The sequence below is a fragment of the Pan troglodytes genome, chromosome 15 (assembly GCF_028858775.2).
Source record: "Pan troglodytes isolate AG18354 chromosome 15, NHGRI_mPanTro3-v2.0_pri, whole genome shotgun sequence".
In the NCBI taxonomy this organism is placed as follows: Eukaryota; Metazoa; Chordata; class Mammalia; order Primates; family Hominidae; genus Pan; species Pan troglodytes.
The window spans coordinates 5,576,157-5,648,245 of NC_072413.2; positions in this window are offsets into that span (position 1 = coordinate 5,576,157).

Sequence of the window (72,089 nt, forward strand, 5' to 3'; positions counted from 1 at the left end):
TTGGTGTACTTTTAGTTAATATTATATGTACAATATATGAAATATATTTACTGTACTTTTTGATATTTTATGTACAGTATATACGAAATATTTGGTGTCCTTTTGATATTTTATGTAAATTGTATAATATATATTTGGTGTAGTTTTTGATATTTTACATGGGGTGTGTCATGTATTTTTACCGTCATTTTTGATATTGTATTTACAGTATATAATATACATTTGGTGTAATTTTTGATATTCTGTTTACAGTATGTTAAATATAATTACTGCAGTTTTTGATAGTTTATTTACAGTATATATAACACATATTTGGTGTACTTTTGATATTTTATGTACAGTATGTAATATATATTTACTGTATTTTTGATATTTAATTTACAGAAGATAAAATGTATTTGGTGTACTTTTAGTTAATATTATATGTACAATATATGAAATATATTTACTGTACTTTTTGATATTTTATGTACAGTATATAAGATATATTTGGTGTCGTTTTGATATTTTATGTAAATTATATAATATATATTTGGTGTAGTTTTTGATATTTTACATGGGGTGTGTCATATACTTTTACCGTCCTTTTTGATATTGTATTTACAGTATATAATATACATTTGGTGTAATTTTTGATATTCTGTTTACAGTATGTTAAATATAATTACTGTAGTTTTTGATAGTTTATTTACAGTATATATAACACATATTTGGTGTACTTTTGATATTTTATGTACAGTATGTAATATATATTTACTCTATTTTTGATATTTAATTTACAGAAGATAAAATGTATTTGGTGTACTTTTAGTTAATATTATATGTACAATATATGAAATATATTTACTGTACTTTTTGATATTTTATGTACAGTATATAAGATATATTTGGTGTCCTTTTGATATTTTATGTAAATTATATAATATATAATTGGTGTAGTTTTTGATATTTTACATGGGGTGTGTCATATATATTTACTGTCCTTTTTGATATTTTATTTACAGTATATAATATACATTTGGTGTAATTTTTGATATTCTATTTACAGTATATTAAATATAATTACTGTAGTTTTTGATAGTTTATTTAGAGTATATATAACACATATTTGGTGTACTTTTGATATTTTATGTACAGTATGTAATATATATTTACTGTATTTTTGATATTTAATTTACAGTAGATAAAATGTATTTGGTGTACTTTTAGTTAATATTATATGTACAATATATGAAATACATTTACTGTACTTTTTGATATTTTATGTACGGTATATAAGATATATTTGGTGTCCTTTTGATATTTTATGTAAATTATATAATATATATTTGGTGTAGTTTTGATATTTTACATGGGGTGTGTCATATATATTTACTGTCGTTTTTGATGTTTTATTTACAGTATATAATATACATGTGGAGTAATTATTGATATTTTATGTACAGTATATTAAATATAATTACTGTAGTTTTTGATAGTTTATTTACAGTATATATAACACATATTTGGTGTACTTTTTGATATTTTATGTACAGTATGTAATATATATTTACTGTATTTTTGATATTTTATTTACAGTATATAAAATGTATTTGGTGTACTTTTAGTTAATATTATATGTACAATATATGAAATATATTTACTGTACTTTTTGATATTTTATGTACAGTATATAAGATATATTTGGTGCCCTTTTGATATTTTATGTAAATTATATAATATATATTTGGTGTAGTTTTTGATATTTTACATGGATTGTGTCATATATATTTACTGTCCTTTTTGATATTTTATTTACAGTACATAATATAAATTTGGTGTAATTTTTGATATTTTATGTACTGTGTATTAAATATAATTACTGTAGTTTTGATAGTTTACAGTATATATAACACATATTTGGTGTACTTTTTGATATTTTATGTACAGTATGTAATATATATTTACTGTACTTTTTAATATTTTATTTACTGTATATAAAATGTATTTGGTGTATTTTAGTTAATATTATTTGTACAACATATGAAATATATTTACTGAACTTTTTAATATTTTATGTACAGTATATAATATATATTTGGTGTCCTTTTGATATTTTATGTAAATTATATAATATATATTTGGTGTAGTTTTTGATATTTTACATGGGGTGTGTCATATATTTTTACCGTCCTTTTTGATATTATATTTACAGTATATAATATATATTGGGTGTAATTTTTGATATTCTATTTACAGTATATTAAATATAATTACTGTAGTTTTTGATAGTTTATTTACAGTATATATAACACATATTTGGTGTACTTTTGATATTTTATGTACAGTATGGAATATATATTTACTGTATTTTTGATATTTTATTTACAGTATATAAAATGTATTTGGTGTACTTTTAGTTAATATTATATGTACAATATATGAAATATATTTACTGTACTTTTTGATATTTTATGTACAGTATATAAGATATATTTGGTGCCCTTTTGATATTTTATGTAAATTATATAATATATATTTGGTGTAGTTTTTGATATTTTACATGGATTGTGTCATATATATTTAATATCCTTTTTGATATTTTATTTACAGTACATAATATAAATTTGGTGTAATTTTTGATATTTTATGTACTGTGTATTAAATATAATTACTGTAGTTTTGAGAGTTTACAGTATATATAACACATATTTGGTGTACTTTTTGATATTTTATGTACAGTATGTAATATATATTTACTGTACTTTTTGATATTTTATTTACTGTATATAAAATGTATTTGGTGTACTTTAGTTAATATTATTTGTACAACATATGAAATATATTTACTGAACTTTTTGATATATTATGTACAGTATATAAGATATATTTGGTGTCCTTTTGATATTTTATGTAAATTATATAATATATATTTGGTGTAGTTTTTGATATTTTACATGGGGTGTGTCATATATATTTACCGTCCTTTTTGATATTATATTTATAGTATATAATGTATATTGGGTGTAATTTTTGATATTCTATTTACAGTATATTAAATATCATTACTGTTGTTTTTGATAGTTTATTTACAGTATATATAACACATATTTGGTGTACTTTGATATTTTATGTACAGTATGTAATATATATTTACTGTATTTTTGATATTTTATTTACAGTATATAAAATGTATTTGGTGTACTTTTAGTTAATATTATATGTACAATATATGAAATATATTTACTGTACTTTTTGATATTTTATGTTCAGTATATAAGATATATTTTGTGTCCTTTTGATATTTTATGTAAATTATATAATATACATTTGGTGTAGTTTTTGATATTTTACATGGGGTGTGTCATATATATTTACCGTCATTTTTGATATTATATTTACAGTATATAATATACATTGGGTGTAATTTTTGATATTCTATTTACAGTATATTAAATATAATTACTGTTGTTTTTGATAGTTTATTTACAGTATATATAACACATATTTGGTGTACTTTTTGATATTTTATGTACAGTATGTAATATATATTTACTGTGTTTTTGATATTTTATTTACAGTAGATAAAATGTATTTGGTGTACTTTTAGTTAATATTATATGTACAATATATGAAATATATTTACTGTACTTTTTGATATTTTATGTACAGTATATAAGATATATTTGGTGTCCTTTTGATATTTTATGTAAATTATATAATATATATTTGGTGTAGTTTTTGATATTTTACATGGGGTGTGTCATATATATTTACTGTCGTTTTTGATGTTTTATTTACAGTATATAATATACATGTGGTGTAATTTTTGATATTTTATGTACAGTATGTTAAATATAATTACTGTAGTTTTTGATAGTTTATTTACAGTATATATAACACATATTTGGTGTACTTTTTGATATTTTACGTACAGTATGTAATACATATTTACTGTATTTTTGATATTTTATTTACAGTATATAAAATGTATTTGGTGTACTTTTAGTTAATATTATATGTACAATATATGAAATATATTTACTGTACTTTTTGATATTTTATGTACAGTATATAAGATATATTTGGTGTCCTTTTGATATTTTATGTAAATGATATAATATATATTTGGTGTAGTTTTTGATATTTTACATGGGGTGTGTCATATATATTTACTGTCCTTTTTGATATTTTATTTACAGTATATAATATACATTTGGTGTAATTTTTGATATTCTATTTACAGTATATTAAATATAATTACTGTAGTTTTTGATAGTTTATTTACAGTATATATAACACACATTGGGTGTACTTTTGATATTTTATGTACAGTATGTAATATATATTTACTGTATTTTTGATATTTAATTTACAGTAGATAAAATGTATTTGGTGTACTTTTAGTTAATATTATATGTACAATATATGAAATACATTTACTGTACTTTTTGATATTTTATGTACGGTATATAAGATATATTTGGTGTCCTTTTGATATTTTATGTAAATTATATAATATATATTTGGTGTAGTTTTGATATTTTACATGGGGTGTGTCATATATATTTACTGTCGTTTTTGATGTTTTATTTACAGTATATAATATACATGTGGAGTAATTATTGATATTTTATGTACAGTATATTAAATATAATTACTGTAGTTTTTGATAGTTTATTTAGAGTATATATAACACATATTTGGTGTACTTTTTGATATTTTATGTACAGTATGTAATATATATTTACTGTATTTTTGATATTTTATTTACAGTATATAAAATGTATTTGGTGTACTTTTAGTTAATATTATATGTACAATATATGAAATATATTTACTGTACTTTTTGATATTTTATGTACAGTATATAAGATATATTTGGTGCCCTTTTGATATTTTATGTAAATTATATAATATATATTTGGTGTAGTTTTTGATATTTTACATGGATTGTGTCATATATATTTACTGTCCTTTTTGATATTTTATTTACAGTACATAATATAAATTTGGTGTAATTTTTGATATTTTATGTACTGTGTATTAAATATAATTACTGTAGTTTTGATAGTTTACAGTATATATAACACATATTTGGTGTACTTTTTGATATTTTATGTACAGTATGTAATATATATTTACTGTACTTTTTAATATTTTATTTACTGTATATAAAATGTATTTGGTGTATTTTAGTTAATATTATTTGTACAACATATGAAATATATTTACTGAACTTTTTAATATTTTATGTACAGTATATAATATATATTTGGTGTCCTTTTGATATTTTATGTAAATTATATAATATATATTTGGTGTAGTTTTTGATATTTTACATGGGGTGTGTCATATATTTTTACCGTCCTTTTTGATATTATATTTACAGTATATAATATATATTGGGTGTAATTTTTGATATTCTATTTACAGTATATTAAATATAATTACTGTAGTTTTTGATAGTTTATTTACAGTATATATAACACATATTTGGTGTACTTTTGATATTTTATGTACAGTATGGAATATATATTTACTGTATTTTTGATATTTTATTTACAGTATATAAAATGTATTTGGTGTACTTTTAGTTAATATTATATGTACAATATATGAAATATATTTACTGTACTTTTTGATATTTTATGTACAGTATATAAGATATATTTGGTGCCCTTTTGATATTTTATGTAAATTATATAATATATATTTGGTGTAGTTTTTGATATTTTACATGGATTGTGTCATATATATTTAATATCCTTTTTGATATTTTATTTACAGTACATAATATAAATTTGGTGTAATTTTTGATATTTTATGTACAGTGTATTAAATATAATTACTGTAGTTTTGAGAGTTTACAGTATATATAACACATATTTGGTGTACTTTTTGATATTTTATGTACAGTATGTAATATATATTTACTGTACTTTTTGATATTTTATTTACTGTATATAAAATGTATTTGGTGTACTTTAGTTAATATTATTTGTACAACATATGAAATATATTTACTGAACTTTTTGATATATTATGTACAGTATATAAGATATATTTGGTGTCCTTTTGATATTTTATGTAAATTATATAATATATATTTGGTGTAGTTTTTGATATTTTACATGGGGTGTGTCATATATATTTACCGTCCTTTTTGATATTATATTTATAGTATATAATATATATTGGGTGTAATTTTTGATATTCTATTTACAGTATATTAAATATCATTACTGTTGTTTTTGATAGTTTATTTACAGTATATATAACACATATTTGGTGTACTTTGATATTTTATGTACAGTATGTAATATATATTTACTGTATTTTTGATATTTTATTTACAGTATATAAAATATATTTGGTGTACTTTTAGTTAATATTATATGTACAATATATGAAATATATTTACTGTACTTTTTGATATTTTATGTTCAGTATATAAGATATATTTAGTGTCCTTTTGATATTTTATGTAAATTATATAATATATATTTGGTGTAGTTTTTGATATTTTACATGGGGTGTGTCATATATATTTACTGTCCTTTTTGATATTTAATTTACAGTATATAATATACATTTGGTGTAATTTTTGATATTCTGTTTACAGTATGTTAAATATAATTACTGTAGTTTTTGATAGTTTATTTACAGTATATATAACACATATTTGGTGTACTTTTGATATTTTATGTACAGTATGTAATATATATTTACTGTATTTTTGATATTTTAGTTACAGTATATAAAATGTATTTGGTGTACTTTTAGTTAATATTATATGTACAATATATGAAATATATTTACTGTACTTTTTGATATTTTATGTACAGTATATAAGATATATTTGGTGCCCTTTTGATATTTTATGTAAATTATATAATATATATTTGGTGTAGTTTTGGATATTTTACATGGATTGTGTCATATATATTTACTGTCCTTTTTGATATTTTATTTACAGTACATAATATAAATTTGGTGTAATTTTTGATATTTTATGTACTGTGTATTAAATATAATTACTGTAGTTTTGAGAGTTTACAGTATATATAACACATATTTGGTGTACTTTTTGATATTTTATGTACAGTATGTAATATATATTTACTGTACTTTTTGATATTTTATTTACTGTATATAAAATGTATTTGGTGTACTTTAGTTAATATTATTTGTACAACATATGAAATATATTTACTGAACTTTTTGATATATTATGTACAGTATATAAGATATATTTTGTGTCCTTTTGATATTTTATGTAAATTATATAATATATATTTGGTGTAGTTTTTGATATTTTACATGGGGTGTGTCATATATATTTACCGTCCTTTTTGATATTATATTTATAGTATATAATATATATTGGGTGTAATTTTTGATATTCTATTTACAGTATATTAAATATAATTACTGTTGTTTTTGATAGTTTATTTACAGTATATATAACACATATTTGGTGTACTTTGATATTTTATGTACAGTATGTAATATATATTTACTGTATTTTTGATATTTTATTTACAGTATATAAAATGTATTTGGTGTACTTTTAGTTAATATTATATGTACAATATATGAAATATATTTACTGTACTTTTTGATATTTTATGTTCAGTATATAAGATATATTTGGTGTCCTTTTGATATTTTATGTAAATTATATAATATATATTTTGTGTAGTTTTTGATATTTTACATGGGGTGTGTCATATATATTTACTGTCCTTTTTGATATTTTATTTACAGTATATAATATACATTTGGTGTAATTTTTGATATTCTGTTTACAGTATGTTAAATATAATTACTGTAGATTTGATAGTTTACATTATATATAACACATATTTGGTGTACTTTTGATATTTATGTACAGTATGTAATATATATTTACTGTATTTTTGATATTTAATTTACAGTAGATAAAATGTATTTGGTGTACTTTTAGTTAATATTATATGTACAATACATGAAATATATTTACTGTACTTTTTGATATTTTATGTACAGTATATAAGATATATTTTTTGTCCTTTTGATATTTTATGTAAATTATATAATATATATTTGGTGTAGTTTTTGATATTTTACATGGTGTGTGTCATATATATTTACTGTCCTTTTTGATATTTCATTTACAGTAAATAATATACATTTGGAGTAATTTTTGATATTTTATGTACAGTGTATTAAATACAATTACTGTAATTTTCATAGTTTACAGTATATATAACACATATTTGGTGTACTTTTTGATATTTTATGTACAGTATGTAATATATATTTACTGTATTTTTGATATTTTATTTACAGTATATAAAATGTATTTGCTGTACTTTTAGTTAATATTATATGTACAATATATGAAATATATTTACTGTACTTTTTGATATTTTATGTTCAGTATATAAGATATATTTGGTGTCCTTTTGATATTTTATGTAAATTATGTAATATATATTTTGTGTAGTTTTTGATATTTTACATGGGGTGTGTCATATATATTGACTGTCCTTTTTGATATTTTATTTACAGTATATAATATACATTTGGTGTAATTTTTGATATTCTATTTACAGTATATTAAATATAATTACTGTAGTTTTTGATAGTTTATTTACAGTATATATAACACATATTTGGTGTACTTTTGATATTTTATGTACAGTATGTAATATATATTTACTGTATTTTTGATATTTAATTTACAATAGATAAAATGTATTTGGTGTACTTTTAGTTAATATTATATGTACAATATATGAAATACATTTACTGTACTTTTTGATATTTTATGTACAGTATATAAGATATATTTGGTGTCCTTTTGATATTTTATGTAAATTATATAATATATATTTGGTGTAGTTTTTGATATTTTACATGGGTTGTGTCATATATATTTACTGTCCTTTTTGATATTTCATTTACAGTATATAATATACATTTGGTGTCATTTTTGATATTTTATGTGCAGTGTATTAAATACAATTACTGTAATTTTGATAGTTTACAGTATATATAACACATATTTGGTGTACTTTTTGATATTTTATGTACAGTATGTAATATATATTTAGTATACTTTTCGATATTTTATTTACTGTATATAAAATGTATTTGGTGTACTTTAGTTAATATTATTTGTACAATATATGAAATATATTTACTGTACTTTTTGATATTTTATGTACAGTATATAAGATATATTTGGTGTCCTTTTGATATTTTATGTAAATTATATAATATATATTTGGTGTAGTTTTTGATATTTTACATGGGGTGTGTCATATATATTTACCGTCCTTTTTGATATTATATTTACAGTATATAATATACATTGGGTGTAATTTTTGATATTCTATTTACAGTATATTAAATATAATTACTGTTGTTTTTGATAGTTTATTTACAGTATATATAACACATATTTGGTGTACTTTTGATATTTTATGTACAGTATGTAATATATATTTACTGTATTTTTGATATTTAATTTACAGTAGATAAAATATATTTGTTGTAATTTTAGTTAATATTATATGTACAATATATGAAATATATTTAATGTACTTTTTGATATTTTATGTTCAGTATATAAGATATATTTGGTGTCCTTTTGATATTTTATGTAAATTATATAATATATATTTGGTGTAGTTTTTGATATTTTACATGGGGTGTGTCATATATATTTACCGTCCTTTTTGATGTTTTATTTACAGTATATAATATACATTTGGTGTAATTTTTTATATTCTGTTTACAGTATGTTAAATATAATTACTGTAGTTTTTGATAGTTTATTTACAGTATATATAACACATATTTGGTGTACTTTTGATATTTTATGTACAGTATGTAATATATATTTACTGTATTTTTGATATTTTATTTACAGTATATAAAATGTATTTGGTCTACTTTTAGTTAATATTATATGTACAATATATGAAATATATTTACTGTACTTTTTGATATTTTATGTACAGTATATAAGATATATTTGGTGTCCTTTTGATAGTTTATGTAAATTATATAATATATATTTGGTGTAGTTTTTGATATTTTACATGGGGTGTGTCATATATATTTACTGTCCTTTTTGATATTTCATTTACAGTATATAATATACATTTGGTGTCATTTTTGATATTTTATGTACAGTGTATTAAATACAATTACTGTAATTTTGATAGTTTACAGTATATATAACACATATTTGGTGTACTTTTTGATATTTTATGTACAGTATGTAATATATATTTACTATACTTTTCGATATTTTATTTACTGTATATAAAATGTATTTGGTGTACTTTAGTTAATATTATTTGTACAATATATGAAATATATTTACTGTACTTTTTGATATTTTATGCACAGTATATAACATATATTTGGTGTCCTTTTGATATTTTATGTAAATTATATAATATATATTTGGTGTAGTTTTTGATATTTTACATGGGGTGTGTCATATGTATTTACCGTCCTTTTTGATATTATATTTACAGTATATAATATACATTGGGTGTAATTTTTGATATTCTATTTACAGTATATTAAATATAATTACTGTTGTTTTTGATAGTTTATTTACAGTATATATAACACATATTTGGTGTACTTTTGATATTTTATGTACAGTATGTTATATATATTTACTGTATTTTTGATATTTAATTTACAGTAGATAAAATGTATTTGGTGTAATTTTAGTTAATATTATATGTACAATATATGAAATATATTTACTGTACTTTTTGATATTTTATGTACAGTATATAAGATATATTTGGTGTCCTTTTGATATTTTATGTAAATTATATAATATATATTTGGTGTAGTTTTTGATATTTTACATGGGGTGTGTCATATATTTTTACCGTCCTTTTTGATATTTTATATACAGTATATAATATACATTTGGTGTAATTTTTGATATTCTGTTTACAGTATGTTAAATATAATTACTGTAGTTTTTGATAGTTTATTTACAGTATATATACCACATATTTGGTGTACTTTTGATATTTTATGTACAGTATGTAATATATATTTACTGTATTTTTGATATTTAATTTACTGTAGATAAAATGTATTTGGTGTACATTTAGTTAATATTATATGTACAATATATGAAATATATTTACTGTACTTTTTGATATTTTATGTACAGTATATAACATATATTTGGTGTCCTTTTGATATTTTATGTAAATTATATAATATATATTTGGTGTAGTTTTTGATATTTTACATGGGGTGTGTCATATATATTTACCGTCCTTTTTGATGTTTTATTTACAGTATATAATATACATGTGTTGTAATTTTTGATATTTTATGTACAGTGTATTAAATATAATTACTGTAGCTTTGATAGTTTACATTATATATAACACATATTTGGTGTACTTTTGATATTTATGTACAGTATGTAATATATATTTACTGTATTTTTGATATTTAATTTACAGTAGATAAAATGTATTTGGTGTACTTTTAGTTTATATATGTACAATATATGAAATATATTTACTGTACTTTTTGATATTTTATGTACAGTATATAAGATATATTTGGTGTCCTTTTGATATTTTATGTAAATTATATAATATATATTTGGTGTAGTTTTTGATATTTTACATGGGGTGTGTCATATATATTTACTGTCTTTTTTGATGTTTTATTTACAGTATATAATATACATGTGGTGTAATTTTTGATATTTTATATACAGTATATTAAATATAATTACTGTAGTTTTTGATAGTTTATTTACAGTATATATAACACATATTTGGTGTACTTTTTGATATTTTACGTACAGTATGTAATATATATTTACTGTATTTTTGATATTTTATTTACAGTAGATAAAATGTATTTGGTGTACTTTTAGTTAATATTATATGTACAATATATGAAATATATTTACTGTACTTTTTGATATTTTATGTACAGTATATAAGATATATTTGGTGTCCTTTTGATATTTTATGTAAATTATATAATATATATTTGGTGTAGTTTTTGATATTTTACATGGGGTGTGTCATATATATTTACTGTACTTTTTGATATTTTATTTACAGTATATAATATACATTTGGTGTAATTTTTCATATTCTATTTACAGTATATTAAATGTAATTACCGTAGTTTTTGATAGTTTATTTACAGTATATATAACACATATTGGGTGTACTTTTGATATTTTATGTACAGTATGTAATATATATTTACTGTATTTTTGATATTTTATTTACAGTATATAAAATGTATTTGGTGTACTTTTAGTTAATATTATATGTACAATATATGAAATATATTTACTGTACTTTTTGATATTTTATGTACACTATATAAGATATATTTGGTGTCCTTTTGATATTTTATGTAAATTATATAATATATATTTTGTGTAGTTTTTGATATTTTACATGGGGTGTGTCATATATATTTACTGTCCTTTTTGATATTTTATTTACAGTATATAATATACATTTGGTGTAATTTTTGATATTCTATTTACAGTATATTAAATATAATTACTGTAGTTTTTGATAGTTTATTTACAGTATATATAACACATATTGGGTGTACTTTTGATATTTTATGTACAGTATGTAATATATATTTACTGTATTTTTGATATTTAATTTACAGTAGATAAAATGTATTTGGTGTACTTTTAGTTAATATTATATGTACAATATATGAAATACATTTACTGTACTTTTTGATATTTTATGTACAGTATATAAGATATATTTGGTGTCCTTTTGATATTTTATGTAAATTATATAATATATATTTGGTGTAGTTTTTGATATTTTACATGGGGTGTGTCATATATATTTACTGTCGTTTTTGATGTTGTATTTACAGTATATAATATACATGTGGAGTAATTTTTGATATTTTATGTACAGTATATTAAATATAATTAGTGTAGTTTTTGATAGTTTATTTACAGTATATATAACACATATTTGGTGTACTTTTTGATATTTTATGTACAGTATGTAATATATATTTACTTTGTTTTTGATATTTTATTTACAGTATATAAAATGTATTTGGTGTACTTTAAGTTAATATTATATGTACAATATATGAAATATATTTACTGTACATTTTGATATTTTATGTACAGTAAATAAGATATATTTTGTGTCCTTTTGATATTTTATGTAAATTATATAATATATATTTTGTGTAGTTTTTGATATTTTACATGGGGTGTGTCATATATTTTTACCGTCCTTTTTGATATTTTATTTACAGTATATAATATACATTTGGTGTAATTTTTGATATTCTGCTTACAGTATGTTAAATATAATTACTGTAGTTTTTGATAGTTTATTTACAGTATATATAACACATATTTGGTGTACTTTTGATATTTTATGTACAGTATGTAATATATATTTACTGTATTTTTGATATTTTATTTACAGTATATAAAATGTATTTGGTGTACTTTAATTAATATTATATGTACAATATATGAAATATATTTACTGTACTTTTTGATATTTTATGTACAGTATATAAGATATATTTGGTGTCCTTTTGATATTTTCTGTAAATTATATAATATATATTTGGTGTAGTTTTTGATATTTTACATGGGGTGTGTCATATATATTTACTGTCCTTTTTGATATTTTATTTACAGTATATAATATACATTTGGTGTAATTTTTGATATTTTATGTACAGTGTATTAAATATAATTACTGTAGTTTTGAGAGTTTACAGTATATATAACACATATTTGGTGTACTTTTTGATATTTTATGTACAGTATGTAATATATATTTACTGTACTTTTTGATATTTTATTTACTGTATATAAAATGTATTTGGTGTTCTTTAGTTAATATTATTTGTACAATATATGAAATATATTGACTGTACTTTTTGATATTTTATGTAGAGTATATAAGATATATTTGGTGTCCTTTTGATATTTTATGTAAATTATATAATATATATTTGGTGTAGTTTTTGATATTTTACATGGGGTGTGTCATATATATTTACCGTTCTTTTTGATATTATATTTACAGTATACAATATACATTGGGTGTAATTTTTGATATTCTATTTACAGTATATTAAATATAATGACTGTTGTTTTTGATAGTTTATTTACAGTATATATAACACATATTTGGTGTACTTTTGATATTTTATGTGCAGTATGTAATATATATTTACTGTATTTTTGATATTTTATTTACAGTATATAAAATGTATTTGGTCTACTTTTAGTTAATATTATATGTACAATATAGGAAATATATTTACTGTACTTTTTGATATTTTATGTACAGTATATAAGATATATTTGTTGCCCTTTTGATATTTTATGTAAATTATATAATATATATTTGGTGTAGTTTTTGATATTTTACATGGATTGTGTCATATATATTTACTGTCCTTTTTGATATTTTATTTACAGTAGATAATATACATTTGGTGTAATTTTTGATATTTTATGTACTGTCTATTAAATATAATTTCTGTAGTTTTGATAGTTTACAGTATATATAACACATATTTGGTGTACTTTTTGATATTTTATGTACAGTATGTAATATATATTTACTGTACTTTTTGATATTTTATTTACTGTATATAAAATGTATTTGGTGTACTTTAGTTAATATTATTTGTACAACATATGAAATATATTTACTGAACTTTTTGATATTTTATGTACAGTATATAAGATATATTTGGTGCCCTTTTGATATTTTATGTAAATTATATAATATATATTTGGTGTAGTTTTTGATATTTTACATGGGGTGTGTCGTATATATTTACCGTCCTTTTTGATATTATATTTACAGTATATAATATACATGTGGTGTAATTTTTGATATTTTATGTACAGTATATTAAATATAATTACTGTAGTTTTTGATAGTTTATTTACAGTATATATAACACATATTTGGTGTACTTTTTGATATTTTATGTACAGTATGTAATATATATTTACTTTGTTTTTGATAATTTATTTACAGTATATAAAATGTATTTGGTGTACTTTTAGTTAATATTATATGTACAATATATGAAATATATTTACTGTACTTTTGAATATTTTATGTACAGTATATAAGATATATTTTGTGTCCTTTTGATATTTTATGTAAATTATATAATATATATTTTGTGTAGTTTTTGATATTTTACATGGGGTGTGTCATATATTTTTACCGTCCTTTTTGATATTTTTTTTACAGTATATAATATACATTTGGTGTAATTTTTGATATTCTGTTTACAGTATGTTAAATATAATTACTGTAGTTTTTGATAGTTTATTTACAGTATATATAACACATATTTGGTGTACTTTTGATATTTTATGTACAGTATGTAATATATATTTACTGTATTTTTGATATTTTATTTACAGTATATAAAATGTATTTGGTGTACTTTTAGTTAATATTATATGTACAATATATGAAATATATTTACTGTACTTTTTGATATTTTATGTACAGTATATAAGATATATTTGGTGTCCTTTTGATATTTTCTGTAAATTATATAATATATATTTGGTGTAGTTTTTGATATTTTACATGGGGTGTGTCATATATATTTACTGTCCTTTTTGATATTTTATTTACAGTATATAATATACATTTGGTGTAATTTTTGATATTTGATATTTTATGTACAGTGTATTAAATATAATTACTGTAGTTTTGAGAGTTTACAGTATATATAACACATATTTGGTGTACTTTTTGATATTTTATGTACAGTATGTAATATATATTTACTGTACTTTTTGATATTTTATTTACTGTATATAAAATGTATTTGGTGTATTTTAGTTAATATTATTTGTACAATATATGAAATATATTTACTGTACTTTTTGATATTTTATGTACAGTATATAAGATATATTTGGTGTCCTTTTGATATTTTATGTAAATTATATAATATATATTTGGTGTAGATTCTGATATTTTACATGGGGTGTGTCATATATATTTACCGTCCTTTTTGATATTTTATTTACTGTATATAATATACATTTGGTGTAATTTTTGATATTCTATTTACAGTATATTAAATATAATTACTGTAGTTTTTGATAGTTTATTTACAGTATATATAACACATATTTGGTGTACTTTTGATATTTTATGTACAGTATGTAATATATATTTACTGTATTTTTGATATTTAATTTACAGTAGATAAAATGTATTTGGTGTACTTTTAGTTAATATTATATGTACAATATATGAAATACATTTACTGTACTTTTTGATATTTTATGTACAGTATATAAGATATATTTGGTGTCCTTTTGATATTTTATGTAAATTATATAATATATATTTGGTGTAGTTTTTGATATTTTACATGGGGTGTGTCATATATATTTACCGTCCTTTTTGATGTTTTCTTTACAGTATATAATATATATGTGGTGTAATTTTTGACATTTTATGTACAGTATATTAAATGTAATTACTGTAGTTTTGATAGTTTACAGTATATATAACACATATTTGGTGTACTTTTGATATTTTATGTACAGTATGTAATATATATTTTCTGTATTTTTGATATTTAATTTACAGTAGATAAAATGTATTTGGTGTACTTTTAGTTAATATTATATGTACAATATATGAAATATATTTACTGTACTTTTTGATATTTTATGTACAGTATATAAGATATATTTGGTGTCCTTTTGATATTTTATGTAAATTATATAATATATATTTGGTGTAGTTTTTGATATTTTACATGGGGTGTGTCATATATATTTACTGTCGTTTTTGATGTTTTATTTACAGTATATAATATACATGTGGTGTAATTTTTGATACTTTATGTACAGTATGTTAAATATAATTACTGTAGTTTTTGATAGTTTATTTACAGTATATATAACACATATTTGGTGTACTTTTGATATTTTATGTACAGTATGTAATATATATTTACTGTATTTTTGATATTTTATTTACAGTATATAAAATGTATTTGGTGTACTTTTAGTTAATATTATATGTACAATATATGAAATATATTTACTGTACTTTTTGATATTTTATGTACAGTATATAAGATATATTTGGTGTCCTTTTGATATTTTATGTAAATTATATAATATATATTTGCTGTAGTTTTTGATATTTTACATGGGGTGTGTCATATATATTTACTGTCCTTTTTGATATTTTATTTACAGTACATAATATACATTTGGTGTAATTTTTGATATTTTATGTACAGTGTATTAAATATAATTACTGTAGTTTTGAGAGTTTACAGTATATATAACACATATTTGGTGTACTTTTTGATATTTTATTTACAGTATGTAATATATATTTACTGTACTTTTTGATATTTTATTTACTGTATATAAAATGTATTTGGTGTACTTTAGTTAATATTATTTGTACAATATATGAAATATATTTGCTGTACTTTTTGATATTTTATGTAGAGTATATAAGATATATTTGGTGTCCTTTTGATATTTTATGTAATTTATATAATATATATTTGGTGTAGTTTTTGATATTTTACATGGCGTGTGTCATATATATTTACCGTTCTTTTTGATATTATATTTACAGTATATAATATCCATTGGGTGTAATTTTTGATATTCTATTTACAGTATATTAAATATAATTACTGTTGTTTTTGATAGTTTATTTACAGTATATATAACACATATTTGGTTTACTTTTGATATTTTATGTGCAGTATGTAATATATATTTACTGTATTTTTGATATTTTATTTACAGTATATAAAATGTATTTGGTCTACTTTTAGTTAATATTATATGTACAATATAGGAAATATATTTACTGTACTTTTTGATATTTTATGTACAGTATATAAGATATATTTGTTGCCCTTTTGATATTTTATGTAAATTATATAATATATATTTGGTGTAGTTTTTGATATTTTACATGGATTGTGTCATATATATTTACTGTCCTTTTTGATATTTTATTTACAGTATATAATATACATTTGGTGTAATTTTTGATATTTTCTGTACAGTATATTAAATATAATTACTGTAGTTTTGATATTTTACAGTATATATAACACATATTTGGTGTACTTTTGATATTTTATGTACAGTATGTAATATATATTTACTGTATTTTTGATATTTAATTTACAGTAGATAAAATGTATTTGGTGTACTTTTAGTTAATATTATATGTACAATATATGAAATATATTTACTGTACTTTTTGATATTTTATGTACAGTATATACGAAATATTTGGTGTCCTTTTGATATTTTATGTAAATTGTATAATATATATTTGGTGTAGTTTTTGATATTTTACATGGGGTGTGTCATGTATTTTTACCGTCATTTTTGATATTGTATTTACAGTATATAATATACATTTGGTGTAATTTTTGATATTCTGTTTACAGTATGTTAAATATAATTACTGTAGTTTTTGATAGTTTATTTACAGTATATATAACACATATTTGGTGTACTTTTGATATTTTATGTACAGTATGTAATATATATTTACTGTATTTTTGATATTTAATTTACAGAAGATAAAATGTATTTGGTGTACTTTTAGTTAATATTATATGTACAATATATGAAATATATTTACTGTACTTTTTGATATTTTATGTACAGTATATAAGATATATTTGGTGTCGTTTTGATATTTTATGTAAATTATATAATATATATTTGGTGTAGTTTTTGATATTTTACATGGGGTGTGTCATATACTTTTACCGTCCTTTTTGATATTGTATTTACAGTATATAATATACATTTGGTGTAATTTTTGATATTCTGTTTACAGTATGTTAAATATAATTACTGTAGTTTTTGATAGTTTATTTACAGTATATATAACACATATTTGGTGTACTTTTGATATTTTATGTACAGTATGTAATATATATTTACTCTATTTTTGATATTTAATTTACAGAAGATAAAATGTATTTGGTGTACTTTTAGTTAATATTATATGTACAATATATGAAATATATTTACTGTACTTTTTGATATTTTATGTACAGTATATAAGATATATTTGGTGTCCTTTTGATATTTTATGTAAATTATATAATATATAATTGGTGTAGTTTTTGATATTTTACATGGGGTGTGTCATATATATTTACTGTCCTTTTTGATATTTTATTTACAGTATATAATATACATTTGGTGTAATTTTTGATATTCTGTTTACAGTATATTAAATATAATTACTGTAGTTTTTGATAGTTTATTTAGAGTATATATAACACATATTTGGTGTACTTTTGATATTTTATGTACAGTATGTAATATATATTTACTGTATTTTTGATATTTAATTTACAGTAGATAAAATGTATTTCGTGTACTTTTAGTTAATATTATATGTACAATATATGAAATACATTTACTGTACTTTTTGATATTTTATGTACGGTATATAAGATATATTTGGTGTCCTTTTGATATTTTATGTAAATTATATAATATATATTTGGTGTAGTTTTGATATTTTACATGGGGTGTGTCATATATATTTACTGTCGTTTTTGATGTTTTATTTACAGTATATAATATACATGTGGAGTAATTATTGATATTTTATGTACAGTATATTAAATATAATTACTGTAGTTTTTGATAGTTTATTTACAGTATATATAACACATATTTGGTGTACTTTTTGATATTTTATGTACAGTATGTAATATATATTTACTGTATTTTTGATATTTTATTTACAGTATATAAAATGTATTTGGTGTACTTTTAGTTAATATTATATGTACAATATATGAAATATATTTACTGTACTTTTTGATATTTTATGTACAGTATATAAGATATATTTGGTGCCCTTTTGATATTTTATGTAAATTATATAATATATATTTGGTGTAGTTTTTGATATTTTACATGGATTGTGTCATATATATTTACTGTCCTTTTTGATATTTTATTTACAGTACATAATATAAATTTGGTGTAATTTTTGATATTTTATGTACTGTGTATTAAATATAATTACTGTAGTTTTGATAGTTTACAGTATATATAACACATATTTGGTGTACTTTTTGATATTTTATGTACAGTATGTAATATATATTTACTGTACTTTTTAATATTTTATTTACTGTATATAAAATGTATTTGGTGTATTTTAGTTAATATTATTTGTACAACATATGAAATATATTTACTGAACTTTTTAATATTTTATGTACAGTATATAATATATATTTGGTGTCCTTTTGATATTTTATGTAAATTATATAATATATATTTGGTGTAGTTTTTGATATTTTACATGGGGTGTGTCATATATTTTTACCGTCCTTTTTGATATTATATTTACAGTATATAATATATATTGGGTGTAATTTTTGATATTCTATTTACAGTATATTAAATATAATTACTGTAGTTTTTGATAGTTTATTTACAGTATATATAACACATATTTGGTGTACTTTTGATATTTTATGTACAGTATGGAATATATATTTACTGTATTTTTGATATTTTATTTACAGTATATAAAATGTATTTGGTGTACTTTTAGTTAATATTATATGTACAATATATGAAATATATTTACTGTACTTTTTGATATTTTATGTACAGTATATAAGATATATTTGGTGCCCTTTTGATATTTTATGTAAATTATATAATATATATTTGGTGTAGTTTTTGATATTTTACATGGATTGTGTCATATATATTTAATATCCTTTTTGATATTTTATTTACAGTACATAATATAAATTTGGTGTAATTTTTGATATTTTATGTACTGTGTATTAAATATAATTACTGTAGTTTTGAGAGTTTACAGTATATATAACACATATTTGGTGTACTTTTTGATATTTTATGTACAGTATGTAATATATATTTACTGTACTTTTTGATATTTTATTTACTGTATATAAAATGTATTTGGTGTACTTTAGTTAATATTATTTGTACAACATATGAAATATATTTACTGAACTTTTTGATATATTATGTACAGTATATAAGATATATTTGGTGTCCTTTTGATATTTTATGTAAATTATATAATATATATTTGGTGTAGTTTTTGATATTTTACATGGGGTGTGTCATATATATTTACCGTCCTTTTTGATATTATATTTATAGTATATAATGTATATTGGGTGTAATTTTTGATATTCTATTTACAGTATATTAAATATCATTACTGTTGTTTTTGATAGTTTATTTACAGTATATATAACACATATTTGGTGTACTTTGATATTTTATGTACAGTATGTAATATATATTTACTGTATTTTTGATATTTTATTTACAGTATATAAAATGTATTTGGTGTACTTTTAGTTAATATTATATGTACAATATATGAAATATATTTACTGTACTTTTTGATATTTTATGTTCAGTATATAAGATATATTTTGTGTCCTTTTGATATTTTATGTAAATTATATAATATACATTTGGTGTAGTTTTTGATATTTTACATGGGGTGTGTCATATATATTTACCGTCATTTTTGATATTATATTTACAGTATATAATATACATTGGGTGTAATTTTTGATATTCTATTTACAGTATATTAAATATAATTACTGTTGTTTTTGATAGTTTATTTACAGTATATATAACACATATTTGGTGTACTTTTTGATATTTTATGTACAGTATGTAATATATATTTACTGTGTTTTTGATATTTTATTTACAGTAGATAAAATGTATTTGGTGTACTTTTAGTTAATATTATATGTACAATATATGAAATATATTTACTGTACTTTTTGATATTTTATGTACAGTATATAAGATATATTTGGTGTCCTTTTGATATTTTATGTAAATTATATAATATATATTTGGTGTAGTTTTTGATATTTTACATGGGGTGTGTCATATATATTTACTGTCGTTTTTGATGTTTTATTTACAGTATATAATATACATGTGGTGTAATTTTTGATATTTTATGTACAGTATGTTAAATATAATTACTGTAGTTTTTGATAGTTTATTTACAGTATATATAACACATATTTGGTGTACTTTTTGATATTTTACGTACAGTATGTAATACATATTTACTGTATTTTTGATATTTTATTTACAGTATATAAAATGTATTTGGTGTACTTTTAGTTAATATTATATGTACAATATATGAAATATATTTACTGTACTTTTTGATATTTTATGTACAGTATATAAGATATATTTGGTGTCCTTTTGATATTTTATGTAAATGATATAATATATATTTGGTGTAGTTTTTGATATTTTACATGGGGTGTGTCATATATATTTACTGTCCTTTTTGATATTTTATTTACAGTATATAATATACATTTGGTGTAATTTTTGATATTCTATTTACAGTATATTAAATATAATTACTGTAGTTTTTGATAGTTTATTTACAGTATATATAACACACATTGGGTGTACTTTTGATATTTTATGTACAGTATGTAATATATATTTACTGTATTTTTGATATTTAATTTACAGTAGATAAAATGTATTTGGTGTACTTTTAGTTAATATTATATGTACAATATATGAAATACATTTACTGTACTTTTTGATATTTTATGTACGGTATATAAGATATATTTGGTGTCCTTTTGATATTTTATGTAAATTATATAATATATATTTGGTGTAGTTTTGATATTTTACATGGGGTGTGTCATATATATTTACTGTCGTTTTTGATGTTTTATTTACAGTATATAATATACATGTGGAGTAATTATTGATATTTTATGTACAGTATATTAAATATAATTACTGTAGTTTTTGATAGTTTATTTAGAGTATATATAACACATATTTGGTGTACTTTTTGATATTTTATGTACAGTATGTAATATATATTTACTGTATTTTTGATATTTTATTTACAGTATATAAAATGTATTTGGTGTACTTTTAGTTAATATTATATGTACAATATATGAAATATATTTACTGTACTTTTTGATATTTTATGTACAGTATATAAGATATATTTGGTGCCCTTTTGATATTTTATGTAAATTATATAATATATATTTGGTGTAGTTTTTGATATTTTACATGGATTGTGTCATATATATTTACTGTCCTTTTTGATATTTTATTTACAGTACATAATATAAATTTGGTGTAATTTTTGATATTTTATGTACTGTGTATTAAATATAATTACTGTAGTTTTGATAGTTTACAGTATATATAACACATATTTGGTGTACTTTTTGATATTTTATGTACAGTATGTAATATATATTTACTGTACTTTTTAATATTTTATTTACTGTATATAAAATGTATTTGGTGTATTTTAGTTAATATTATTTGTACAACATATGAAATATATTTACTGAACTTTTTAATATTTTATGTACAGTATATAATATATATTTGGTGTCCTTTTGATATTTTATGTAAATTATATAATATATATTTGGTGTAGTTTTTGATATTTTACATGGGGTGTGTCATATATTTTTACCGTCCTTTTTGATATTATATTTACAGTATATAATATATATTGGGTGTAATTTTTGATATTCTATTTACAGTATATTAAATATAATTACTGTAGTTTTTGATAGTTTATTTACAGTATATATAACACATATTTGGTGTACTTTTGATATTTTATGTACAGTATGGAATATATATTTACTGTATTTTTGATATTTTATTTACAGTATATAAAATGTATTTGGTGTACTTTTAGTTAATATTATATGTACAATATATGAAATATATTTACTGTACTTTTTGATATTTTATGTACAGTATATAAGATATATTTGGTGCCCTTTTGATATTTTATGTAAATTATATAATATATATTTGGTGTAGTTTTTGATATTTTACATGGATTGTGTCATATATATTTAATATCCTTTTTGATATTTTATTTACAGTACATAATATAAATTTGGTGTAATTTTTGATATTTTATGTACAGTGTATTAAATATAATTACTGTAGTTTTGAGAGTTTACAGTATATATAACACATATTTGGTGTACTTTTTGATATTTTATGTACAGTATGTAATATATATTTACTGTACTTTTTGATATTTTATTTACTGTATATAAAATGTATTTGGTGTACTTTAGTTAATATTATTTGTACAACATATGAAATATATTTACTGAACTTTTTGATATATTATGTACAGTATATAAGATATATTTGGTGTCCTTTTGATATTTTATGTAAATTATATAATATATATTTGGTGTAGTTTTTGATATTTTACATGGGGTGTGTCATATATATTTACCGTCCTTTTTGATATTATATTTATAGTATATAATATATATTGGGTGTAATTTTTGATATTCTATTTACAGTATATTAAATATCATTACTGTTGTTTTTGATAGTTTATTTACAGTATATATAACACATATTTGGTGTACTTTGATATTTTATGTACAGTATGTAATATATATTTACTGTATTTTTGATATTTTATTTACAGTATATAAAATATATTTGGTGTACTTTTAGTTAATATTATATGTACAATATATGAAATATATTTACTGTACTTTTTGATATTTTATGTTCAGTATATAAGATATATTTAGTGTCCTTTTGATATTTTATGTAAATTATATAATATATATTTGGTGTAGTTTTTGATATTTTACATGGGGTGTGTCATATATATTTACTGTCCTTTTTGATATTTAATTTACAGTATATAATATACATTTGGTGTAATTTTTGATATTCTGTTTACAGTATGTTAAATATAATTACTGTAGTTTTTGATAGTTTATTTACAGTATATATAACACATATTTGGTGTACTTTTGATATTTTATGTACAGTATGTAATATATATTTACTGTATTTTTGATATTTTAGTTACAGTATATAAAATGTATTTGGTGTACTTTTAGTTAATATTATATGTACAATATATGAAATATATTTACTGTACTTTTTGATATTTTATGTACAGTATATAAGATATATTTGGTGCCCTTTTGATATTTTATGTAAATTATATAATATATATTTGGTGTAGTTTTGGATATTTTACATGGATTGTGTCATATATATTTACTGTCCTTTTTGATATTTTATTTACAGTACATAATATAAATTTGGTGTAATTTTTGATATTTTATGTACTGTGTATTAAATATAATTACTGTAGTTTTGAGAGTTTACAGTATATATAACACATATTTGGTGTACTTTTTGATATTTTATGTACAGTATGTAATATATATTTACTGTACTTTTTGATATTTTATTTACTGTATATAAAATGTATTTGGTGTACTTTAGTTAATATTATTTGTACAACATATGAAATATATTTACTGAACTTTTTGATATATTATGTACAGTATATAAGATATATTTTGTGTCCTTTTGATATTTTATGTAAATTATATAATATATATTTGGTGTAGTTTTTGATATTTTACATGGGGTGTGTCATATATATTTACCGTCCTTTTTGATATTATATTTATAGTATATAATATATATTGGGTGTAATTTTTGATATTCTATTTACAGTATATTAAATATAATTACTGTTGTTTTTGATAGTTTATTTACAGTATATATAACACATATTTGGTGTACTTTGATATTTTATGTACAGTATGTAATATATATTTACTGTATTTTTGATATTTTATTTACAGTATATAAAATGTATTTGGTGTACTTTTAGTTAATATTATATGTACAATATATGAAATATATTTACTGTACTTTTTGATATTTTATGTTCAGTATATAAGATATATTTGGTGTCCTTTTGATATTTTATGTAAATTATATAATATATATTTTGTGTAGTTTTTGATATTTTACATGGGGTGTGTCATATATATTTACTGTCCTTTTTGATATTTTATTTACAGTATATAATATACATTTGGTGTAATTTTTGATATTCTGTTTACAGTATGTTAAATATAATTACTGTAGATTTGATAGTTTACATTATATATAACACATATTTGGTGTACTTTTGATATTTATGTACAGTATGTAATATATATTTACTGTATTTTTGATATTTAATTTACAGTAGATAAAATGTATTTGGTGTACTTTTAGTTAATATTATATGTACAATACATGAAATATATTTACTGTACTTTTTGATATTTTATGTACAGTATATAAGATATATTTTTTGTCCTTTTGATATTTTATGTAAATTATATAATATATATTTGGTGTAGTTTTTGATATTTTACATGGTGTGTGTCATATATATTTACTGTCCTTTTTGATATTTCATTTACAGTAAATAATATACATTTGGAGTAATTTTTGATATTTTATGTACAGTGTATTAAATACAATTACTGTAATTTTCATAGTTTACAGTATATATAACACATATTTGGTGTACTTTTTGATATTTTATGTACAGTATGTAATATATATTTACTGTATTTTTGATATTTTATTTACAGTATATAAAATGTATTTGCTGTACTTTTAGTTAATATTATATGTACAATATATGAAATATATTTACTGTACTTTTTGATATTTTATGTTCAGTATATAAGATATATTTGGTGTCCTTTTGATATTTTATGTAAATTATGTAATATATATTTTGTGTAGTTTTTGATATTTTACATGGGGTGTGTCATATATATTGACTGTCCTTTTTGATATTTTATTTACAGTATATAATATACATTTGGTGTAATTTTTGATATTCTATTTACAGTATATTAAATATAATTACTGTAGTTTTTGATAGTTTATTTACAGTATATATAACACATATTTGGTGTACTTTTGATATTTTATGTACAGTATGTAATATATATTTACTGTATTTTTGATATTTAATTTACAATAGATAAAATGTATTTGGTGTACTTTTAGTTAATATTATATGTACAATATATGAAATACATTTACTGTACTTTTTGATATTTTATGTACAGTATATAAGATATATTTGGTGTCCTTTTGATATTTTATGTAAATTATATAATATATATTTGGTGTAGTTTTTGATATTTTACATGGGTTGTGTCATATATATTTACTGTCCTTTTTGATATTTCATTTACAGTATATAATATACATTTGGTGTCATTTTTGATATTTTATGTGCAGTGTATTAAATACAATTACTGTAATTTTGATAGTTTACAGTATATATAACACATATTTGGTGTACTTTTTGATATTTTATGTACAGTATGTAATATATATTTAGTATACTTTTCGATATTTTATTTACTGTATATAAAATGTATTTGGTGTACTTTAGTTAATATTATTTGTACAATATATGAAATATATTTACTGTACTTTTTGATATTTTATGTACAGTATATAAGATATATTTGGTGTCCTTTTGATATTTTATGTAAATTATATAATATATATTTGGTGTAGTTTTTGATATTTTACATGGGGTGTGTCATATATATTTACCGTCCTTTTTGATATTATATTTACAGTATATAATATACATTGGGTGTAATTTTTGATATTCTATTTACAGTATATTAAATATAATTACTGTTGTTTTTGATAGTTTATTTACAGTATATATAACACATATTTGGTGTACTTTTGATATTTTATGTACAGTATGTAATATATATTTACTGTATTTTTGATATTTAATTTACAGTAGATAAAATATATTTGTTGTAATTTTAGTTAATATTATATGTACAATATATGAAATATATTTAATGTACTTTTTGATATTTTATGTTCAGTATATAAGATATATTTGGTGTCCTTTTGATATTTTATGTAAATTATATAATATATATTTGGTGTAGTTTTTGATATTTTACATGGGGTGTGTCATATATATTTACCGTCCTTTTTGATGTTTTATTTACAGTATATAATATACATTTGGTGTAATTTTTTATATTCTGTTTACAGTATGTTAAATATAATTACTGTAGTTTTTGATAGTTTATTTACAGTATATATAACACATATTTGGTGTACTTTTGATATTTTATGTACAGTATGTAATATATATTTACTGTATTTTTGATATTTTATTTACAGTATATAAAATGTATTTGGTCTACTTTTAGTTAATATTATATGTACAATATATGAAATATATTTACTGTACTTTTTGATATTTTATGTACAGTATATAAGATATATTTGGTGTCCTTTTGATAGTTTATGTAAATTATATAATATATATTTGGTGTAGTTTTTGATATTTTACATGGGGTGTGTCATATATATTTACTGTCCTTTTTGATATTTCATTTACAGTATATAATATACATTTGGTGTCATTTTTGATATTTTATGTACAGTGTATTAAATACAATTACTGTAATTTTGATAGTTTACAGTATATATAACACATATTTGGTGTACTTTTTGATATTTTATGTACAGTATGTAATATATATTTACTATACTTTTCGATATTTTATTTACTGTATATAAAATGTATTTGGTGTACTTTAGTTAATATTATTTGTACAATATATGAAATATATTTACTGTACTTTTTGATATTTTATGCACAGTATATAACATATATTTGGTGTCCTTTTGATATTTTATGTAAATTATATAATATATATTTGGTGTAGTTTTTGATATTTTACATGGGGTGTGTCATATGTATTTACCGTCCTTTTTGATATTATATTTACAGTATATAATATACATTGGGTGTAATTTTTGATATTCTATTTACAGTATATTAAATATAATTACTGTTGTTTTTGATAGTTTATTTACAGTATATATAACACATATTTGGTGTACTTTTGATATTTTATGTACAGTATGTTATATATATTTACTGTATTTTTGATATTTAATTTACAGTAGATAAAATGTATTTGGTGTAATTTTAGTTAATATTATATGTACAATATATGAAATATATTTACTGTACTTTTTGATATTTTATGTACAGTATATAAGATATATTTGGTGTCCTTTTGATATTTTATGTAAATTATATAATATATATTTGGTGTAGTTTTTGATATTTTACATGGGGTGTGTCATATATTTTTACCGTCCTTTTTGATATTTTATATACAGTATATAATATACATTTGGTGTAATTTTTGATATTCTGTTTACAGTATGTTAAATATAATTACTGTAGTTTTTGATAGTTTATTTACAGTATATATACCACATATTTGGTGTACTTTTGATATTTTATGTACAGTATGTAATATATATTTACTGTATTTTTGATATTTAATTTACTGTAGATAAAATGTATTTGGTGTACATTTAGTTAATATTATATGTACAATATATGAAATATATTTACTGTACTTTTTGATATTTTATGTACAGTATATAACATATATTTGGTGTCCTTTTGATATTTTATGTAAATTATATAATATATATTTGGTGTAGTTTTTGATATTTTACATGGGGTGTGTCATATATATTTACCGTCCTTTTTGATGTTTTATTTACAGTATATAATATACATGTGTTGTAATTTTTGATATTTTATGTACAGTGTATTAAATATAATTACTGTAGCTTTGATAGTTTACATTATATATAACACATATTTGGTGTACTTTTGATATTTATGTACAGTATGTAATATATATTTACTGTATTTTTGATATTTAATTTACAGTAGATAAAATGTATTTGGTGTACTTTTAGTTTATATATGTACAATATATGAAATATATTTACTGTACTTTTTGATATTTTATGTACAGTATATAAGATATATTTGGTGTCCTTTTGATATTTTATGTAAATTATATAATATATATTTGGTGTAGTTTTTGATATTTTACATGGGGTGTGTCATATATATTTACTGTCTTTTTTGATGTTTTATTTACAGTATATAATATACATGTGGTGTAATTTTTGATATTTTATATACAGTATATTAAATATAATTACTGTAGTTTTTGATAGTTTATTTACAGTATATATAACACATATTTGGTGTACTTTTTGATATTTTATGTACAGTATGTAATATATATTTACTGTATTTTTAATATTTTATTTACAGTATATAAAATGTATTTGGTGTACTTTTAGTTAATATTATATGTACAATATATGAAATATATTTACTGTACTTTTTGATATTTTATGTACAGTATATAAGATATATTTGGCGTCCTTTTGATATTTTATGTAAATTATATAATATATATTTGGTGTAGTTTTTGATATTTTACATGGGGGGTGTCATATATATTTACCGTCGTTTTTGATGTTTTATTTACAGTATATTATATACATGCGGTGTAATTTTTGATATTTTATGTACAGTATATTAAATATAATTACTGTAGTTTTTGATAGTTTATTTACAGTATATATAACACATATTTGGTGTACTTTTTGATATTTTACGTACAGTATGTAATATATATTTACTGTATTTTTGGTATTTTTTTTACAGTATATAAAATGTATTTGGTGTACATTTAGTTAATATTATATGTACAATATATGAAATATATTTACTGTACTTTTTGATATTTTATGTACAGTATATAAGATATATTTGGTGTCCTTTTGATATTTTATGTAAATTATATAATATATATTTTGTGTAGTTTTTGATATTTTACATGGGGTGTGTCATATATATTTACCGTCCTTTTTGATATTATATTTACAGTATATAATATACATTGGGTGTAATTTTTGATATACTATTTACAGTATATTAAATATAATTACTGTAGTTTTTGATAGTTTCTTTACAGTATATATAACACATATTTGGTGTAATTTTTGATATTTTACGTACAGTATGTAATATATATTTACTGTATTTTTGATATTTTTTTAGAGTATATAAAATGTATTTGGTGTACATTTAGTTAATATAATATATACAATATATGAAATATATTTACTGTAATTTTGATATTTTATGTACAGTATATAAGATATATTTGGTGTCCTTTTGATATTTTATGTAAATTATATAATATATTTTGTGTAGTTTTTGATATTTTACATGGGGTGTGTCATATATATTTACTGTCCTTTTTGATATTTTATTTACAGTGTATAATATACATTTGGTGTAATTTTTGATATTCAATTTACAGTATATTAAATATAATTACTGTAGTTTTTGATAGTTTATTTACAGTATGTATAACACATATTTGGTGTACTTTTGATATTTTATGTACACTATGTAATATATATTTACTGTATTTTTGATATTTAATTTACAGTAGATAAAATGTATTTGGTGTAATTTTAGTTAATATTATATGTACAATATATGAAATATATTTACTGTACTTTTTGATATTTTATGTACAGTATATAAGATATATTTGGTGCCCTTTTGATATTTTATGTAAATTATATAATATATATTTGGTGTAGTTTTTGATATTTTACATGGATTGTGTCATATATATTTACTGTCCTTTTTGATATTTTATTTACAGTACATAATATAAATTTGGTGTAATTTTTGATATTTTATGTACTGTGTATTAAATATAATTACTGTAGTTTTGAGAGTTTACAGTATATATAACACATATTTGGTGTACTTTTTGATATTTTATGTACAGTATGTAATATATATTTACTGTACTTTTTGATATTTTATTTACTGTATATAAAATGTATTTGGTGTACTTTAGTTAATATTATTTGTACAACATATGAAATATATTTACTGAACTTTTTGATATATTATGTACAGTATATAAGATATATTTGGTGTCCTTTTGATATTTTATGTAAATTATATAATATATATTTGGTGTAGTTTTTGATATTTTACATGGGGTGTGTCATATATATTTACCGTCCTTTTTGATATTATATTTATAGTATATAATATATATTGGGTGTAATTTTTGATATTCTATTTACAGTATATTAAATATCATTACTGTTGTTTTTGATAGTTTATTTACAGTATATATAACACATATTTGGTGTACTTTGATATTTTATGTACAGTATGTAATATATATTTACTGTATTTTTGATATTTTATTTACAGTATATAAAATGTATTTGGTGTACTTTTAGTTAATATTATATGTACAATATATGAAATATATTTACTGTACTTTTTGATATTTTATGTTCAGTATATAAGATATATTTGGTGTCCTTTTGATATTTTATGTAAATTATACAATATATATTTTGTGTAGTTTTTGATATTTTACATGGGGTGTGTCATATATATTTACTGTCCTTTTTGATATTTTATTTACAGTATATAATATACATTTGGTGTAATTTTTGATATTCTGTTTACAGTATGTTAAATATAATTACTGTAGATTTGATAGTTTACATTATATATAACACATATTTGGTGTACTTTTGATATTTATGTACAGTATGTAATATATATTTACTGTATTTTTGATATTTAATTTACAGTAGATAAAATGTATTTGGTGTACTTTTAGTTAATATTATATGTACAATACATGAAATATATTTACTGTACTTTTTGATATTTTATGTACAGTATATAAGATATATTTTTTGTCCTTTTGATATTTTATGTAAATTATATAATATATATTTGGTGTAGTTTTTGATATTTTACATGGTGTGTGTCATATATATTTACTGTCCTTTTTGATATTTCATTTACAGTAAATAATATACATTTGGAGTAATTTTTGATATTTTATGTACAGTGTATTAAATACAATTACTGTAATTTTCATAGTTTACAGTATATATAACACATATTTGGTGTACTTTTTGATATTTTATGTACAGTATGTAATATATATTTACTGTATTTTTGATATTTTATTTACAGTATATAAAATGTATTTGCTGTACTTTTAGTTAATATTATATGTACAATATATGAAATATATTTACTGTACTTTTTGATATTTTATGTTCAGTATATAAGATATATTTGGTGTCCTTTTGATATTTTATGTAAATTATGTAATATATATTTTGTGTAGTTTTTGATATTTTACATGGGGTGTGTCATATATATTGACTGTCCTTTTTGATATTTTATTTACAGTATATAATATACATTTGGTGTAATTTTTGATATTCTATTTACAGTATATTAAATATAATTACTGTAGTTTTTGATAGTTTATTTACAGTATATATAACACATATTTGGTGTACTTTTGATATTTTATGTACAGTATGTAATATATATTTACTGTATTTTTGATATTTAATTTACAATAGATAAAATGTATTTGGTGTACTTTTAGTTAATATTATATGTACAATATATGAAATACATTTACTGTACTTTTTGATATTTTATGTACAGTATATAAGATATATTTGGTGTCCTTTTGATATTTTATGTAAATTATATAATATATATTTGGTGTAGTTTTTGATATTTTACATGGGTTGTGTCATATATATTTACTGTCCTTTTTGATATTTCATTTACAGTATATAATATACATTTGGTGTCATTTTTGATATTTTATATGCAGTGTATTAAATACAATTACTGTAATTTTGATAGTTTACAGTATATATAACACATATTTGGTGTACTTTTTGATATTTTATGTACAGTATGTAATATATATTTAGTATACTTTTCGATATTTTATTTACTGTATATAAAATGTATTTGGTGTACTTTAGTTAATATTATTTGTACAATATATGAAATATATTTACTGTACTTTTTGATATTTTATGTACAGTATATAAGATATATTTGGTGTCCTTTTGATATTTTATGTAAATTATATAATATATATTTGGTGTAGTTTTTGATATTTTACATGGGGTGTGTCATATATATTTACCGTCCTTTTTGATATTATATTTACAGTATATAATATACATTGGGTGTAATTTTTGATATTCTATTTACAGTATATTAAATATAATTACTGTTGTTTTTGATAGTTTATTTACAGTATATATAACACATATTTGGTGTACTTTTGATATTTTATGTACAGTATGTAATATATATTTACTGTATTTTTGATATTTAATTTACAGTAGATAAAATATATTTGTTGTAATTTTAGTTAATATTATATGTACAATATATGAAATATATTTAATGTACTTTTTGATATTTTATGTTCAGTATATAAGATATATTTGGTGTCCTTTTGATATTTTATGTAAATTATATAATATATATTTGGTGTAGTTTTTGATATTTTACATGGGGTGTGTCATATATATTTACCGTCCTTTTTGATGTTTTATTTACAGTATATAATATACATTTGGTGTAATTTTTTATATTCTGTTTACAGTATGTTAAATATAATTACTGTAGTTTTTGATAGTTTATTTACAGTATATATAACACATATTTGGTGTACTTTTGATATTTTATGTACAGTATGTAATATATATTTACTGTATTTTTGATATTTTATTTACAGTATATAAAATGTATTTGGTCTACTTTTAGTTAATATTATATGTACAATATATGAAATATATTTACTGTACTTTTTGATATTTTATGTACAGTATATAAGATATATTTGGTGTCCTTTTGATAGTTTATGTAAATTATATAATATATATTTGGTGTAGTTTTTGATATTTTACATGGGGTGTGTCATATATATTTACTGTCCTTTTTGATATTTCATTTACAGTATATAATATACATTTGGTGTCATTTTTGATATTTTATGTACAGTGTATTAAATACAATTACTGTAATTTTGATAGTTTACAGTATATATAACACATATTTGGTGTACTTTTTGATATTTTATGTACAGTATGTAATATATATTTACTATACTTTTCGATATTTTATTTACTGTATATAAAATGTATTTGGTGTACTTTAGTTAATATTATTTGTACAATATATGAAATATATTTACTGTACTTTTTGATATTTTATGCACAGTATATAACATATATTTGGTGTCCTTTTGATATTTTATGTAAATTATATAATATATATTTGGTGTAGTTTTTGATATTTTACATGGGGTGTGTCATATGTATTTACCGTCCTTTTTGATATTATATTTACAGTATATAATATACATTGGGTGTAATTTTTGATATTCTATTTACAGTATATTAAATATAATTACTGTTGTTTTTGATAGTTTATTTACAGTATATATAACACATATTTGGTGTACTTTTGATATTTTATGTACAGTATGTTATATATATTTACTGTATTTTTGATATTTAATTTACAGTAGATAAAATGTATTTGGTGTAATTTTAGTTAATATTATATGTACAATATATGAAATATATTTACTGTACTTTTTGATATTTTATGTACAGTATATAAGATATATTTGGTGTCCTTTTGATATTTTATGTAAATTATATAATATATATTTGGTGTAGTTTTTGATATTTTACATGGGGTGTGTCATATATTTTTACCGTCCTTTTTGATATTTTATATACAGTATATAATATACATTTGGTGTAATTTTTGATATTCTGTTTACAGTATGTTAAATATAATTACTGTAGTTTTTGATAGTTTATTTACAGTATATATACCACATATTTGGTGTACTTTTGATATTTTATGTACAGTATGTAATATATATTTACTGTATTTTTGATATTTAATTTACTGTAGATAAAATGTATTTGGTGTACATTTAGTTAATATTATATGTACAATATATGAAATATATTTACTGTACTTTTTGATATTTTATGTACAGTATATAAGATATATTTGGTGTCCTTTTGATATTTTATGTAAATTATATAATATATATTTGGTGTAGTTTTTGATATTTTACATGGGGTGTGTCATATATATTTACCGTCCTTTTTGATGTTTTATTTACAGTATATAATATACATGTGTTGTAATTTTTGATATTTTATGTACAGTGTATTAAATATAATTACTGTAGCTTTGATAGTTTACATTATATATAACACATATTTGGTGTACTTTTGATATTTATGTACTGTATGTAATATATATTTACTGTATTTTTGATATTTAATTTACAGTAGATAAAATGTATTTGGTGTACTTTTAGTTTATATATGTACAATATATGAAATATATTTACTGTACTTTTTGATATTTTATGTACAGTATATAAGATATATTTGGTGTCCTTTTGATATTTTATGTAAATTATATAATATATATTTGGTGTAGTTTTTGATATTTTACATGGGGTGTGTCATATATATTTACTGTCTTTTTTGATGTTTTATTTACAGTATATAATATACATGTGGTGTAATTTTTGATATTTTATATACAGTATATTAAATATAATTACTGTAGTTTTTGATAGTTTATTTACAGTATATATAACACATATTTGGTGTACTTTTTGATATTTTATGTACAGTATGTAATATATATTTACTGTATTTTTAATATTTTATTTACAGTATATAAAATGTATTTGGTGTACTTTTAGTTAATATTATATGTACAATATATGAAATATATTTACTGTACTTTTTGATATTTTATGTACAGTATATAAGATATATTTGGCGTCCTTTTGATATTTTATGTAAATTATATAATATATATTTGGTGTAGTTTTTGATATTTTACATGGGGGGTGTCATATATATTTACCGTCGTTTTTGATGTTTTATTTACAGTATATTATATACATGCGGTGTAATTTTTGATATTTTATGTACAGTATATTAAATATAATTACTGTAGTTTTTGATAGTTTATTTACAGTATATATAACACATATTTGGTGTACTTTTTGATATTTTACGTACAGTATGTAATATATATTTACTGTATTTTTGGTATTTTTTTTACAGTATATAAAATGTATTTGGTGTACATTTAGTTAATATTATATGTACAATATATGAAATATATTTACTGTACTTTTTGATATTTTATGTACAGTATATAAGATATATTTGGTGTCCTTTTGATATTTTATGTAAATTATATAATATATATTTTGTGTAGTTTTTGATATTTTACATGGGGTGTGTCATATATATTTACCGTCCTTTTTGATATTATATTTACAGTATATAATATACATTGGGTGTAATTTTTGATATACTATTTACAGTATATTAAATATAATTACTGTAGTTTTTGATAGTTTCTTTACAGTATATATAACACATATTTGGTGTAATTTTTGATATTTTACGTACAGTATGTAATATATATTTACTGTATTTTTGATATTTTTTTAGAGTATATAAAATGTATTTGGTGTACATTTAGTTAATATAATATATACAATATATGAAATATATTTACTGTAATTTTGATATTTTATGTACAGTATATAAGATATATTTGGTGTCCTTTTGATATTTTATGTAAATTATATAATATATTTTGTGTAGTTTTTGATATTTTACATGGGGTGTGTCATATATATTTACTGTCCTTTTTGATATTTTATTTACAGTGTATAATATACATTTGGTGTAATTTTTGATATTCAATTTACAGTATATTAAATATAATTACTGTAGTTTTTGATAGTTTATTTACAGTATGTATAACACATATTTGGTGTACTTTTGATATTTTATGTACACTATGTAATATATATTTACTGTATTTTTGATATTTAATTTACAGTAGATAAAATGTATTTGGTGTAATTTTAGTTAATATTATATGTACAATATATGAAATACATTTACTGTACTTTTTGATATTTTATGTACAGTATATAAGATATATTTGGTGTCCTTTTGATATTTTATGTAAATTATATAATATATATTTGGTGTAGTTTTGATATTTTACATGGGGTGTGTCATATATATTTACTGTCGTTTTTGATGTTTTATGTACAGTATATAATATACATGTGGAGTAATTTTTGATATTTTATGTACAGTATATTAAATATAATTACTGTAGTTTTTGATAGTTTATTTACAGTATATATAACACATATTTGGTGTACTTTTTGATATTTTATGTACAGTATGTAATATATATTTACTGTATTTTTGATATTTTATTTACAGTATATAAAATGTATTTGGTGTAATTTTAGTTAATATTATATGTACAATATATGAAATATATTTACTGTACTTTTTGATATTTTATGTACAGTATATAAGATATATTTGGTGTCCTTTTGATATTTTATGTAAATTATATAATATATATTTGGTGTAGTTTTTGATATTTTACATGGGGTGTGTCATATATATTTACCGTCCTTTTTGATATTATATTTACAGTATATAATATACATTGGGTGTAATTTTTGATATACTATCTACAGTATATTAAATATAATTTCTGTAGTTTTTGATAGTTTATTTAGAGTATATATAACACATATTTGGTGTACTTTTGATATTTTATGTACAGTATGTAATATATATTTACTGTATTTTTGATATTTTATTTACAGTATATAAAATGTATTTGGTCTACTTTTAGTTAATATTATATGTACAATATATGAAATATATTTACTGTACTTTTTGATATTTTATGTACAGTATATAAGATATATTTGGTGTCCTTTTGATATTTTATGTAAATTATATAATATATATTTGGTGTAGTTTTTGATATTTTACGTGGGGTGTGTCATATATATTTACTGTCTTTTTTGATGTTTTATTTACAGTATATAAAATACATTTGGTGTAATTTTTGATATTTTATGTACAGTATATTAAATATATTTACTGTAGTTTTTGATAGTTTATTTACAGTATATATAACACATATTTGGTGTACTTTTTGATATTTTATGTACAGTATGTAATATATATTTACTGTATTTTTGATATTTTATTTACAGTATATAAAATGTATTTGGTGTACTTTTAGTTAATATTATATGTACAATATATGAAATATATTTACTGTACTTTTTGATATTTTATGTACAGTATATAAGATATATTTGGTGTCCTTTTGATATTTTATGTAAATTATATAATATATATTTGGTGTAGTTTTTGATATTTTACATGGGGTGTGTTATATATATTTACTGTCCTTTTTGATATTTCATTTACAGTATATAATATACATTTGGTGTAATTTTTGATATTTTATGTACAGTGTATTAAATACAATTACTGTGATTTTCATAGTTTACAGTATATATAACACATATTTGGTGTACTTTTTGATAATTTATATGCAGTATGTAATATATATTTACTGTACTTTTTGATATTTTATTTACTGTATATAAAATGTATTTGGTGTACTTTAGTTAATATTATTTGTACAATATATGAAATAAATTTACTGTACTTTTTGATATTTTATCTACAGTATATAAGATATATTTGGTGCCCTTTTGATATTTTATGTAAATTATATAATATATATTTGGTGTAGTTTTTGATATTTTACATGGATTGTGTCATATATATTTACTGTCCTTTTTGATATTTTATTTACAGTACATAATATAAATTTGGTGTAATTTTTGATATTTTATGTACTGTGTATTAAATATAATTACTGTAGTTTTGATAGTTTACAGTATATATAACACATATTTGGTGTACTTTTTGATATTTTATGTACAGTATGTAATATATATTTACTGTACTTTTTAATATTTTATTTACTGTATATAAAATGTATTTGGTGTACTTTAGTTAATATTATTTGTACAACATATGAAATATATTTACTGAACTTTTTAATATTTTATGTACAGTATATAATATATATTTGGTGTCCTTTTGATATTTTATGTAAATTATATAATATATATTTTTTGTAGTTTTTGATATTTTACATGGGGTGTGTCATATATTTTTACCGTCCTTTTTGATATTATATTTACAGTATATAATATATATTGGGTGTAATTTTTGATATTCTATTTACAGTATATTAAATATAATTACTGTAGTTTTTGATAGTTTATTTACAGTATATATAACACATATTTGGTGTACTTTTGATATTTTATGTACAGTATGGAATATATATTTACTGTATTTTTGATATTTTATTTACAGTATATAAAATGTATTTGGTGTACTTTTAGTTAATATTATATGTACAATATATGAAATATATTTACTGTACTTTTTGATATTTTATGTACAGTATATAAGATATATTTGGTGCCCTTTTGATATTTTATGTAAATTATATAATATATATTTGGTGTAGTTTTTGATATTTTACATGGATTGTGTCATATATATTTACTGTCCTTTTTGATATTTTATTTACAGTACATAATATAAATTTGGTGTAATTTTTGATATTTTATGTACTGTGTATTAAATATAATTACTGTAGTTTTGAGAGTTTACAGTATATATAACACATATTTGGTGTACTTTTTGATATTTTATGTACAGTATGTAATATATATTTACTGTACTTTTTGATATTTTATTTACTGTATATAAAATGTATTTGGTGTACTTTAGTTAATATTATTTGTACAACATATGAAATATATTTACTGAACTTTTTGATATATTATGTACAGTATATAAGATATATTTGGTGTCCTTTTGATATTTTATGTAAATTATATAATATATATTTGGTGTAGTTTTTGATATTTTACATGGGGTGTGTCATATATATTTACCGTCCTTTTTGATATTATATTTATAGTATATAATATATATTGGGTGTAATTTTTGATATTCTATTTACAGTATATTAAATATCATTACTGTTGTTTTTGATAGTTTATTTACAGTATATATAACACATATTTGGTGTACTTTGATATTTTATGTACAGTATGTAATATATATTTACTATATTTTTGATATTTTATTTACAGTATATAAAATGTATTTGGTGTACTTTTAGTTAATATCATATGTACAATATATGAAATATATTTACTGTACTTTTTGATATTTTATGTTCAGTATATAAGATATATTTGGTGTCCTTTTGATATTTTATGTAAATTATATAATATATATTTGGTGTAGTTTTTGATATTTTACATGGGGTGTGTCATATATATTTACTGTCCTTTTTGATATTTTATTTACAGTATATAATATACATTTGGTGTAATTTTTGATATTCTGTTTACAGTATGTTAAATATAATTACTGTAGTTTTTGATAGTTTATTTACAGTATACATAACACATATTTGGTGTACTTTTGATATTTTATGTACAGTATGTAATATATATTTACTGTATTTTTGATATTTTAGTTACAGTATATAAAATGTATTTGGTGTACTTTTAGTTAATATTATATGTACAATATATGAAATATATTTACTGTACTTTTTCATATTTTATGTACAGTATATAAGATATATTTGGTGCCCTTTTGATATTTTATGTAAATTATATAATATATATTTGGTGTAGTTTTTGATATTTTACATGGATTGTGTCATATATATTCACTGTCCTTTTTGATATTATATTTACAGTATATAATATACATTGGGTGTAATTTTTGATATTCTATTTACAGTATATTAAATATAATTACTGTTGTCTTTGATAGTTTATTTACAGTATATATAACACATATTTGGTGTACTTTTGATATTTTACGTACAGTATGTAATATATATTTACTGTATTTTTGATATTTTATTTACAGTATATAAAATGTATTTGGTGTACTTTTAGTTAGTATTATATGTACAATATATGAAATATATTTACTGTACTTTTTGATATTTTATGTACAGTATATAAGATATATTTGGTGTCCTTTTGATATTTTATGTAAATTATATAATATATATTTGGTGTAGTTTTTGATATTTTACATGGGGTGTGTCATATATATTTACTGTCCTTTTTGATATTTTATTTACAGTATATAATATACATTTGGTGTAATTTTTGATATTTTATGTACAGTGTATTAAATATAATTACTGTAGTTTTGAGAGTTTACAGTATATATAACACATATTTGGTGTACTTTTTGATATTTTATGTACAGTATGTAATATATATTTACTGTACTTTTTGATATTTTATTTACTGTATATAAAATGTATTTGGTGTACTTTAGTTAATATTATTTGTACAATATATGAAATATATTTACTGTACTTTTTGATATTTTATGTACAGTATATAAGATATATTTGGTGTCCTTTTGATATTTTATGTAAATTATATAATATATATTTGGTGTAGTTTTTGATATTTTACATGGGGTGTGTCATATATATTTACCGTCCTTTTTGATATTATATTTACAGTATATAATATACATTGGGTGTAATTTTTGATATTCTATTTACAGTATATTAAATATAATTACTGTTGTCTTTGACAGTTTATTTACAGTATATATAACACATATTTGGTGTACTTTTGATATTTTATGTACAGTATGTAATATATATTTACTGTATTTTTGATATTTTATTTACAGTATATAAAATGTATTTGGTCTACTTTTAGTTAATATTATATGTACAATATATGAAATATATTTACTGTACTTTTTGATATTTTATGTACAGTATAGAAGATATATTTGGTGTCCTTTTGATATTTTATGTAAATTATATAATATATATTTGGTGTAGTTTTTGATATTTTACATGGGGTGTGTCATATATTTTTACCGTCCTTTTTGATATTTTATTTACAGTATATAATATACATTTGGTGTAATTTTTGATATTCTGTTTACAGTATATTAAATATAATTACTGTAGTTTTTGATAGTTTATTTACAGTATATATAACACATATTTGGTGTACTTTTTGATATTTTACGTACAGTATGTAATATATATTTACTGTATTTTTGATATTTTATTTACAGTATATAAAATGTATTTGGTGTACTTTTAGTTAATATTATATGTACAATATATGAAATATATTTACTGTACTTTTTGATATTTTATGTACAGTATATAAGATATATTTGGTGTCCTTTTGATATTTTATGTAAATTATATAATATATATTTGGTGTAGTTTTTGATATTTTACATGGGGTGTGTCATATATATTTACTGTCTTTTTTGATGTTTTATTTACAGTATATAGTATACATGTGGTGTAATTTTTGATATTTTATGTACAGTATATTAAATATAATTACTGTAGTTTTTGATAGTTTATTTACAGTATATATAACACATATTTGGTGTACTTTTTGATATTTTATGTACAGTATGTAATATATATTTACTGTATTTTTGATATTTTATTTACAGTAGATAAAATGTATTTGGTGTACTTTTAGTTAATATTATATGTACAATATATGAAATATATTTACTGTACTTTTTGATATTTTATGTACAGTATATAAGATATATTTGGTGTCCTTTTGATATTTTATGTAAATTATATAATATATATTTGGTGTAGTTTTTGATATTTTACATGGGGTGTGTCATATATATTTACTGTCGTTTTTGATGTTTTATTTACAGTATATAATATACATGTGGTGTAATTTTTGATATTTTATGTACAGTATATTAAATATAATTACTGTAGTTTTTGATAGTTTATTTACAGTTTATATAACACATATTTGGTGTACTTTTTGATATTTTACGTACAGTATGTAATATATATTTACTGTATTTTTGATATTTTATTTACAGTATATAAAATGTATTTGGTGTACTTTTAGTTAATATTATATGTACAATATATGAAATATATTTACTGTACTTTTTGATATTTTATGTACAGTATAGAAGATATATTTGGTGTCCTTTTGATATTTTATGTAAATTATATAATATATATTTGGTGTAGTTTTTGATATTTTACATGGGGTGTGTCATATATTTACTGTCGTTTTTGATGTTTTTTTTACAGTATATAATATACATGTGGTGTAATTTTTGATATTTTATGTACAGTATATTAAATATAATTACTGTAGTTTTTGATAGTTTATTTACAGTATATATAACACATATTTGGTGTACTTTTTGATATTTTACGTACAGTATGTAATATATATTTACTGTATTTTTGATATTTTATTTACAGTATATAAAATGTATTTGGTGTACTTTTAGTTAATATTATATGTACAATATATGAAATATATTTACTGTACTTTTTGATATTTTATGTACAGTATAGAAGATATATTTGGTGTCCTTTTGATATTTTATGTAAATTATATAATATATATTTGGTGTAGTTTTTGATATTTTACATGGGGTGTGTCATATATATTTACTGTCTTTTTTGATGTTTTATTTACAGTATATAGTATACATGTGGTGTAATTTTTGATATTTTATGTACAGTATATTAAATATAATTACTGTAGTTTTTGATAGTTTATTTACAGTATATATAACACATATTTGGTGTACTTTTTGATATTTTATGTACAGTATGTAATATATATTTACTGTATTTTTGATATTTTATTTACAGTAGATAAAATGTATTTGGTGTACTTTTAGTTAATATTATATGTACAATATATGAAATATATTTACTGTACTTTTTGATATTTTATGTACAGTATATAAGATATATTTGGTGTCCTTTTGATATTTTATGTAAATTATATAATATATATTTGGTGTAGTTTTTGATATTTTACATGGGGTGTGTCATATATATTTACTGTCGTTTTTGATGTTTTATTTACAGTATATAATATACATGTGGTGTAATTTTTGATATTTTATGTACAGTATATTAAATATAATTACTGTAGTTTTTGATAGTTTATTTACAGTTTATATAACACATATTTGGTGTACTTTTTGATATTTTACGTACAGTATGTAATATATATTTACTGTATTTTTGATATTTTATTTACAGTATATAAAATGTATTTGGTGTACTTTTAGTTAATATTATATGTACAATATATGAAATATATTTACTGTACTTTTTGATATTTTATGTACAGTATAGAAGATATATTTGGTGTCCTTTTGATATTTTATGTAAATTATATAATATATATTTGGTGTAGTTTTTGATATTTTACATGGGGTGTGTTATATATTTACTGTCGTTTTTGATGTTTTTTTTACAGTATATAATATACATGTGGTGTAATTTTTGATATTTTATGTACAGTATATTAAATATAATTACTGTAGTTTTTGATAGTTTATTTACAGTATATATAACACATATTTGGTGTACTTTTTGATATTTTACGTACAGTATGTAATATATATTTACTGTATTTTTGATACTTTATTTACAGTATATAAAATGTATTTGGTGTACTTTTAGTTAATATTATATGTACAATATATGAAATATATTTACTGTACTTTTTGATATTTTATGTACACTATAGAAGATATATTTGGTGTCCTTTTGATATTTTATGTAAATTATATAATATATATTTGGTGTAGTTTTTGATATTTTACATGGGGTGTGTCATATATATTTACTGTCTTTTTTGATGTTTTATTTACAGTATATAGTATACATGTGGTGTAATTTTTGATATTTTATGTACAGTATATTAAATATAATTACTGTAGTTTTTGATAGTTTATTTACAGTATATATAACACATATTTGGTGTACTTTTTGATATTTTATGTACAGTATGTAATATATATTTACTGTATTTTTGATATTTTATTTACAGTAGATAAAATGTATTTGGTGTACTTTTAGTTAATATTATATGTACAATATATGAAATATATTTACTGTACTTTTTGATATTTTATGTACAGTATATAAGATATATTTGGTGTCCTTTTGATATTTTATGTAAATTATATAATATATATTTGGTGTAGTTTTTGATATTTTACATGGGGTGTGTCATATATATTTACTGTCGTTTTTGATGTTTTATTTACAGTATATAATATACATGTGGTGTAATTTTTGATATTTTATGTACAGTATATTAAATATAATTACTGTAGTTTTTGATAGTTTATTTACAGTTTATATAACACATATTTGGTGTACTTTTTGATATTTTACGTACAGTATGTAATATATATTTACTGTATTTTTGATATTTTATTTACAGTATATAAAATGTATTTGGTGTACTTTTAGTTAATATTATATGTACAATATATGAAATATATTTACTGTACTTTTTGATATTTTATGTACAGTATATAAGATATATTTGGTGTCCTTTTGATATTTTATGTAAATTATATAATATATATTTGGTGTAGTTTTTGATATTTTACATGGGGTGTGTCATATATATTTACTGTCGTTTTTGATGTTTTATTTACAGTATATAATATACATGTGGTGTAATTTTTGATATTTTATATACAGTATATTAAATATAATTACTGTAGTTTTTGATAGTTTATTTACAGTATATATAACACATATTTGGTGTACTTTTAGATATTTTATGTACAGTATGTAATATATATTTACTGTATTTTTGATATTTTATTTACAGTATATAAAATGTATTTGGTGTACTTTTAGTTAATATTATATGTACAATATATGAAATATATTTACTGTACTTTTTGATATTTTATGTACAGTATATAAGATATATTTGGCGTCCTTTTGATATTTTATGTAAATTATATAATATATATTTGGTGTAGTTTTTGATATTTTACATGGGGGATGTCATATATATTTACCGTCGTTTTTGATGTTTTATTTACAGTATATTATATACATGCGGTGTAATTTTTGATATTTTATGTACAGTATATTAAATATAATTACTGTAGTTTTTGATAGTTTATTTACAGTATATATAACACATATTTGGTGTACTTTTTGATATTTTACGTACAGTATGTAATATATATTTACTGTATTTTTGGTATTTTTTTTACAGTATATAAAATGTATTTGGTGTACATTTAGTTAATATTATATGTACAATATATGAAATATATTTACTGTACTTTTTGATATTTTATGTACAGTATATAAGATATATTTGGTGTCCTTTTGATATTTTATGTAAATTATATAATATATATTTTGTGTAGTTTTTGATATTTTACACGGGGTGTGTCATATATATTTACCGTCCTTTTTGATATTATATTTACAGTATATAATATACATTGGGTGTAATTTTTGATAAACTATTTACAGTATATTAAATATAATTACTGTAGTTTTTGATAGTTTCTTTACAGTATATATAACACATATTTGGTGTAATTTTTGATATTTTACGTACAGTATGTAATATATATTTACTGTATTTTTGATATTTTTTTAGAGTATATAAAATGTATTTGGTGTACATTTAGTTAATATAATATATACAATATATGAAATATATTTACTGTAATTTTGATATTTTATGTACAGTATATAAGATATATTTGGTGTCCTTTTGATATTTTATGTAAGTTATATAATATATTTTGTGTAGTTTTTGATATTTTACATGGGGTGTGTCATATATATTTACTGTCCTTTTTGATATTTTATTTACAGTGTATAATATACATTTGGTGTAATTTTTGATATTCAATTTACAGTATATTAAATATAATTACTGTAGTTTTTGATAGTTTATTTACAGTATGTATAACACATATTTGGTGTACTTTTGATATTTTATGTACACTATGTAATATATATTTACTGTATTTTTGATATTTAATTTACAGTAGATAAAATGTATTTGGTGTAATTTTAGTTAATATTATATGTACAATATATGAAATACATTTACTGTACTTTTTGATATTTTATGTACAGTATATAAGATATATTTGGTGTCCTTTTGATATTTTATGTAAATTATATAATATATATTTGGTGTAGTTTTGATATTTTACATGGGGTGTGTCATATATATTTACTGTCGTTTTTGATGTTTTATGTACAGTATATAATATACATGTGGAGTAATTTTTGATATTTTATGTACAGTATATTAAATATAATTACTGTAGTTTTTGATAGTTTATTTACAGTATATATAACACATATTTGGTGTACTTTTTGATATTTTATGTACAGTATGTAATATATATTTACTGTATTTTTGATATTTTATTTACAGTATATAAAATGTATTTGGTGTAATTTTAGTTAATATTATATGTACAATATATGAAATATATTTACTGTACTTTTTGATATTTTATGTACAGTATATAAGATATATTTGGTGTCCTTTTGATATTTTATGTAAATTATATAATATATATTTGGTGTAGTTTTTGATATTTTACATGGGGTGTGTCATATATATTTACCGTCCTTTTTGATATTATATTTACAGTATATAATATACATTGGGTGTAAATTTTGATATACTATCTACAGTATATTAAATATAATTTCTGTAGTTTTTGATAGTTTATTTAGAGTATATATAACACATATTTGGTGTTCTTTTGATATTTTATGTACAGTATGTAATATATATTTACTGTATTTTTGATATTTTATTTACAGTATATAAAATGTATTTGGTCTACTTTTAGTTAATATTATATGTACAATATATGAAATATATTTACTGTACTTTTTGATATTTTATGTACAGTATATAAGATATATTTGGTGTCCTTTTGATATTTTATGTAAATTATATAATATATATTTGGTGTAGTTTTTGATATTTTACATGGGGTGTGTCATATATATTTACTGTCTTTTTTGATGTTTTATTTACAGTATATAAAATACATTTGGTGTAATTTTTGATATTTTATGTACAGTATATTAAATATATTTACTGTAGTTTTTGATAGTTTATTTACAGTATATATAACACATATTTGGTGTACTTTTTGATATTTTATGTACAGTATGTAATATATATTTACTGTATTTTTGATATTTTATTTACAGTATATAAAATGTATTTGGTGTACTTTTAGTTAATATTATATGTACAACATATGAAATATATTTACTGTACTTTTTGATATTTTATGTACAGTATATAAGATATATTTGGTGTCCTTTTGATATTTTATGTAAATTATATAATATATATTTGGTGTAGTTTTTGATATTTTACATGGGGTGTGTTATATATATTTACTGTCCTTTTTGATATTTCATTTACAGTATATAATATACATTTGGTGTAATTTTTGATATTTTATGTACAGTGTATTAAATACAATTACTGTGATTTTCATAGTTTACAGTATATATAACACATATTTGGTGTACTTTTTGATATTTTATGTACAGTATGTAATATATATTTACTGTACTTTTTGATATTTTATTTACTGTATATAAAATGTATTTGGTGTACTTTAGTTAATATTATTTGTACAATATATGAAATATATTTACTGTACTTTTTGATATTTTATGTACAGTATATAAGATATATTTGGTGTCCTTTTGATATTTTATGTAAATTATATAATATATATTTGGTGTAGTTTTTGATATTTTACATGGGGTGTGTCATATATATTTACCGTCATTTTTGATATTATATTTACAGTATATAATATACATTGGGTGTAATTTTTGATATACTATCTACAGTATATTAAATATAATTTCTGTAGTTTTTGATAGTTTATTTAGAGTATATATAACACATATTTGGTGTACTTTTGATATTTTATGTACAGTATGTAATATATATTTACTGTATTTTTGATATTTTATTTACAGTATATAAAATGTATTTGGTCTACTTTTAGTTAATATTATATGTACAATATATGAAATATATTTACTGTTCTTTTTGATATTTTATGTACAGTATATAAGATATATTTGGTGTCCTTTTGATATTTTATGTAAATTATATAATATATATTTGGTGTAGTTTTTGATATTTTACATGGGGTGTGTCATATATATTTACTGTCTTTTTTGATGTTTTATTTACAGTATATAGTATACATGTGGTGTAATTTTTGATATTTTATGTACAGTATATTAAATATAATTACTGTAGTTTTTGATAGTTTATTTACAGTATATATAACATATATTTGGTGTACTTTTTGATATTTTATGTACAGTATGTAATATATATTTACTGTATTTTTGATATTTTATTTACAGTAGATAAAATGTATTTGGTGTACTTTTAGTTAATATTATATGTACAATATATGAAATATATTTACTGTACTTTTTGATATTTTATGTACAGTATATAAGATATATTTGGTGTCCTTTTGATATTTTATGTAAATTATATAATATATATTTGGTGTAGTTTTTGATATTTTACATGGGGTGTGTCATATATATTTACTGTCGTTTTTGATGTTTTATTTACAGTATATAATATACATGTGGTGTAATTTTTGATATTTTATGTACAGTATATTAAATATAATTACTGTAGTTTTTGATAGTTTATTTACAGTTTATATAACACATATTTGGTGTACTTTTTGATATTTTACGTACAGTATGTAATATATATTTACTGTATTTTTGATATTTTATTTACAGTATATAAAATGTATTTGGTGTACTTTTAGTTAATATTATATGTACAATATATGAAATATATTTACTGTACTTTTTGATATTTTATGTACAGTATATAAGATATATTTGGTGTCCTTTTGATATTTTATGTAAATTATATAATATATATTTGGTGTAGTTTTTGATATTTTACATGGGGTGTGTCATATATATTTACTGTCGTTTTTGATGTTTTATTTACAGTATATAATATACATGTGGTGTAATTTTTGATATTTTATATACAGTATATTAAATATAATTACTGTAGTTTTTGATAGTTTATTTACAATATATATAACACATATTTGGTGTACTTTTAGATATTTTATGTACAGTATGTAATATATATTTACTGTATTTTTGATATTTTATTTACAGTATATAAAATGTATTTGGTGTACTTTTAGTTAATATTATATGTACAATATATGAAATATATTTACTGTACTTTTTGATATTTTATGTACAGTATATAAGATATATTTGGCGTCCTTTTGATATTTTATGTAAATTATATAATATATATTTGGTGTAGTTTTTGATATTTTACATGGGGGGTGTCATATATATTTACCGTCGTTTTTGATGTTTTATTTACAGTATATTATATACATGCGGTGTAATTTTTGATATTTTATGTACAGTATATTAAATATAATTACTGTAGTTTTTGATAGTTTATTTACAGTATATATAACACATATTTGGTGTACTTTTTGATATTTTACGTACAGTATGTAATATATATTTACTGTATTTTTGGTATTTTTTTTACAGTATATAAAATGTATTTGGTGTACATTTAGTTAATATTATATGTACAATATATGAAATATATTTACTGTACTTTTTGATATTTTATGTACAGTATATAAGATATATTTGGTGTCCTTTTGATATTTTATGTAAATTATATAATATATATTTTGTGTAGTTTTTGATATTTTACACGGGGTGTGTCATATATATTTACCGTCCTTTTTGATATTATATTTACAGTATATAATATACATTGGGTGTAATTTTTGATATACTATTTACAGTATATTAAATATAATTACTGTAGTTTTTGATAGTTTCTTTACAGTATATATAACACATATTTGGTGTAATTTTTGATATTTTACGTACAGTATGTAATATATATTTACTGTATTTTTGATATTTTTTTAGAGTATATAAAATGTATTTGGTGTACATTTAGTTAATATAATATATACAATATATGAAATATATTTACTGTAATTTTGATATTTTATGTACAGTATATAAGATATATTTGGTGTCCTTTTGATATTTTATGTAATTTATATAATATATTTTGTGTAGTTTTTGATATTTTACATGGGGTGTGTCATATATATTTACTGTCCTTTTTGATATTTTATTTACAGTGTATAATATACATTTGGTGTAATTTTTGATATTCAATTTACAGTATATTAAATATAATTACTGTAGTTTTTGATAGTTTATTTACAGTATGTATAACACATATTTGGTGTACTTTTGATATTTTATGTACACTATGTAATATATATTTACTGTATTTTTGATATTTAATTTACAGTAGATAAAATGTATTTGGTGTAATTTTAGTTAATATTATATGTACAATATATGAAATACATTTACTGTACTTTTTGATATTTTATGTACAGTATATAAGATATATTTGGTGTCCTTTTGATATTTTATGTAAATTATATAATATATATTTGGTGTAGTTTTGATATTTTACATGGGGTGTGTCATATATATTTACTGTCGTTTTTGATGTTTTATGTACAGTATATAATATACATGTGGAGTAATTTTTGATATTTTATGTACAGTATATTAAATATAATTACTGTAGTTTTTGATAGTTTATTTACAGTATATATAACACATATTTGGTGTACTTTTTGATATTTTATGTACAGTATGTAATATATATTTACTGTATTTTTGATATTTTATTTACAGTATATAAAATGTATTTGGTGTAATTTTAGTTAATATTATATGTACAATATATGAAATATATTTACTGTACTTTTTGATATTTTATGTACAGTATATAAGATATATTTGGTGTCCTTTTGATATTTTATGTAAATTATATTATATATATTTGGTGTAGTTTTTGATATTTTACATGGGGTGTGTCATATATATTTACCGTCCTTTTTGATATTATATTTACAGTATATAATATACATTGGGTGTAAATTTTGATATACTATCTACAGTATATTAAATATAATTTCTGTAGTTTTTGATAGTTTATTTAGAGTATATATAACACATATTTGGTGTTCTTTTGATATTTTATGTACAGTATGTAATATATATTTACTGTATTTTTGATATTTTATTTACAGTATATAAAATGTATTTGGTCTACTTTTAGTTAATATTATATGTACAATATATGAAATATATTTACTGTACTTTTTGATATTTTATGTACAGTATATAAGATATATTTGGTGTCCTTTTGATATTTTATGTAAATTATATAATATATATTTGGTGTAGTTTTTGATATTTTACATGGGGTGTGTCATATATATTTACTGTCTTTTTTGATGTTTTATTTACAGTATATAAAATACATTTGGTGTAATTTTTGATATTTTATGTACAGTATATTAAATATATTTACTGTAGTTTTTGATAGTTTATTTACAGTATATATAACACATATTTGGTGTACTTTTTGATATTTTATGTACAGTATGTAATATATATTTACTGTATTTTTGATATTTTATTTACAGTATATAAAATGTATTTGGTGTACTTTTAGTTAATATTATATGTACAATATATGAAATATATTTACTGTACTTTTTGATATTTTATGTACAGTATATAAGATATATTTGGTGTCCTTTTGATATTTTATGTAAATTATATAATATATATTTGGTGTAGTTTTTGATATTTTACATGGGGTGTGTTATATATATTTACTGTCCTTTTTGATATTTCATTTACAGTATATAATATACATTTGGTGTAATTTTTGATATTTTATGTACAGTGTATTAAATACAATTACTGTGATTTTCATAGTTTACAGTATATATAACACATATTTGGTGTACTTTTTGATATTTTATGTACAGTATGTAATATATATTTACTGTACTTTTTGATATTTTATTTACTGTATATAAAATGTATTTGGTGTACTTTAGTTAATATTATTTGTACAATATATGAAATATATTTACTGTACTTTTTGATATTTTATGTACAGTATATAAGATATATTTGGTGTCCTTTTGATATTTTATGTAAATTATATAATATATATTTGGTGTAGTTTTTGATATTTTACATGGGGTGTGTCATATATATTTACCGTCATTTTTGATATTATATTTACAGTATATAATATACATTGGGTGTAATTTTTGATATACTATCTACAGTATATTAAATATAATTTCTGTAGTTTTTGATAGTTTATTTAGAGTATATATAACACATATTTGGTGTACTTTTGATATTTTATGTACAGTATGTAATATATATTTACTGTATTTTTGATATTTTATTTACAGTATATAAAATGTATTTGGTCTACTTTTAGTTAATATTATATGTACAATATATGAAATATATTTACTGTTCTTTTTGATATTTTATGTACAGTATATAAGATATATTTGGTGTCCTTTTGATATTTTATGTAAATTATATAATATATATTTGGTGTAGTTTTTGATATTTTACATGGGGTGTGTCATATATATTTACTGTCTTTTTTGATGTTTTATTTACAGTATATAAAATACATTTGGTGTAATTTTTGATATTTTATGTACAGTATATTAAATATATTTACTGTAGTTTTTGATAGTTTATTTACAGTATATATAACACATATTTGGTGTACTTTTTGATATTTTATGTACAGTATGTAATATATATTTACTGTATTTTTGATATTTTATTTACAGTATATAAAATGTATTTGGTGTACTTTTAGTTAATATTATATGTACAATATATGAAATATATTTACTGTACTTTTTGATATTTTATGTACAGTATATAAGATATATTTGGTGTCCTTTTGATATTTTATGTAAATTATATAATATATATTTGGTGTAGTTTTTGATATTTTACATGGGGTGTGTTATATATATTTACTGTCCTTTTTGATATTTCATTTACAGTATATAATATACATTTGGTGTAATTTTTGATATTTTATGTACAGTGTATTAAATACAATTACTGTGATTTTCATAGTTTACAGTATATATAACACATATTTGGTGTACTTTTTGATATTTTATGTACAGTATGTAATATATATTTACTGTACTTTTTGATATTTTATTTACTGTATATAAAATGTATTTGGTGTACTTTAGTTAATATTATTTGTACAATATATGAAATATATTTACTGTACTTTTTGATATTTTATGTACAGTATATAAGATATATTTGGTGTCCTTTTGATATTTTATGTAAATTATATAATATATATTTGGTGTAGTTTTTGATATTTTACATGGGGTGTGTCATATATATTTACCGTCATTTTTGATATTATATTTACAGTATATAATATACATTGGGTGTAATTTTTGATATTCTATTTACAGTATATTAAATATAATTACTGTTGTTTTTGATAGTTTATTTACAGTATATATAACACATATTTGGTGTACTTTTGATATTTTATGTACAGTATGTAATATATATTTACTGTATTTTTGATATTTAATTTACAGTAGATAAAATGTATTTGGTGTACTTTTAGTTAATATTATATGTACAATATATGAAATATATTTACTGTACTTTTTGATATCTTATGTACAGTATATAAGATATATTTGGTGTCCTTTTGATATTTTATGTAAATTATATAATATATATTTGGTGTAGTTTTTGATATTTTACATGGGGTGTGTCATATATTTTTACCGTCCTTTTTGATATTTTTTGTACAGTATATAATATACATTTGGTGTAATTTTTGATATTCTGTTTACAGTATGTTAAATATAATTAATGTAGTTTTTGATAGTTTATTTACAGTATATATAAGACATATTTGGTGTACTTTTGATATTTTATGTACAGTATGTAATATATATTTCCTGTATTTTTGATATTTAATTTACAGTAGATAAAATGTATTTGGTGTACTTTTAGTTAATATTATATGTACAATATATGAAATACATTTATTGTACTTTTTGATATTTTATGTACAGTATATAAGATATATTTGGTGTCCTTTTGATATTTTATGTAAATTATATAATATATATTTGGTGTAGTTTTTGATATTTTACATGGGGTGTGTCATATATATTTACTGTCGTTTTTCATGTTTTATTTAAAGTATATAATATACATGTGGTGTAATTTTTGATATTTTATGTACAGTATATTAAATATAATTACTGTAGTTTTTGTTAGTTTATTTACAGTATATATAACACATATTTGGTGTACTTTTTGATATTTTATGTACAGTATGTAATATATATTTACTGTATTTTTGATATTTTATTTACAGTATATAAAATGTACTTGGTGTACTTTTAGTTAATATTATATGTACAATATATGAAATATATTTACTGTACTTTTTGATATTTTATGTACAGTATATAAGATATATTTGGTGTCCTTTTGATATTTTATGTAAATTATATAATATATATTTGGTGCAGTTTTTGATATTTTACATGGGGTGTGTCATATATATTTAGTGTCCTTTTTGATATTTTATTTACAGTATATAATATACATTTGGTGTAATTTTTTATATTCTGTTTACAGTATGTTAAATATAATTACTGTAGTTTTTGATAGTTTATTTACAGTATATATAAGACATATTTGGTGTACTTTTTGATATTTTATGTACAGTATGGAATATATATTTACTGTATTTTGATATTTTATTTACAGTATATAAAATGTATTTGGTGTACTTTTAGTTAATATTATATGTACAATATATGAAATATATTTACTGTACTTTTTGATATTTTATGTACACTATATAAGATATATTTGGTGTCCTTTTGATATTTTATGTAAATTATATAATATATATTTGGTGTAGTTTTTGATATTTTACATGGGGTGTGTCGTATATTTTTACCGTCCTTTTTGATATTTTATTTACAGTATATAATATACATTTGGTGTAATTTTTGATATTCTGTTTACAGTATGTTAAATATAATTACTGTAGTTTTTGATAGTTTATTTACAGTATATATAACACATATTTGGTGTACTTTTGATATTTTATGTACAGTATGTAATATATATTTACTGTATTTTTGATATTTTATTTACAGTATATAAAATGTATTTGCTGTACTTTTAGTTAATATTATATGTACAATATATGAAATATATTTAATGTACTTTTTGATATTTTATGTTCAGCATATAAGATATATTTGGTGTCCTTTTGATATTTTATGTAAATTATATAATATATATTTGGTGTAGTTTTTGATATTTTACATGGGGTGTGTCATATATATTTACCATCCTTTTTGATGTTTTATTTACAGTATATAATATACATGTGGTGTAATTTTTGATATTTTATGTACAGTATATTAAATATAATTACTGTAGTTTTTGATAGTTTATTTACAGTATATATAACACATATTTGGTGTACTTTTTGATATTTTATGTACAGTATGTAATATATATTTACTGTATTTGTGATATTTTATTTACAGTATATAAAATGTACTTGGTGTACTTTTAGTTAATATTATATGTACAATATATGAAATATATTTACTGTACTTTTTGATATTTTATGTACAGTATATAAGATATATTTGGTGTCCTTTTGATATTTTATGTAAATTATATAATATATATTTGGTGCAGTTTTTGATATTTTACATGGGGTGTGTCATATATATTTACCGTCCTTTTTGATATTTTATTTACAGTATATAATATATATTTGGTGTAATTTTTGATATTTTATGTACAGTATATTAAATATAATTACTGTAGTTTTCATAGTTTACAGTATATATAACACATACCTGGTGTACTTTTTGATATTTAATGTACAGTATGTAATATATATTTACTGTACTTTTTGATATTTTATTTACTGTATATAAAATGTACTTGGTGTACTTTAGTTAATATTTGTACAATATATGAAATATATTTACTGTACTTTTTGATATTTTATGTACAGTATATAAGATATATTTGGTGTCCTTTTGATATTTTATGTAAATTATATAATATATATTTGTTGTAGTTTTTGATATTTTACATGGGTTGTGTCATATATATTTACTGTCCTTTTTGATATTTCATTTACAGTATATTATATACATTTGTTGTAATTTTTGATATTTTATGTACAGTATATTAAATATAATTACTGTAGTTTTTGATGGTTTATTTACACTATATATATCACACATATTTGGTGGACATTTTGATATTTTATGTACAGTATGTAATATATATTTACTGTAGTGTTGATATTTTATTTACACTATATAAAATGTATTTGGTGTACTTTTAGTTAATTTTATATGGAAAATATATGAAACATATTTACTATACTTTTTGATATTTTATGTACAGTATATAAGATATAGTTGGTGTCCTTTTGATATTTTATGTAAATTATATAATATATATTTGGTGTAGTTTTTGATATTTTACATGGGGTGTGTCATATATATTTACCGTCATTTTTGATATTATATTTACAGTATATAATATACATTGGGTGTAATTTTTGATATTCTATTTACAGTATATTAAATATAATTACTGTTGTTTTTGATAGTTTATTTACAGTATATATAACACATATTTGGTGTACTTTTGATATTTTATGTACAGTATGTAATATATATTTACTGTATTTTTGATATTTAATTTACAGTAGATAAAATGTATTTGGTGTACTTTTAGTTAATATTATATGTACAATATATGAAATATATTTACTGTACTTTTTGATAATTTATGTACAGTATATAAGATATATTTTGTGTCCTTTTGATATTTTATGTAAATTATATAATATATATTTGGTGTAGTTTTTGATATTTTACATGGGGTGTGTCATATATTTTTTCCGTCCTTTTTGATATTTTATTTACAGTATATAATATATATTTGGTGTAATTTTTGATATTCTGTTTACAGTATGTTAAATATAATTACTGTAGTTTTTGATAGTTTATTTACAGTATATATAAGACATATTTGGTGTACTTTTGATATTTTATGTACAGTATGTAATATATATTTACTGTATTTTTGATATTTTATTTACAGTATATAAAATGTATTTGCTGTACTTTTAGTTAATATTATATGTACAATATATGAAATATATTTACTGTACTTTTTGATATTTTATGTACAGTATATAAGATATATTTGGTGTCCTTTTGATATTTTATGTAAATTATATAATATATATTTGGTGCAGTTTTTGATATTTTACATGGGGTGTGTCATATATATTTACTGTCCTTTTTGATATTTTATTTACAGTATATAATATATATTTGGTGTAATTTTTGATATTCTGTTTACAGTATGTTAAATATAATTACTGTAGTTTTTGATAGTTTATTTACAGTATATATAACACATATTTGGTGTACTTTTTGATATTTTATGTACAGTATGGAATATATATTTACTGTATTTTGATATTTTATTTACAGTATATAAAATGTATTTGGTGTACTTTTAGTTAATATTATATGTACAATATATGAAATATATTTACTGTACTTTTTGATATTTTATGTACACTATATAAGATATATTTGGTGTCCTTTTGATATTTTATGTAAATTATATAATATATATTTGGTGTAGTTTTTGATATTTTACATGGGGTGTGTCATATATTTTTACCGTCCTTTTTGATATTTTATTTACAGTATATAATATACATTTGGTGTAATTTTTGATATTCTGTTTACAGTATGTTAAATATAATTACTGTAGTTTTTGATAGTTTATTTACAGTATATATAACACATATTTGGTGTACTTTTGATATTTTATGTACAGTATGTAATATATATTTACTGTATTTTTGATATTTTATTTACAGTATATAAAATGTATTTGCTGTACTTTTAGTTAATATTATATGTACAATATATGAAATATATTTAATGTACTTTTTGATATTTTATGTTCAGCATATAAGATATATTTGGTGTCCTTTTGATATTTTATGTTAATTATATAATATATATTTGGTGTAGTTTTTGATATTTTACATGGGGTGTGTCATATATATTTACCGTCCTTTTGGATGTTTTATTTACAGTATATAATATACATGTGGTGTAATTTTTGATATTTTATGTACAGTATATTAAATATAATTACTGTAGATTTGATAGTTTACATTATATATAACACATATTTGGTGTACTTTTGATATTTATGTACAGTATGTAATATATATTTACTGTATTTTTGATATTTAATTTACAGTAGATAAAATGATTTTGGTGTACTTTTAGTTAATATTATATGTACAATACATGAAATATATTTACTGTACTTTTTGATATTTTATGTACAGTATATAAGATATATTTTTTGTCCTTTTGATATTTTATGTAAATTATATAATATATATTTGGTGTAGTTTTTGATATTTTACATGGTGTGTGTCATATATATTTACTGTCCTTTTTGATATTTCATTTACAGTATATAATATACATTTGGTGTAATTTTTGATATTTTATGTACAGTGTATTAAATACAATTACTGTAATTTTGATAGTTTACAGTATATATAACACATATTTGGTGTACTTTTTGATATTTTATGTACAGTATGTAATATATATTTACTATACTTTTCGATGTTTTATTTACTGTATATAAAATGTATTTGGTGTACTTTAGTTAATATTATTTGTACAATATATGTAATATATTTACTGTACTTTTTGATATTTTATGTACAGTATATAAGATATATTTGGTGTCCTTTTGATATTTTATGTAAATTATATAATATATATTTGGTGTAGTTTTTGATATTTTACATGGGGTGTGTCATATATATTTACCGTCCTTTTTGATATTATATTTACAGTATATAATATACATTGGGTGTAATTTTTGATATTCTATTTACAATATATTAAATATAATTACTGTTGTTTTTGATAGTTTATTTACAGTATATATAACACATATTTGGTGTACTTTTGATATTTTATGTACAGTATGTAATATATATTTACTGTATTTTGGATATTTAATTTACAGTAGATAAAATATATTTGGTGTAATTTAAGTTAATATTATATGTACAATATATGAAATATATTTAATGTACTTTTTGATATTTTATGTTCAGTATATAAGATATATTTGGTGTCCTTTTGATATTTTATGTAAATTATATAATATATATTTGGTGTAGTTTTTGATATTTTACATGGGGTGTGTCATATATATTTACCGTCCTTTTTGATGTTTTATTTACAGTATATAATATACATGTGGTGTAATTTTTGATATTTTATATACAGTATATTAAATATAATTACTGTAGTTTTTGATAGTTTATTTACAGTATATATAACACATATTTGGTGTACTTTTTGATATTTTATGTACAGTATGTAATATATATTTACTGTACTTTTTGATATTTTATTTACTGTATATAAAATATATTTGGTGTACTTTAGTTAATATTATTTGTACAATATATGAAATATATTTACTGTACTTTTTGATATTTTATGTACAGTATATAAGATATATTTGGTGTCCTTTTGATATTTTATGTAAATTATATAATATATATTTGGTGTAGTTTTTGATATTTTACATGGGGTGTGTCATATATTTTTACCGTCCTTTTTGATATTTTATTTACAGTATATAATATACATTTGGTGTAATTTTTGATATTCTGTTTACAGTATGTTAAATATAATTACTGTAGTTTTTGATAGTTTATTTACACTATATATAAAACATATTTGGTGTACTTTTGATATTTTATGTACAGTATGTAATATATATTTACTGTATTTTTGATATTTTATTTACAGTATATAAAATGTATTTGGTCTACTTTTAGTTAATATTATATGTACAATATATGAAATATATTTACTGTACTTTTTGATATTTTATGTACAGTATATAAGATATATTTGGTGTCCTTTTGATATTTTATGTAAATTATATAATATATATTTGGTGTAGTTTTTGATATTTTACATGGTGTGTGTCATATATACTTACTGTCCTTTTTGATATTTCATTTACAGTATATAATATACATTTGGTGTAATTTTTGATATTTTATGTACAGTGTATTAAATACAATTACTGTAATTTTGATAGTTTACAGTATATATAACACATATTTGGTGTACTTTTTGATATTTTATGTACAGTATGTAATATATATTTACTATACTTTTCGATATTTTATTTACTGTATATAAAATGTATTTGGTGTACTTTAGTTAATATTATTTGTACAATATATGAAATATATTTACTGTACTTTTTGATATTTTATGTACAGTATATAAGATATATTTGGTGTCCTTTTGATATTTTATGTAAATTATATAATATATATTTGGTGTAGTTTTTGATATTTTACATGGGGTGTGTCATATGTATTTACCGTCCTTTTTGATATTATATTTACAGTATATAATATACATTGGGTGTAATTTTTGATATTCTATTTACAGTATATTAAATATAATTACTGTTGTTTTTGATAGTTTATTTACAGTATATATAACACATATTTGGTGTACTTTTGATATTTTATGTACAGTATGTAATATATATTTACTGTATTTTTGATATTTAATTTACAGTAGATAAAATGTATTTGGTGTAATTTTAGTTAATATTATATGTACAATATATGAAATATATTTACTGTACTTTTTGATATTTTATGTACAGTATATAAGATATATTTGGTGTCCTTTTGATATTTTATGTAAATTATATAATATATATTTAGTGTAGTTTTTGATATTTTACATGGGGTGTGTCATATATTTTTACCGTCCTTTTTGATATTTTATATACAGTATATAATATACATTTGGTGTAATTTTTGATATTCTGTTTACTGTATGTTAAATATAATTACTGTAGTTTTTGATAGTTTATTTGCAGTATATATACCACATATTTGGTGTACTTTTGATATTTTATGTACAGTATGTAATATATATTTACTGTATTTTTGATATTTAATTTACAGTAGATAAAATGTATTTGGTGTACTTTTAGTTAATATTATATGTACAATATATGAAATATATTTACTGTACTTTTTGATATTTTATGTACAGTATATAAGATATATTTGGTGTCCTTTTGATATTTTATGTAAATTATATAATATATATTTGGTGTAGTTTTTGATATTTTACATGGGGTGTGTCATATATATTTACCGTCCTTTTTGATGTTTTATTTACAGTATATAATATACATGTGTTGTAATTTTTGATATTTTATGTACAGTGTATTAAATATAATTACTGTAGTTTTGATAGTTTACATTATATATAACACATATTTGGTGTACTTTTGATATTTATGTACAGTATGTAATATATATTTACTGTATTTTTGATATTTAATTTACAGTAGATAAAATGTATTTGGTGTACTTTTAGTTAATATATGTACAATATATGAAATATATTTACTGTACTTTTTGATATTTTATGTACAGTATATAAGATATATTTGGTGTCCTTTTGATATTTTATGTTAATTATATAATATATATTTGGTGTAGTTTTTGATATTTTACATGGGGTGTGTCATATATATTTACTGTCTTTTTTGATGTTTTATTTACAGTATATAATATACATGTGGTGTAATTTTTGATATTTTATATACAGTATATTAAATATAATTACTGTAGTTTTTGATAGTTTATTTACAGTATATATAACACATATTTGGTGTACTTTTTGATATTTTATGTACAGTATGTAATATATATTTACTGTATTTTTGATATTTTATTTACAGTATATAAAATATATTCGGTGTACTTTTAGTTAATATTATATGTACAATATATGAAATATATTTACTGTACTTTTTGATATTTTATGTACAGTATATAAGATATATTTGGCGTCCTTTTGATATTTTATGTAAATTATATAATATATATTTGGTGTAGTTTTTGATATTTTACATGGGGGGTGTCATATATATTTACCGTCGTTTTTGATGTTTTATTTACAGTATATAATATACATGCGGTGTAATTTTTGATATTTTATGTACAGTATATTAAATATAATTACTGTAGTTTTTGATAGTTTATTTACAGTATATATAACACATATTTGGTGTACTTTTTGATATTTTACGTACAGTATGTAATATATATTTACTGTATTTTTGGTATTTTTTTTACAGTATATAAAATGTATTTGGTGTACATTTAGTTAATATTATATGTACAATATATGAAATATATTTACTGTACTTTTTGATATTTTATGTACAGTATATAAGATATATTTGGTGTCCTTTTGATATTTTATGTAAATTATATAATATATATTTGGTGTAGTTTTTGATATTTTACATGGGGTGTGTCATATATATTTACTGTCGTTTTTGATGTTTTATTTACAGTATATAATATACATGTGGTGTAATTTTTGATATTTTATGTACAGTATATTAAATATAATTACTGTAGTTTTTGATAGTTTATTTACAGTTTATATAACACATATTTGGTGTACTTTTTGATATTTTACGTACAGTATGTAATATATATTTACTGTATTTTTGATATTTTATTTACAGTATATAAAATGTATTTGGTGTACTTTTAGTTAATATTATATGTACAATATATGAAATATATTTACTGTACTTTTTGATATTTTATGTACAGTATAGAAGATATATTTGGTGTCCTTTTGATATTTTATGTAAATTATATAATATATATTTGGTGTAGTTTTTGATATTTTACATGGGGTGTGTCATATATTTACTGTCGTTTTTGATGTTTTTTTTACAGTATATAATATACATGTGGTGTAATTTTTGATATTTTATGTACAGTATATTAAATATAATTACTGTAGTTTTTGATAGTTTATTTACAGTATATATAACACATATTTGGTGTACTTTTTGATATTTTACGTACAGTATGTAATATATATTTACTGTATTTTTGATACTTTATTTACAGTATATAAAATGTATTTGGTGTACTTTTAGTTAATATTATATGTACAATATATGAAATATATTTACTGTACTTTTTGATATTTTATGTACACTATAGAAGATATATTTGGTGTCCTTTTGATATTTTATGTAAATTATATAATATATATTTGGTGTAGTTTTTGATATTTTACATGGGGTGTGTCATATATATTTACTGTCTTTTTTGATGTTTTATTTACAGTATATAGTATACATGTGGTGTAATTTTTGATATTTTATGTACAGTATATTAAATATAATTACTGTAGTTTTTGATAGTTTATTTACAGTATATATAACACATATTTGGTGTACTTTTTGATATTTTATGTACAGTATGTAATATATATTTACTGTATTTTTGATATTTTATTTACAGTAGATAAAATGTATTTGGTGTACTTTTAGTTAATATTATATGTACAATATATGAAATATATTTACTGTACTTTTTGATATTTTATGTACAGTATATAAGATATATTTGGTGTCCTTTTGATATTTTATGTAAATTATATAATATATATTTGGTGTAGTTTTTGATATTTTACATGGGGTGTGTCATATATATTTACTGTCGTTTTTGATGTTTTATTTACAGTATATAATATACATGTGGTGTAATTTTTGATATTTTATGTACAGTATATTAAATATAATTACTGTAGTTTTTGATAGTTTATTTACAGTTTATATAACACATATTTGGTGTACTTTTTGATATTTTACGTACAGTATGTAATATATATTTACTGTATTTTTGATATTTTATTTACAGTATATAAAATGTATTTGGTGTACTTTTAGTTAATATTATATGTACAATATATGAAATATATTTACTGTACTTTTTGATATTTTATGTACAGTATATAAGATATATTTGGTGTCCTTTTGATATTTTATGTAAATTATATAATATATATTTGGTGTAGTTTTTGATATTTTACATGGGGTGTGTCATATATATTTACTGTCGTTTTTGATGTTTTATTTACAGTATATAATATACATGTGGTGTAATTTTTGATATTTTATATACAGTATATTAAATATAATTACTGCAGTTTTTGATAGTTTATTTACAGTATATATAACACATATTTGGTGTACTTTTAGATATTTTATGTACAGTATGTAATATATATTTACTGTATTTTTGATATTTTATTTACAGTATATAAAATGTATTTGGTGTACTTTTAGTTAATATTATATGTACAATATATGAAATATATTTACTGTACTTTTTGATATTTTATGTACAGTATATAAGATATATTTGGCGTCCTTTTGATATTTTATGTAAATTATATAATATATATTTGGTGTAGTTTTTGATATTTTACATGGGGGGTGTCATATATATTTACCGTCGTTTTTGATGTTTTATTTACAGTATATTATATACATGCGGTGTAATTTTTGATATTTTATGTACAGTATATTAAATATAATTACTGTAGTTTTTGATAGTTTATTTACAGTATATATAACACATATTTGGTGTACTTTTTGATATTTTACGTACAGTATGTAATATATATTTACTGTATTTTTGGTATTTTTTTACAGTATATAAAATGTATTTGGTGTACATTCAGTTAATATTATATGTACAATATATGAAATATATTTACTGTACTTTTTGATATTTTATGTACAGTATATAAGATATATTTGGTGTCCTTTTGATATTTTATGTAAATTATATAATATATATTTTGTGTAGTTTTTGATATTTTACACGGGGTGTGTCATATATATTTACCGTCCTTTTTGATATTATATTTACAGTATATAATATACATTGGGTGTAATTTTTGATATACTATTTACAGTATATTAAATATAATTACTGTAGTTTTTGATAGTTTCTTTACAGTATATATAACACATATTTGGTGTAATTTTTGATATTTTACGTACAGTATGTAATATATATTTACTGTATTTTTGATATTTTTTTAGAGTATATAAAATGTATTTGGTGTACATTTAGTTAATATAATATATACAATATATGAAATATATTTACTGTAATTTTGATATTTTATGTACAGTATATAAGATATATTTGGTGTCCTTTTGATATTTTATGTAAGTTATATAATATATTTTGTGTAGTTTTTGATATTTTACATGGGGTGTGTCATATATATTTACTGTCCTTTTTGATATTTTATTTACAGTGTATAATATACATTTGGTGTAATTTTTGATATTCAATTTACAGTATATTAAATATAATTACTGTAGTTTTTGATAGTTTATTTACAGTATGTATAACACATATTTGGTGTACTTTTGATATTTTATGTACACTATGTAATATATATTTACTGTATTTTTGATATTTAATTTACAGTAGATAAAATGTATTTGGTGTAATTTTAGTTAATATTATATGTACAATATATGAAATACATTTACTGTACTTTTTGATATTTTATGTACAGTATATAAGATATATTTGTTGTCCTTTTGATATTTTATGTAAATTATGTAATATATATTTGGTGTAGTTTTGATATTTTACATGGGGTGTGTCATATATATTTACTGTCGTTTTTGATGTTTTATGTACAGTATATAATATACATGTGGAGTAATTTTTGATATTTTATGTACAGTATATTAAATATAATTACTGTAGTTTTTGATAGTTTATTTACAGTATATATAACACATATTTGGTGTACTTTTTGATATTTTATGTACAGTATGTAATATATATTTACTGTATTTTTGATATTTTATTTACAGTATATAAAATGTATTTGGTGTAATTTTAGTTAATATTATATGTACAATATATGAAATATATTTACTGTACTTTTTGATATTTTATGTACAGTATATAAGATATATTTGGTGTCCTTTTGATATTTTATGTAAATTATATAATATATATTTGGTGTAGTTTTTGATATTTTACATGGGGTGTGTCATATATATTTACCGTCCTTTTTGATATTATATTTACAGTATATAATATACATTGGGTGTAAATTTTGATATACTATCTACAGTATATTAAATATAATTTCTGTAGTTTTTGATAGTTTATTTAGAGTATATATAACACATATTTGGTGTACTTTTGATATTTTATGTACAGTATGTAATATATATTTACTGTATTTTTGATATTTTATTTACAGTATATAAAATGTATTTGGTCTACTTTTAGTTAATATTATATGTACAATATATGAAATATATTTACTGTACTTTTTGATATTTTATGTACAGTATATAAGATATATTTGGTGTCCTTTTGATATTTTATGTAAATTATATAATATATATTTGGTGTAGTTTTTGATATTTTACATGGGGTGTGTCATATATATTTACTGTCTTTTTTGATGTTTTATTTACAGTATATAAAATACATTTGGTGTAATTTTTGATATTTTATGTACAGTATATTAAATATATTTACTGTAGTTTTTGATAGTTTATTTACAGTATATATAACACATATTTGGTGTACTTTTTGATATTTTATGTACAGTATGTAATATATATTTACTGTATTTTTGATATTTTATTTACAGTATATAAAATGTATTTGGTGTACTTTTAGTTAATATTATATGTACAATATATGAAATATATTTACTGTACTTTTTGATATTTTATGTACAGTATATAAGATATATTTGGTGTCCTTTTGATATTTTATGTAAATTATATAATATATATTTGGTGTAGTTTTTGATATTTTACATGGGGTGTGTTATATATATTTACTGTCCTTTTTGATATTTCATTTACAGTATATAATATACATTTGGTGTAATTTTTGATATTTTATGTACAGTGTATTAAATACAATTACTGTGATTTTCATAGTTTACAGTATATATAACACATATTTGGTGTACTTTTTGATATTTTATGTACAGTATGTAATATATATTTACTGTACTTTTTGATATTTTATTTACTGTATATAAAATGTATTTGGTGTACTTTAGTTAATATTATTTGTACAATATATGAAATATATTTACTGTACTTTTTGATATTTTATGTACAGTATATAAGATATATTTGGTGTCCTTTTGATATTTTATGTAAATTATATAATATATATTTGGTGTAGTTTTTGATATTTTACATGGGGTGTGTCATATATATTTACCGTCATTTTTGATATTATATTTACAGTATATAATATACATTGGGTGTAATTTTTGATATACTATCTACAGTATATTAAATATAATTTCTGTAGTTTTTGATAGTTTATTTAGAGTATATATAACACATATTTGGTGTACTTTTGATATTTTATGTACAGTATGCAATATATATTTACTGTATTTTTGATATTTTATTTACAGTATATAAAATGTATTTGGTCTACTTTTAGTTAATATTATATGTACAATATATGAAATATATTTACTGTTCTTTTTGATATTTTATGTACAGTATATAAGATATATTTGGTGTCCTTTTGATATTTTATGTAAATTATATAATATATATTTGGTGTAGTTTTTGATATTTTACATGGGGTGTGTCATATATATTTACTGTCTTTTTTGATGTTTTATTTACAGTATATAAAATACATTTGGTGTAATTTTTGATATTTTATGTACAGTATATTAAATATATTTACTGTAGTTTTTGATAGTTTATTTACCGTATATATAACACATATTTGGTGTACTTTTTGATATTTTATGTACAGTATGTAATATATATTTACTGTATTTTTGATATTTTATTTACAGTATATAAAATGTATTTGGTGTACTTTTAGTTAATATTATATGTACAATATATGAAATATATTTACTGTACTTTTTGATATTTTATGTACAGTATATAAGATATATTTGGTGTCCTTTTGATATTTTATGTAAATTATATAATATATATTTGGTGTAGTTTTTGATATTTTACATGGGGTGTGTTATATATATTTACTGTCCTTTTTGATATTTCATTTACAGTATATAATATACATTTGGTGTAATTTTTGATATTTTATGTACAGTGTATTAAATACAATTACTGTGATTTTCATAGTTTACAGTATATATAACACATATTTGGTGTACTTTTTGATATTTTATGTACAGTATGTAATATATATTTACTGTACTTTTTGATATTTTATTTACTGTATATAAAATGTATTTGGTGTACTTTAGTTAATATTATTTGTACAATATATGAAATATATTTACTGTACTTTTTGATATTTTATGTACAGTATATAAGATATATTTGGTGTCCTTTTGATATTTTATGTAAATTATATAATATATATTTGGTGTAGTTTTTGATATTTTACATGGGGTGTGTCATATATATTTACCGTCATTTTTGATATTATATTTACAGTATATAATATACATTGGGTGTAATTTTTGATATTCTATTTACAGTATATTAAATATAATTACTGTTGTTTTTGATAGTTTATTTACAGTATATATAACACATATTTGGTGTACTTTTGATATTTTATGTACAGTATGTAATATATATTTACTGTATTTTTGATATTTAATTTACAGTAGATAAAATGTATTTGGTGTACTTTTAGTTAATATTATATGTACAATATATGAAATATATTTACTGTACTTTTTGATATCTTATGTACAGTATATAAGATATATTTGGTGTCCTTTTGATATTTTATGTAAATTATATAATATATATTTGGTGTAGTTTTTGATATTTTACATGGGGTGTGTCATATATTTTTACCGTCCTTTTTGATATTTTATGTACAGTATATAATATACATTTGGTGTAATTTTTGATATTCTGTTTACAGTATGTTAAATATAATTACTGTAGTTTTTGATAGTTTATTTACAGTATATATAAGACATATTTGGTGTACTTTTGATATTTTATGTACAGTATGTAATATATATTTACTGTATTTTTGATATTTAATTTACAGTAGATAAAATGTATTTGGTGTACTTTTAGTTAATATTATATGTACAATATATGAAATACATTTATTGTACTTTTTGATATTTTATGTACAGTATATAAGATATATTTGGTGTCCTTTTGATATTTTATGTAAATTATATAATATATATTTGGTGTAGTTTTTGATATTTTACATGGGGTGTGTCATATATATTTACTGTCGTTTTTCATGTTTTATTTAAAGTATATAATATACATGTGGTGTAATTTTTGATATTTTATGTACAGTATATTAAATATAATTACTGTAGTTTTTGTTAGTTTATTTACAGTATATATAACACATATTTGGTGTACTTTTTGATATTTTATGTACAGTATGTAATATATATTTACTGTATTTTTGATATTTTATTTACAGTATATAAAATGTACTTGGTGTACTTTCAGTTAATATTATATGTACAATATATGAAATATATTTACTGTACTTTTTGATATTTTATGTACAGTATATAAGATATATTTGGTGTCCTTTTGATATTTTATGTAAATTATATAATATATATTTGGTGCAGTTTTTGATATTTTACATGGGGTGTGTCATATATATTTACTGTCCTTTTTGATATTTTATTTACAGTATATAATATACATTTGGTGTAATTTTTTATATTCTGTTTACAGTATGTTAAATATAATTACTGTAGTTTTTGATAGTTTATTTACAGTATATATAAGACATATTTGGTGTACTTTTTGATATTTTATGTACAGTATGGAATATATATTTACTGTATTTTGATATTTTATTTACAGTATATAAAATGTATTTGGTGTACTTTTAGTTAATATTATATGTACAATATATGAAATATATTTACTGTACTTTTTGATATTTTATGTACACTATATAAGATATATTTGGTGTCCTTTTGATATTTTATGTAAATTATATAATATATATTTGGTGTAGTTTTTGATATTTTACATGGGGTGTGTCGTATATTTTTACCGTCCTTTTTGATATTTTATTTACAGTATATAATATACATTTGGTGTAATTTTTGATATTCTGTTTACAGTATGTTAAATATAATTACTGTAGTTTTTGATAGTTTATTTACATTATATATAACACATATTTGGTGTACTTTTGATATTTTATGTACAGTATGTAATATATATTTACTGTATTTTTGATATTTTATTTACAGTATATAAAATGTATTTGCTGTACTTTTAGTTAATATTATATGTACAATATATGAAATATATTTAATGTACTTTTTGATATTTTATGTTCAGCATATAAGATATATTTGGTGTCCTTTTGATATTTTATGTAAATTATATAATATATATTTGGTGTAGTTTTTGATATTTTACATGGGGTGTGTCATATATATTTACCGTCCTTTTTGATGTTTTATTTACAGTATATAATATACATGTGGTGTAATTTTTGATATTTTA